The sequence below is a fragment of the Rana temporaria genome, chromosome 4 (assembly GCF_905171775.1).
Source record: "Rana temporaria chromosome 4, aRanTem1.1, whole genome shotgun sequence".
Lineage (NCBI taxonomy): Eukaryota > Metazoa > Chordata > Amphibia > Anura > Ranidae > Rana > Rana temporaria.
The window spans coordinates 201902950-201975038 of record NC_053492.1 but is presented as its reverse complement, the minus strand read 5'-3'; the positions used below and the strand labels follow the sequence as shown (position 1 = coordinate 201975038).

At 42.5% G+C, this 72089-nt stretch overlaps 1 protein-coding gene across 1 annotated transcript; it reads left to right on the top strand.

Annotated features, from left to right (window-relative positions):
- Positions 1-17273: 17273 nt before the first annotated feature.
- On the top strand, positions 17274-51140 carry COPS7B (COP9 signalosome subunit 7B). The gene is made up of 7 exons (XM_040349697.1): positions 17274-17401; positions 22913-23096; positions 30148-30223; positions 35570-35658; positions 38837-39039; positions 44176-44281; positions 50006-51140. The coding sequence occupies exons 2-7, from the start codon at positions 22935-22937 to the stop codon at positions 50162-50164; spliced, it is 795 nt and encodes a 264-aa protein (XP_040205631.1). The 5' UTR covers positions 17274-17401; positions 22913-22934; the 3' UTR covers positions 50165-51140.
- Positions 51141-72089: the final 20949 nt, after the last annotated feature.

The following is a 72089-nucleotide window of genomic DNA, read 5'->3' as shown; positions in this document are numbered from 1 at the left end:
CCGGTTAGGTCGGATGTATGCTGCTAAAGGCTCTAGGGCAGTGATGGCGAACCTTGGCACCCCAGATGTTTTGAAACTACATATCCCATGATGCTAAACTATACTGCAGAGTACATGAGCATTGTGGAAAATGTAGTTCCAAAACATCTGGGCTTCCAAGGTTCGCCATCACTGCTCTAAGGACAGAATGAACAGTAAAGCGGACAGCAGACATCCCTAACACGTGCCTCTAGAAATGGGAAGTAAGGAGGGTTTGTAGCCAAGATATCGCACTTTTGCAGACAGGGCTTCATACAAGAAATCAATCCATGCAGGAAAGGTGGACCCGAAGCCCCTATGTATCAGCAGATATGACCACAAAAGCATATCGAAAAGCCTCTTGGATCTCTGATGAGTGTAGAATCTGCTGCTTGTCTCAGGGGGACAAAGCCTTATGAAACAGATTATGGAGGATTTTATTCAACCAATTAGCCAGCAGTTTGGCCAGGACATTTACGTCCACATTAAGTAGAGGAAATTCGCCCATGACTGGGCATCCTTCTCTGGTTTGGGGAGCATGATAATGGAAGCCTTAAGCATATCAGGCAAGAAACACCCACCCATTTTCAAGTTGTAGAACAGAGTAACAAGGTGGGGAACAATAAGAACCCATCTGGGCCTGGGCATTTATGGGTCTTCAACTCCCGGATCACCTGACATACTTCTCCCTCCATAACATCTGATTACAGGGCCATGTGCTGCTCAGCCATCAGTGCCAAAAGAGAGGCTTCCTGGAGAAAGGTGTCAAGAGCTGAGGAAGATGGTTCTTATGACGAAGATTACAATTTAGTTAGATGAAAACAAAATTCTTCCAAAACTTTTACTGGATTGGAGGTATCTAACTGAAATCCAGTTTTTAAAAACATAGCGGGTTTCTTAGGGACTAAAGATTTTAGTTTATTCACAAAACTTCTACTTCTCAATGCGAAGGCCTCCAAGTTTGGCAAATACACCCAGGCTCTCTGGCCCCACATGCCTCTCTATTGGTTAGCCAGAACCAATAGCTCTGCCCTCTTAATCTTGCTGTGGGCTTAGTCACTACTCCCCACAATTAAACAATTGTAGCACCTTTAAGCCATGTGTACTTTCATAGTGCATAAGAAGTAATCAATGTCCACTAAACTATAGTTAATTTCTTGACTTGCTTTACTGGACATCATTCGGCTGGACATTAGTATTAGTATTATAACCATAATCAAAGTTTTCACAAGAGCACTTTCTTTTGTGCTGTATATTCCGGACCAGCTTTACAAAGCATGATCAACAAGCCCCAGGGATAGCAAAACTAACAGTGCCATATTCCTCTGGGTCGGGGAAAGTTGTAGCAACCTCTCAGTCACCTTCTCTCTAGAGAGAATAGAAATTACCTTACAGCCTGCAAGTCACCTGGCAACTGCAGCCCGCCACCCCACAAATTCTAATGTGCTCTTTCTTTAATAGGAAAACCCTCAAATTATGGAGAGGGAATGCCAAACGGGGAAGTCCCAAAAGGGAGAACAATGAAATTATTTTAAGAACCGTCTCACAGCTCCAGAAACTACTATATCTTTAGACAGAGCAGAGCTGATCCACAATTGCACAGCACAAATCACTGCAAAAGCAATCTGCTGCTTGCTTATAACTATTTAGACCTTATTCAGACACTTACATGAAGAAAAAAAAAAAACGCCAAATAAATAAATATATCACATTTGAAAAGATTTTTAAATTAAAAGTTAAATGTTTACTCTCATATTTTATCTCCAGGTCAATTAATACTCACAGTGCTCTGAATTTGTGTTTTACAGCATGATCATCAAGCACTCACATTAGCAAACACAATGTCATTCTAAATTTTAATGATTGCACAATTTAACAATCTCTAATGTTCCTGTTGTGCTCATTTTTGCCCACTCAAACACAACTTGATTTTATCTAAATAATATATTATTGCAAACAAATAATTGTTTCCCCATGATGGATTAATAAAAAAGGGTTAAAAAAATGTTGATAGGCATTTAGGGAAAGAACTTGTAGAAACAATTCTCCCAAAAACAGCATTCTAAAAGGGCATCAGTTTGTACAAAATAAAAGTAGAACATTTTAATGGCAATATCTTGTAACGCGGAAAAGCTTTTACAAAAAAAAAACCTATTATGCTGACATTCCCAGATGTCAAAGGCTGCTTCCTTACCCTCCCATTATTTACCATTTAATACATGTACATAATATTACTGGTAAAGCAAAGGCACATTCTCATTCAGCAGTCCAATGGCAGAATCTCAGCATCTAGAAAAGGTTGTGTTATTAAACAATTAAATGCCAGTGGGTGGGGCTTAATTTCAAGAAAAGCCCCAAGGTAAAAAAGGAGCACGAAAAATAGCAAAATCAAGATCAAGTCGCATAATTGATGCAAAGGCACAGACTTGGGGCCAGATTCACAAAGGAGATACGACGGAGTATCTCAGATACTCCGTCGTATCTCTCAGAGTATCTATGCGACTGATTCATAGAATCAGTTACGCATAGATAGCCCTAAGATCCGACAGGTGTAATTGTTTTACACTGTCGGATCTTAGGATGCAGTACCGCGGCCGCCGCTGGGGGGAGTTCGCGTCGTAAACCAGCGTCGGGTATGCAAATTAGGAGTTACGGCGATCCACGACGGTTTTTCGCGTTCGCTACGTCGCTGCTAGTCTAGTTTCCCGTTGCAAAGTTAGTCGTCGTTTTTGGTGCCCTAACTTTACACAGCACACGTATGTGCTGTATAAAGTATGGCCGTCGTTCCCGCGTCGAAATTTGAAAATGTTTCCTTATTGCGTAAGACGTCCGGGAATACGGAAGTACGCTACGCACGTCGCCGTTCGAAAAAAATGACGTCACTTCGCGCAAAGCACGGCGGGAATTTAGAAACGGAGCATGCGAGTAGGTCCGGCGCGGGAGCGCGCCTAATTTAAATGGCACACGTCCATTTGAATTACGCGGGCTTACGCCAGAGGCCGCCAGCGTAGGTTTTCATTGCAAGTGCTTTGTGAATCAGGCACTTGCGATGAAAACTTGCGGCGGTGTAACGTATCTACGATACATTACGCCGCCGCACTTCTACGTGAATCTGGCCCTTGGTGTTTGCTGAGGTTTAGTTTCTGTTCAACACACTTGAAAAATATCAGGAGTTATATTGTTTTTAAAAATAATAGAAAATGTATTGAATATTATTTACTGACAAAATGAGACATTCATTTCTACTGAAATTAGCCAACTTATCATTTAGTAAAATATGCGCATTAGGTTTTGTGTGTATTTGCAACATCTACACCTGCAATCCTGGGAAGCCAATAGACAGTTATGCAAATAAATGAAACGGATATATAGCTGCAATCTTGTTTTGCAAAGCATAGTCCAATGGCAAAATTGGTAAATCTGTCTAACTAAATTATTTGAGAAATGGTAACATACAGTATATTAACAATAAGCCAAGTGTATGTCCAGATTCTGCCATAAAAAACACAATACAGTATAACATGGGCCACGATTGTTTACTAAGATATGAAAGGTGCATTTGCCAAACAATAGAGCAACTAAAGTGGAACCCATAACAGTTTGATAACAATTAGTGTACTTAAAGCCATCCTAAAGTGGAACTTCCACTCATCTGATTCCTCCCCCCCTCCGTGCCACAATTGGCACCTTTCGGGGGGAAGGGGGGACAGGATCTTTGACAGGTATCCGTTCCCACTTCTGGGAGTCCAGGCCGTGGCTCATGACGTCACTACCGGGCTCCCTCCTCCTCCCCCAGCCGCCGGGCCAATAGGCGAGAGGAGCGGGGCCTTTCACATGCGCAGTAGGGTTCCCGGCGTGAAGCCGAAAGGCTACTCTGCCGTTTTCCCTTACCCGAAATGGTGGCGGTAGCACGCTGATGGAAACATCAGCTGCGGTGCCGACATCGAGGGACTCCAGGACAGGTAAGTGTCCATTTATTAAAAGCCAGTAGCTGCTGGATTTGAATTTTATTTTTTTTGGCCAGAACACCGCTTTAAGCAAAAGAACATACATTCCATTTTAATAATTATGCTTCCAGGATTAGTGCATGCTGTTAATGCCTGTCAGATTGTTGAAGCCCAGAGCAGTCCCTTCCTTATTAGAAACTCTCCCCCTCTCCTTGGTCTCAAAAACGATTTTTTAATTTTCTGTACTTAAAGGGGTTGTATGGGATCAGTTTTTTTGTTTTTTAAACAAACATGTTATACTTACCTCCACTGTGCAGTTCGTTTTGTACAGAGCGGCCCCGATTGTCCTCTTCTGGGGTTCCACAGTGACTCTCACGGCTCCTCCCTGCAAGAGCTAACCCCCCCTCTGGGAAGCCTTCTCCCGAGGGGGTTACCTTGTGAGCGCGCTCCCGTGTGATACACTCGGCGGCCATAGCCGGCAAGTGTATGACTCGTCCCGCCCCCTGGGGCATCGCGTCATTGATTTGATTGACAGCAGCGGGAGCCAATGGCTGCGCTTCTATCAATCTAACCAATGAACAGCCGAAAGAGCCATTTGGATAGCTACGCGGGAACAAGCCCACGGAAGTTCGGCTCAGGTAAGTAAAACAGGGGCACGGGGGGCCCGGAGAGTACAAGCTTTACAACCACTTTAAAGTGTTACTAAACCCAGGACCCTGCATTCACTATATTTGGTCTTCCACAGTACATATAACATGGAAATGCAATCCTTTTAGTAAATATAAACTGCTAAATACCCTTTCTCATTAGCATTATATAGCAGTCTTGTGACTTCTATCACTGCCTTGTAAAAGCTTATAGGAGGAGTTTTCATACTGCACTGGCTGTCCTATCAGGATGCAGGACCCCTGACACTCTGTCTGGACAGTGCTGATTGGCCCTGTGCTGATCACATGCACTCTCCCAAGAAAAAATAAATAAACTTTCTGGCAATACACACCAAACTGAGCATGTGCAGCCTGACTCCACTAACCCTGCCTTATCCGGATATGTTTTGGGGACAGTGGAAGAAGAGAAGGATCTGTGCATACAGGATCAAACAGCCTTTTTTTACACAATGCAGAAGATTAACCCCTTAGGTTCCCCAGTGAGTATAACAAGCATGATTTACTGCATATACAGACTGATTTTACTGTTGTGGGTTTAGTAAAAAATTTAAAAGTGTGCATTTTCAGCCTTGATTGTATGTCTTGACTTAGCTAGAGGGAAAGGCAAACAGACGTTTTACAATACTTGCTGACATTCACAGGCTGCTAATGAGGGAGAAAGGGGAGAGAATCAGGGAGATAAGACACTATCTTTGTAAGTTTATTTCTGTTGTGTCTCCCTTGCAGCAGAGTTTGTCCTGTCACATCTCCTGTTTTTATATTTTTACTCTCTATACTGTGTTCCCTCAGCATAGTCTGTGTCATTCCTATTGCTGTCTTTCCCCTTCAGCAACAGTAAATCTTAAAGCTGTCAGCTGACTGGCCTCTAGTGGTTCTGATTTTGGGCAAAATGTTGAGAATAGAGAGCAACCAAGCACGTGCAGAGCAGGGTGAGACATTTTTATTTTAAATAGTATAGGCACCCTTTTTTGATGTTTTACATAACTATACCAGCAAAAGGATCCAACCAGAAGTGATCTATCAGGACTTATTTTTTGGACTAAAGTTCCACCTTAAAGGATAAGTTCACCTTTGTAAAAAAATCTTTTGCAGGTAAAAACGTGCATTTATTTACTTTGAGCCTACACAGCATTGCACCCGCAATCAGCAGATTGCAGGTGAAATGCAGGGTTCTTGCAGACAGTCAATGTATGCTGTCTGCTCGTATCTCGTAGGGGGAAGCAGGAAGACTCAATGAACTACATGGAGTGCTCAACAGCGCCCTGGCAGTTCAAAGAAAAACTACAATCCAACAACCACAAAGGCTGTCGATACTTGTAGTTTTCACATTTACAGAACACTGTGAGTGAATGAATGACGTGGCAAACTCATTCACAACCATTATGTTATTATTTTTCTTTCATATCTTTGTCTTTGACTGTCCATATATGTAAAGAGTGTCACACACTGGCACATGCAGTGTTTAAAAAAAAAAAAAATTCTCCTACAGAGGAAGAAAGTGGGATTCTGTTTTCACACTGTGCATGTACTGTATCTTTTCTGTTATTTTTGTGGTTAATTTCTTATGAAACTAAGACTTGCCACTACTGTCTAGGTCTAATTGCGTGTTTTTATATGTAACATTACTGGCTACAAGAGTAGAATGGCTTGTGATACCTGATTACTGTACTATGCCAGAAACATTTTTAATTATCATGGGCCTATGCAACTCATGTAACAAAGAACACTGAACAAGAAATTAGAGGAACACTAAGACAGAAAGGGACTGTGTCCCCATGACGGAAAGGCACATAGCAATAAATACCTCACAAAAGGTTTGTCCCTTCTTCGCTGTATCAAAATGGTGGCTTTTTTGCAGTTCTTGTTCCCACCAGGGAAATATTCCTTCATTTCCAGTTCCTTTGTCCCTTGGACAGGAAGGAAAGACAAATCTCCCCAATGGGGGCACAGTGCACAATATACTTTAGAGTGAACTTATTAAAGGCATCTAAGCTAGTAATACTGCTGAAATTGAGGCACTTTGTGGTGTGGACAAGCACTTGCTTTATCTCTAAATCAGTTTTTGTGCCTTTTTGGGGTCCCAGAGTTCTAGGCCCAGGCTGTGCACAGGGCTTCAGCTCTGCCCCAAGATAGTAACACGTCCCTCCCAACATTAAGCCCCACTCTGCTGCATACAACATACTGATAACAAAATATAAATTACACATTTTCAGTGTGTGCTGTATGTACATATAGGGAAAAGGGCAAAGAGAAGCTACAGTAATCCTTCTAGTTGTTTTAAAGCGGAGTTCCGGCCACAATTTCACTTTTTAAATATAAATACCCCTGTAATACACAAGCTTAATGTATTCTAGTAAAGTTAGTCTGTAAACTAAGGTCCGTTTTGTTAGGTTGTTACAGCATTTAGACACTTTATAAAATAGAAATTGACTGGGGCCATCTTAAGTGTGGGCATCATGAAGCCAGACTGTATGACTTCCTGGATTTCAGCCTTGCAGATCTCGCACTTGCTGCACAAGCAGTGTCAGATCAGGTTTCAGCACCTGTGCTGTCCAAGTCACATGATTCTTTGAGACTGGGGAGTGCACAGACTCCTGGTAAGTTACACCCACTACATTCCCAGGAGTCTGTGTGGTGCATTAAGCACCTAGGTGCAGGAAGTTGGAAGATTAACTATTCTGCCTAGCAACAACACTTTGAAGGCATCTAAAAAATTTTTTTTCGTAAAGAACTAATGACATTTTTTTAAAACTACTGATGTAATGTTATATTTATGCGTGGAACTCCACTTTAATGTGCAGTGTTTACTGTAAGCAATGCATAAGTAATAGTTTAAAATGTTCATGACAATATTTTGATTTTCTAAAATGATTATATGAAATTTTTTATTAGATATCATAAAAAAAGCACTCTCTCGAATTATAATAATTAACATTTTCTAGTATTAGTGTTTAAATGAAAGTATACACAAATATGGTGTATGCTGCTCTTAAGACTACACAATTCCCCAAAAAAGAAATGACTGCACTCCAAAAAACATTAAAACACTGGTAACTTTCATCCAGACAAAATTAACAGAGTCCCGGCCTGGAACCTCTTTTGTTGACGCATTTCATCCACAAGGATGAGGTAGAATACTATAAAGCCCTGTGTTGTGGGTGAGACTCATTTGGGTGGAGGTCCCAAGCAAGGAATATCTTTTGTTATCCTGATGAATAGCTACCAGTGTTTGAATTTCTGTCTGAGTGCAGCCTTTTTTTCCTGGATATACTGTGCTGGGAAAAGTATTTCAACTTATATAATTTAGTCAAAAGAAATTTCTTTGGTGTAGTTTCTAGGTAAATTGGTTTTAAAGATCCTCCTTTAAAATAACTTTGGGCTACAATCAGAAGTACTCAGCTTGTGGAAAAGTCCCCTTAGAAAATGCCAGATACTAGCAAATAAAGTCTGGTGGATCTTCCATACGGAAAATCTTAGTTGTACCTCTATGGTCAAATTAAAAGTGAAGTGCTTTGGTTCCCAAGGATTATGAAAATGTCATCAAGTTCCTAGAGTATAAACGCCAAATATTGTGTGTCCTTTTCTTCCTTTTCAGCACAGAGATGTGAAAAAAAGGAATTTGTAACTGAACATATCATACTGAATTGATTTTGAAGCAAAAGTATTCTTAAAGGAAAATCGTGTTAACAGGAATATGAAGGCTGACCTTTTCTCCTCAAAATGCTAGTTGCTTGGCTGTTATACTAATCCAACAACTTCATTATATTCGGAGTCATTGACTGGAAAAAGATATAGAGATCAGTTCTAACTGCACCCTGACATCAATAGCTGCTCCCCTGTCCTGGGTAAGTTACTCAAAAGAGTGTATTTACATTGATTTGCTTGTAAAATTTTCACTTAGTCCCAATATGGGCAATAATGTAATGGGAATTCCCTGGACACTTAAAACCATGCAAGTGGTGGGAAATTCCTCAGTGCTCAGTGTTTGAGCAGGAAGGATGAGGGCACCTGTGCTCCCAATTCTTCTTATCCAACTAAAGTAGGAAGGACACCTTCAGCCATAGTAGTTAAAATAGTGTATCACCCTTGTTTTAAACAGGGCTATCAGTAAATTTAGCTGTACTAGGTGGTAACTAGCCTGGCGGATTTGTAGTCTTAGTGATCATTTGGGTTTTCTCCTAAGCCTGGTGTACCTCTGATTCCTCCCTTTTGTCAGTAGGTGGCACTGTAACCTTTGGCATTAGTATAATAAACTACAGTGAAGCTAGGTTAGGAATATGCATTCTTTTCTCAGCCAATCAGTAGGAGTTTCTCTGGTCGCTGAGCATGCTGGGAAGTAGTATAAATATTTTGGGAGGTCAAGTGATCAGGGTGCTCCCTCACAGATTTTGACCTGAGGTGGATGTGTGAGGAATAGCAGCTGCTCTGTGTCGGCCTGAAGCCCAAGGTCTAGCCATGTGCTCTAGACTCTGTCTGGAGGCATGAGGGAAAAGCTGGAGACCTGCGATGAAGTACCAGAAGTTACTCTGCCATGGACCAGGGAACCGTGGAGAGCCTGGGAAAGCCTCAAGATGGAATCATCTAGAGAAATCTTGCCCTCCCTTTTTGTGACTTCTTCTTTAGTTGCTATAGGTAACAGCTGTTGCTACAAAAGTACAGATTGCTGGTTATAGCTTAAAGGCTCTTTTTCTGTACCGCTGTCTACCTTTCTACTTTTTGTCTAAGCAGTCTGCTAGCATACCTCCCAACAGTCCCGGATTGGGTGGGACCGTCCCGCATTTTAACCCTTGTCCCGCAGTCCCGGAGTACAGGGACTTTGTCCCGCATTCCCACATTACTCCATTATATGGTAACACCATAACAGAAGAGCAGGACCTGCAGCAGCGTATAGTACATCTAGCACAGCCAAGGGATATGTGGGAAAGCCGGCTGGGGTTTGTGTTTGTGAGACTTTTGCTTGTGGCACAGTAATCAAAACAGGAAGCCTGGGTGTTGTTTAACCACGCCCCATAAGCCCCTCCCACTCTTAGTCATTTGGCCACACCCATTTGTGTTGTGGCGTGTGTAGTGACACTTCCTCTCTCAAGTGTCCCTCAATCTGAAGTTCAAAAGTTGGGAGGTATGTGGTAGCAATAAACTCACCTTTGTTCAGCATAAAAGTGACTGGCGCCCATATTTTCCACCTGGTACACCACCCACCATGCCTAGCAACCTACACCCTGAGGTAAAATGTCAGCCCTCCCTGTCTCTGGGGGTCGCCACCATGCTTCTGGGGGTCAGGAGGGCGCTGCGTTTTTGGCACCCAACGTGGGGCTCAATGTTATTTTTGCTGTGATTGCCCCTAACAACGGACTGCAACTAAATAGGAGTTTCGTTTGGCTCAATGGCAAAGTGATAAGTAACATCTGTGTGCCTCGGAGACTGCTTTTGTCCTCCTGAACCACGCAGGGAAGAACTAGATTGTATTTTTGTTCTTGGGAGAGTGTCAGCCTATTCTGAGCTAAAAGATCTGAGCGAAAATGAATGCCAGTTCTTTGGATGTAGGCAACTTCTTAAGTGGAGAACAAAGTGACATCTTCGAGAACAGGTCACCATCAGAATAACTGTGTTGTACTGGGAGTTGGGTAACTCCACAATAAAATCCATAGACAAGTGGGTCCAAGGCCTCTCTCCATTGGGTATGGGTTGTAGGAGGCCCACTGGAAGGTGTTGTGGTGTTTTACTTTGAGCACACATGGAACAAGCAGCTACAAAGGTGGTTACATCAGCACGGAGACTAGGCCACCAGAATTATTGAGAAAAGGACCAGATGAGTTGATTCTCCACTGTGTGACCAGCTGCCTTGAGAGAATAGTAAGTCTAGAGCAAAAGCAGTGCAGAGATTCTGAGGGACAAAGCAACGGTTACAAGGTTTCTCAGGAGGATAAAGAATCTGAGCAGGAAGAATTCTGTCACCCAAAGATAAAGTGAGACTAGTGCGCATAGTGGCTAGAATGCGATCGGGAGGTATCACAGGAATAGGAAATGACTCCATCTTGGAGGAGGAGGAAAACTGTTGTGACAATGCATGAGCCCTTACATTCTTAATACCATGTAAGAATGAGACTATGTAATTGAAGCTTCACAGAAAAAAGAGCCCATCTCGCCCTTTGGGAGATAAGTGTTTTGCCTCGGACAAGAATGTGCGATTCTTATGGTCAATCATAATGAGGACCAACACAGTGGTACCCTAAAGGAGATGCCTCCATTCCTTAATGGGCCGTACACACGACCGAACATGTCTGCTGACCAGTTTCAGCAGACATGTTCGGTCGTGTGTAGGCCCGAGCGGACAGGATTCCAGCATACATTTGCCCGCCGGGCCTTTTTCCAGCGGGCAAATATTTCTGGACTTGTTTTAAAACAGCCCGCTGGAATCCTGTCCGCTCGGACATGTTCGGTCGTCTGTACAGACCTACCGTACATGTCCGAGCGCCCGCCATCCCTCGCATGCGTCGAATGACTTTGACGCATGCGTGGAAGCATTGAACTGGCAGGGCCGCCCACGTCGCCGCGTCATCGTCGCGGCGACTGCGCGGCCACGCCCCGCGTATTGTTTACGCGCGGATTTCTGTATGATGGTGAGTACAGCCACCATACAGAAATCCCAGGGCAGACATGTACGGTGAAAACGGTCCGGCGGACCGGTTTCATCGTACATGTTTGGTCGTCTGTACACGGCCTAAGAGCTAAAATGATAGCTAACAATTCTCTGTCCCCAATCTTGTAATTGCATTCAGCAGGAGACAATTTCTTAGAAAAGTAGCCACAAGGATGCATATCGCTATTAAAGGTAGGAAGTTGAGGCAGAAGGGTGCCTACTCCAGTCTCAGATGCATCAACCTTAAGAATGAAGGGTAAAGTGGGATCAGGATGTGCCAACACAGGAGCTAAAAGCAAGGCAGCTTTGAGAGACTCAAAGGCTTTAAGGGAATGCAGAGACCAATTCTGTGGGTTGCTGTGCTTGCTGGTCATAACAGTCAGGGGTTTGACCAGAAAAGAGAAATTACGAATACATTTCCGATAATAATTGGCAATGCCACGAAAATGTTGTAGTGGACATAGAGCTACGGTTCAAGGCCACTGTGGAACTGCAGATAGTTTCTCTGGGTCAATCGAAAAACCAGCAGTAGAAATTACATAACCCAGAAATGTAACCTGTTCACGATGAAACTCGCACTTTTCCAACTTACAATACAGGTTATTGTCTCTCAATCTCTGTAGCACATGGGAGACATCTGTGTGGTGGCTCTCTAGGGATTTTAAATATATGAGAATATTGTCAAGATAAACCACCACACATTGCTGCAACATATCTTGGAGGACATTGTTGATGAATTCCCGAAAAACTACAGGAGCTTTGCAGAGACCAAATGGCATTATGAGGTATTCGTAATGTCCGGTCCTGGTATTAAATGCATTTTTTCATTTGTCGCCCTCTTTAATCCTCATAAGATTGTATGCCCCTCTCAAATCGAGCTTAGTGAAAACCTTTTCTAGTCTGAGGCGGTCAAATAATACAGTAATCAATGGAATTGGATAAGCGTTCCTAATCGTGAAGCGATTAAGACCCCTATAATCGATACAAGTTCTCCATTCACCACTCTTCTTTTTCACAAAGAAGAAGCTAGCACCGACAGGAGAAGAGGATTTGCAGATGAACCCTTGAGAAAGTGAAATCAGCAACATAGTTCTCCATAGCTTTATCCTCGGAGACAGACAAAGGGTAGACCCGGCTACGAGGTGGCATGGCACCAAGTTGAAGGTCGATTGTGCAATCATACACCCAATGTGGAGGCAAAATACCAGCTTGACCTTTGTCAAAGACATCACCAAATTTGTGGTACTCCTCTGGCAAAGAGGAGAGTGCAGATGTGCCCAGGACCTTAACCACTTTCTGAAAACATGTTTTGCTGCATTGTGGTAACCAGGAAGAACCTCAGCACAATGCCAATCAAAAGATGGATTGTGCCTCTGTAGCCAAGGATAACCAATGACCACTGGGTATTGAGGTGAGGAAATAACTTGAAATTAGATTATCTCATGGTGAAGAGCCCTACAGCCATGGTCAACGGAGCAGTCTCATGAGTCACAGGTCTCCCATCAGTAAAGGTCTCCCATCAGTAGCCTCAATGGCAAGTGGAGTGGCATGAAGCAGCAGAGGAATCGAGTGCTCAGACACAAAGGCACTATCTATGAACAGGCCTGCAGGTCTAGGGTCGATTAGAGCCTGTGTATCGATGGACGACTCAGACCAAGAAAGGGTAACCAAAACTAGAGGCTTATCCTTCAGGATAACTGGGATGGTAACAATGCCACCTAAGGTCTGTACCCTACAGGACCTCAAGCAACAGGCGTTTCCCAGACAGGTAGGACAAGACTTCAAAAAGTGACCTGTATGGCCACAATAAAGGCACAATCTCTCCCTCCTCCTAAAGGTCCTCTCCTCCATAGAGAGACGTGTGAAGCCCAACTGCATGGGTTCTACTTCACTGGAGGACACGGTACCAAGAGGCATGGGAGGTGAGGGAGGGGCAAGGTTAGGAATGCAAAGTTTAGAGCCAAGCGTACAGGAGGCTTCTGCAAGCGCTCCATAAAGACTCTCTCTCAGAGTCTGGAGTCAATGAGAATGGCAAATATGATTACCTTCTCCAGATCCGTAGGTATGTCTTTTGCTGCAATCTCATCTTTAATGCTATCCGAGAGACCATGAGACAAAGAAGCCACAAGGGCCTCATAGTTCCAAGCAACCTCTGCTGCCAGAGTACGGAATTCAATGGTATAACTGGCAACAGTTCTCGTACTCTGTGTGATGGACATGAGGCTCTTGGCAGCAGAAGTGGTGCGAGCGGGAATGTTCTGCTGGGGTAAGATAGGTTGAGAAAGGCTCCTATAAATTTTTTCCCAAACTGACATCTCTGACCCAGGAACCCCATTTCTTCTTCAGATTCCACAGGGATAAAAAATAAAAAAAACAGAGAAATGCATACCACAAACCTTCTGACATGGTAAAGAGGGATACCTTTTAGCAAAGAGTATTTCAGATATACCCCCCCCCCCCCCCCCCCGATCATGCAGACCATGACAAATTAAAGCACAGCTAAAAGCAAAACATTTTCCCCTGGGGAAATGTACCCTCTTTAATTGTCCTGATCATGTTACCTGGAAAATACGTAGGGGTAAATCCATTATCTGGAGTTGTAGTCGCCAGAGCAGGAATTGAGGGGAAATCTTCCAGTGGAGACAACTGTATTTCTAGAGAAGCTGCTGTAATTTAACTGGTTCTTTCCCAAAATTAACAAAAAGGCAGCCAGGCACACAGTAAAGGCCCTTTCACACAGGAGAACAAACGGTCCGTTTTTTACAAGTCCGTTAACAGACTTGTAATGCTTCCCTATGGGATTGCAGACGTTAGCGGATTGAGCATCCGCTAACTTCCGCAAACATCCGCCTCCGCAAAGATCCGCTTTTTCAGACGGAAGAAAACCCTATTTTTCTTCCGTCTGGCGGAACGGATTGGATGAATACGGACACACGGTCCGTATTCATCCGATTCCCCATAGGGGAGAGCGGAGGAAAGACAGGGCGGTCTCTGCACAGTGTGCAGGGACCGCCCTGTCCGCCGACAGCTCAGCGGGGATTTACGGATGATCCCCGCTGAGCAGACGAACACACATGGGGCGGATCAATACGGATCCGCTCCGCGTGAAAGAGCCCTAACAGTTTATTCACTCTGCTCATTAAAAAGTATAGGGCAGGAGTCTCCAAACTTTCTAAACAAAGGGCTGGTTTATTGTCCTTCAGACTTTAGGAGGGCCAGACTGTGGCCAGCGGGAGTGGGAATTTTCCTGGCATCAGTGGAAGTCCTTGTAAGCGCTCTCTACGTTTTAAGTTGTAACATGACAAAATTTGGAAAATTTCAAGGGGTATGAATAAATTTTCAAGGCACAGTATTTGAAATATTCTGACTCTACAGGGCAGGAAGTGAAGAAAAATCTTCCTAATGAGAAACAGATGAAAAAAAAGTTGACAGTGGTTTTAACCTTCACTAATGCTGGCCATACAAGGGTGGAATTTCAAAAGAACTTTCTTTCGAAAATCTTATCTAAGAATTTTCGTTCGTATTTCGCACCATTAGTGGGCTGCAGGAACAGCCGATTTTCGTGCGGCCATCGAATTTTAATAAACCAACATGTTGGATATTTTTTGAAAAAACGAACGATTTTCTAATCAATGATGAGAGAAACGTGCGAGAAATGTAATCAAAAAAAGAAATGCGCATGTGCATGCGCAGGCGCCGTATAGTGCCGACTCGCAGCTCGGCTATTTCCGGAAATCTGGTGACGCGCGTTGTGCGACAGGGGACCTGTTTCACAAGCCGTCAATCATCTAACCAAAGGATAGGAACGCCCAGTCCCGCAGTCATCGGAACCCTGAGGCAGGGATAGGAACGCCCAGTCCCGCAGTCATCAGAACGCGGAAGCCCTGGACAAAATCAAAATATAAAGGTATGTACGGAGAAAAAAAAAAAAATGACCTGCCGAAAGTAGATGTCCTTAGTATGCTGGCTCTAATGTTAGAAATTAGTTTTTAGGGTGAAACCCCGCTTTAAGGTTGCCGTCTAGGAATGACCTTTTAAAAACGAACACATTTAAATTACACATGTTCTGAAGCTAAGGCCCCTTTCACACGGGGACGGATCAGCTTTTAGTGGTCCGCCAGCTCAGCGGGAGATCTCTCCACTGAGACGGCGGATTACAAGTCCCTCTCTGCTCACTGAGCGGGGAGGGGCTTGTCCAGCGACGCTGTCTCCTATGGAAAGACTAGACGAAAACGGACAGCATGTCCGTTTTCATCAGATCTCACCCGATCCGATCCGCCATGGACGGATGGCGACGTATCACCATCCGTCTGATTTTAGCAGATTGGATCGGATGTCAGCGGACATGTCTACGGTGACATCCGACGCTCCATAGAGATGGAGAGGCCGTTCAGGTCCAGTGATAAAACTGACAGGCGGATCTGATTGGTCCGACCGTGAAAGGGGCCTAGGGCTCTGTTCACATCTCCACATTCTGAATCGTGGGCGGAATTGCAGCAATTCCACCCGTGATTCGAAATTGCAGCAAATCTCAATACAAAAGCTTTTTTGTGCTACAGGCATCCCACAATTCTTTTTGTGTGATTTTAATGCAATTTTTTCCCGACTAATCACAGCGAAATCACGCCATGATTGGGGTACCGTTGGAAGTGACAGAGAACGCATTGGCGTCCCGTGATTTGCTGCTATTTTGAATTGCAGGCGGAATCGCGGCAATCCCGCCCACCATTCACAACGCAGAGATGTGAATGGAGCCTTATTTAAAGTGATTGTAAAGCCTTTTTTTTTTTTTTTTATAAATAACAAACATGTCATAGGATGCATTAAGGTGAAAAAACATGAGAGCTTACAATCCCTTTAATGCAGATAATGAACCAAGTGAGTTTAATTGCCACCCTAATCCGCCACAGAATGTTATTATTATGTGCAGTGGTGGCCCGTCCATTAGGAGCACCGCCCCCTCTATCCACGGCCGCCACCCCCTATTCATGCTCCATCCATCGCTGCCACCACTCCCTATTTATGCTTCATCCATCGCTGCCACCACTCCCTATTCATGCTCTCTCCATCGCTGCCACCACCCCCTATTCATGCTCTATTAATCGCTGCCACCACTCCCTATTTATGCTTCATCCATCGCTGCCACCACTCCCTATTCATGCTCCATCCATCACTGCCACCACCCCTATTCATGTTCTCTCCATCGCTGCCACCACCCCCTATTCATGCTCCATCCATTGCTGCCACCACCCCCTATTCATGCTCTATCCATCGCTGCCGCCATCCCCCTATTCATGCTCCATCCATCGCTAACACAACCCCCTATTCATGCTTCATCCATCGCCGCTGCCAACCCCTATTCATGCTCCATCCATGGTCGACACCAAACCCCTATGCATGCGTCCGGGCCCTTTTCAGGACCCCAGGCGCCTGAATTACAGCGGACGGGGTGTTTTTTGAAGCATCTGATTAGAGTCAGAGGCTCTAATAGGCTTCAAAATACTGTGGGCTATGCGCTGTTTCAACACTGATCCTCCTCCTGGCCAATCGGGAAGCAGGTCTGATACCCGTCACGCGATTGGCTGAAAGGACAGACGATCCTATTGGGCACCTAGGAGAAGGGGAGGAGAGCAGTGAGGAGGCAAAGACACAGGATCCGCAACCCGATCCCCGCGGCCTAGATAGGGTAAGTGAACCGACTAGCAGACAGCGAGTGGAGAGGGGTGGTTGTTTGCTGCCAAACCAAACCAAACCAAACACCACAAGTCAACACTGATTATGTGTTTGGTTTTAAAGGCATGAGGTGCGTACTCCTGTGACCCACAAGAGAAGTATGACCAATAAAAATAAATAAAAATGTATTAAACTTTCGCTGGAGTTGAACTACAGATACATCCTTTTCTGTACAAGTCATCTATGAGTTTAGATATACCGCCCCCCATCACTCACTCCCTTCCCGTCTAAGATACACAGCGCAGCAGGATCGCTTTTCCTGCGGAACTCAGAGTGCACACTCATTGTTTCCGGGGGAAGGAGATCAGGACGGAGCCGGCGCTGTCATGGCTGCCTGACAACCGCACGGTGGAGCTGGATTGAGAGTGTCCTGAGCATTCTAGCGAAGCTGAAAGGTACAGAGGTGCTGTGGGCTCCGAGCTCTAGCCTTGGCTGTAAGGAGGAGTGAGTGCGGGCAGACATATAGGGGTGGCCGGGAAGAGGGGGATACCGAGGCCTGAGGAGCGGGCCCGGCCCTCAAGTGGTGAGTACATGAGAGGTTCGGGGCCTGTCCTCCTCACAGAGGCTGGAAGGGCCCGGGACACAACACAGTGTGATGGAGAGTGACAGCACTTGTCCTGGGAGCTTTCCTGTACAGGACAGGGGGAGCTCGGCTGTACTTCACACAACAGCCTTGTTCCTGCTTGTGTCAGCCCTTCTTCCCGGGTCATCTTATCACTGCACAGGGTTCTTCCTCCAATGTGTCCATTGTGTGTGCTTCTGTCATCTATGGAGCTTCTCCTCTATCCAGGGCACAGTATAGCTCGTAGCAATTCAGCTGTGACAATGAAGACATTTTACCAGCTCCATCAGGAACATAATGCAGGTAGCTGTGAATGCTTGTATATGTTCCAGACACTCCTTGTGACTAAAGAAGCTCAACGATTAACACTTCTGCTTTGCAGCACTGGGGGTCATTGGTTCCAATCCCAGCCAGGGGACCACCTACATGGAGTTTGCACGTCCTACCTGTGTTTGTGTGGGCTTCCCCAAGGTATTCAGGTTTTATCTCACACTAAAAAACGCATGCAGGTAGGTTAAAGTGTCGTCCCAGACGCAATTTTTATTTTTTTTTTTAAAGCGGGGGTTCCGCGGGATATCGTTTTTTTTTTTTTGCTCTAATCTGCGGCTCTTACCTGTACTCGCGCACTGACAGGGTGTCCCACACGTTCAGCCATCCGATGCGCTGTATTTCATTAAATTATATATTGGATTTTGCTCCGATGGATGTTTCCATCTTGGCTGTGGGCATATTGAAGCCGACAGGTCTTCTTCCGGGATCGGGCGAATGCTGGCCTCCCAGCATTCACCGCTCGATCCCGCGCATGTGCAGTGTTGACGGCGAGCGTCGCCGTCAACACTACATGGTTGCCATAACAACGGCCGGCGTAAGAAGTTCACGCCCCGTTGTGCAGACGAGATGTCGCGCGATTACAGCACAGCGCGTGGACGGAGGAGTTCCTGAATTCGATTGACAGGACGGGGGAGAATGGACGTACACGCCCATTCCCCGCGGGAGATATTGATTGACAGATGGAAACATCGACCTGCAAACGGGTAAGGAGCACGCAAAAAAAAAACAAAAAACGTATGGGCATTGTTTTTGCAGAGCAGTTGAATTGATAGTAAGTTGTAAAAGAGGGTGAACAACCGCTTTAAAGTCATCATCTACAAACACTGTAGCTGCTGACTTAATAAGGACACTTGCCTGTCCAGGGAGCCCACGACGTCCATCGGATCAGGTATCGGTGCCATTCCAACTAAGGGAAACCGACAGTGGAATCTTGCGGCTTCCCTGCTGGTTTCCTACTGCGCATTGATGCTTTGTGAATGGCCAGCTTGTCTTTTGGGTCCCAGAAGACAACGGGGCAGCTCGCCGCAGAAAAGGACGTGACGTTGTGGGCCGCGGCTCGGCTGGATCGGAAGTGTAATATCCAAAAATGAGGTGTTGAAAGGTGATCTTAAAGGGGTTGTAAAGGTAAAAAAAAAAAATTCCCCTAAATAGCTTCCTTTACCTTAGTGCAGTCCTCCTTCACTTACCTCATCCTTCAATTTTGCTTTTAAATGTCCTTATTTCTTCTGAGAAATCCTCACTTCCTGTTCTTGTGTCTGTAACTACACACCGTAATGCAAGGCTTTCTCCCTGGTGTGGAGAAAGCCTCTTGAGGGGGCGAGCAGGAGAGTCAGGACACTCTCTACTTTGCAGATAGAGAAAGGAGCTGTCTGTTAGTGAAGATTTCTCAGAAGAAATAAGGACATTTAAAAGCAAAATCGAAGGATGAGGTAAGTGAAGGAGGGCTGCGCTAAGGTAAAGAAAGCTATTAAGGGAATTTTTTTTTACCTTTACAACCCCTTTAAGTTAAAGACCACCTCTTAAAAAATGGGTGGAACTCCGCTTTAAGGTGGAATTCCTGCCTACTATAGCTATTCTTCTAAATGCCCTGCCACCTTCCTACTACCCTGTGTAAAAAAGATGTGTATACTTTTTTTCAGCTCATTTTGGGTGGGTCATGTGATCCTGGGCTCCCCTGTGTCCAAGAGGCTTCGACAATGGCTGGGAATGCCTGGAGCAGTGACATCACCCATAGCCTCCCATGTCCCAGCTGTTGTCAGCACTCTCTCATCTCACCTGTCGCCAGCTGCTCACTGACAGGGGAGCCAGAGCTGAAGGATCAAGCGACCAGAGCTGGCTGAAAAAAGGTAAATGTACACACATTTTGAAGAATAGTTAAGGTTAGGCAGGAATTCCTTTTTAATGTACCACTAAGCCCAGGTTCACACTGCTGTGGGTAAGAAATAGTGCAAGTTCAGCTGAACTCCCACAATTTCATACCGGCAATGCAGCCTGACAGGCATCTATGCAGGTTCATGCACAGATGTTTATTTAAATTGCAATCAAAGTCACCAAAAGTAGTACAGGATCTACTTTTGGGAATCTGTGCCATTGCCGGCAATAGCCACTGACATGTCAAATAGCATGTCAAATCAACCCAATGTGAATGTGGGCTAAATGATATCCTGATTCTTTAAAAAAAATATATCAATAGAGATTATCTGCCTAGTGGCCACGTAATCTGTATTTTTTTTTTCTGTTTCTTAAAGCGGTAGTAAACCACAAAAAAAGAAAACAAAAAAGTATTTTCCCTGCAAGTTAAGAGCGTAATGTGGTAGTATGCATCGCACTACCACATTATGAAAACCTTACCTGAAAACTATGCCTTCCAGCGCAGCGCTGTTATTGTTCTCCTGGGGCTTCCATCTTCACCTGGTTTTCCTTCCGGGTTTGCGGGCGGCCACCGTTCGGCTGGCTGAGTCTCTAAGACCTCACTCCTGTGAAAGCACGTGGGCATCACAGCCGCGGCACGGCTATCTCTATGAACGGCACGCCGTCCTTTGAGAGCGGAGTACACATGCGCCAATGACATCACTGGTGCTGCTAAAGTAAATATCTTTTAAATGGTGTATGTTTAGGAGATATTTACTGCACCTACAGGTAAACCTTATTATAGGCTTACCTATAGGTATAAATAATTAAAGCGTGAGTTCACCCATAAAAAATTTTTTTACCCGTAGATTGATGCTCATTTTGTCTAGGGGAATCGGGTAGTTGTTTTAAAATCCGAGCAGTACTTACCGTTGTAGAGATCGATCTTCTCCGCCACTTCCGGGTATGGGTCTTCGGGAGTGGGCGTTCCTTCTTGATTGACAGTCTTCCGACAGGCTTCCGACGGTCGCATACATCACGTCACGAGTAGCCTAAAGAAGCCGAACGTCGGTGCGGCTCTATACGGCGCCTGCGCACCAACGTTCGGCTACTTTCGGAAAATCGTGACGCAATGGATGCGACTGTCGGAAGACTGTCAATCAAAATAGAAACATCCAGTCCCGCAGCCCCTACCCGGAAGCGGCGGAGAAGATCAAAACAACTAGCCGATTCCCCTAGACAAAATGAGCATGAATCTAAGGGTAAAAAATGCTATTTCCGGGTGAACCTCCACTTTAAAAGGCCTTTACTACCACCTTTAAGCAGAAAGTTTTTCACCTTAATGCATTCTATGCATTAAAGTAAAAAAAATCATCTGCTTGTAGCTCAGCCCCCTTTATACTTGCCTGAGCCCCCCTCTCCTTACTGGCTCACACAGCAGCAGGAGCTATTTTCTCCTGCTGTCAATCACAGCCAGTGAGCCGATGAGGAGAGACAGGGCCTCTGGAGCGAGCCTAATTGAGTGCACCTATAGCAAAAGGCTTGCTTTTGGGGACACACAGCAGGGGGAGGAGCCAGGACCGCCGGTGGGGGACCCAAAAAGAAGAGGAAAATCAGAGTTGCTCTTTGCAAAACCATTGCACAATGCAGGTAAGTATAATACGTTTGTTATTTAAAAAAAGTTACAATCACTTTCACATGTTTTTTTTTTTTTTTTTTTTTTTAATATCCTTCATGAGCCCCCGAAGCTCTACTTTTCCACCCCCACATCCCTTTGCTTGGAACGTGTAGTGCACATTAGTTGTGTTCATGTGCACTACTCCCAAAGTCCAACTCAGGAGTGAGCAAGAGAGGGTGACTACATACATTGGCACCATGGAGAACCAATGTCGCCACCTTATAACTCGAAGTGAGGTCACAGTAGAAAAAAAAGGCATTGGAGGTGACAGAGAAATAAAAGGTACTGTTTTGAGTTAGTGGTTCTAAAGGCTGAAGATGTTTTACCTAAATGCATTCTCTGCATTGAGGTGAATAAATGTGCATGAGAGCAGCGGCTTTCTCCCTCATCAAAGGCTACTGCTACTGTCCATCACAGCCAGTGAAGGAGGAGTCGTGGGTGGTGTCGAGTCACGCTTTGTATGTCTATGGACACACAGAGGAGGATCAGGAGCGAGTCCACTCGAGTGCCCCCACGGCAAGTGACTTGCAAAGGGGGGGGTGCACTCAATGGAGGGGGGAGGAGCCAGGAGCACCAGCAGGGGACCCTAAAAAGAGGAGGATTGGGGTGCAAAACCATTGCACAGAGCAGGTAAGTATAACATGCTTGTTATTTAAAAAAATTAAAGTGATTATAATTTTTTTTTTTTTTTTTTATAACAAACATGCATACTTATCTGCTCTGTACCAGGGTTTTGCACAGTGTGGCCCTGATCCTCCTTTTCTGTGGTCCCTTGGTGGCGCTCTTGGCTCCTCCTCTTCGAGTGCTTCCACGGAGAGAGCCCGCTTTCTATGGGGGCATATGTGCCGGCGCACTACCGAGTCCTGCTGCTGCGTTCACTGACACAGACAGGAGGACTCGGCCCTGCCCCCGGCTCTCGTGTCACTGGATTTGGGAGTGGGAGCCAATGGCTGCTGCTGCTGCTATCAATATATCCAATGAGGACCCGAGACAGCGGCTGAAGCTGCTAGGCTCCTTCTCGTTGCTCAATTGATCGGGTTTAGGGAGGGAAAAGGGGGACAGCTGCAACACAGAAGGTTTTTCACCTTAATGCGTTCTATACATTAAGGTGAAAAACCTTTACAACTCCTTTAAAGGTTTTCTATCACTTTAAGAAAACTTACTTGAAGAATTTTCTTTTTTTAATCCTGAAATTAGTATCTCCTCAATTTTGGCTCTTGTCCAAATTGGCCCTTGTTTGTATGTGAGATGGGGACCGAAGATTGTAAGCTTCTTAAGAGCATGAATATAAGTATGTAATCACTGCTAGATTGTCTCTACTATATAGATTCCTGTAATAAATATTAAGAAGTTACTTGGATTAGTAATTGAACATCTTTAATATTACAGAACATATCCAATTAAATGTCTATTACTAGCTATAATCTTTTTACCTTTTGCTTCTATACTTTGTACTTAAAATGTCATTATTCTTCTTTTTCACAGATCTTAGATTTATAGCTGTAGCATGGCAGGAGAACAGAAACCATCCAGTAGCCACCTGGAACAATTTATTTTACTAGCCAAAGGCACTAAAGGTTCTGCACTTCCAGCTCTAATTAACCAAGTATTAGAAGCCCCCGGAGTTTATGTGTTTGGGGACCTTTTAGATTTACCGACCGTGCAAGAGGTAAGACACAGACGTTGTGAAGTTGTTTGCGTTTTTTTTTTTTTTCTAGTAGAAACGTCATTGCTTATTCTAGATATTGGTAGACTGAGCATCAGTGTCAATTGGTAATGTTACAGCTGAATTCTAGGTAACAAAAATGTCTCTGTTAGTGATAAGTGGGGAAAAATGTCTAGCAACATTGGTCCATGGGAAGAAAAATACCTGGCGTCATTGGTTAACAGGATAGGGGGAAAAAAAATGTCGTTGAAGGTTAGTTGGGGAAAAAAAATGCCTGCCATTATATAAATGCCTGGTGCCAATGGTCAGTGGTTTTGGAAAAATGTCCCAGCATTAGTGGGAAAAACGTCATCGGTAGTTGGCAAAATGGTGTAGTATCAGTGGTTATAAAAAATACTTTGGAGTCCGTTGCTGAAAAAATGTCCTGATGTAAGTGTGAAAAAGAAATGGTCTGGCATCAGTGGGAGAAAAGAATGCCCCTACATCTGTGTCTGTGGAAGGAAAAATGTGTCCCATTGGCTGTGTCCACAGATCTTAGATTGGCTCCCTTCTTTCCCTCTTAACCCCCTTAGATCGCCCCCCCATAACAGAAGTTTTGACCAGGGCTGCCCACACCCTGCCCCCCCCCTTCTATGTATTTGTATCCTATTCTATGAAGCAGCGCATTGTGGGCGGTAAAGCCATGCTCCTTCACCGCTCCAAAGACTTTTTTTTTACCGTCCTGCTAGCGCAACGCTCCAGTGTGAAAGCCCTCGGGCTTTCACACTGGAGACAATGGAGCAGCTGTTTGAGGGCGGATTGCAGGCGCTATTTTTAACGCTATAGCGCCTGCAATACGCCCTCAGTGTGAAAGGGGCCTTATAAGGGGGCCTTTAAAGCATTGCTTATTAAAAATATAGGGTACTGACATGTTGGGTAGCTATTTACTTGATGCAACCTCAGCTTTTATAATTTACTAAAAAAATTGGGTAATATATAGTTTATTTTTAAAAAAAAAATTTGTGCTCCCTATAATCTACTTTTAACCACTTCCTTACTGGGCACATATACCCCCTTCCTGACCAGGTGAAATTTCAGCTTCCGGCACTGCGTCGCTTTAACTGACAATTGCACGGTCGTGCGACTTGGCTCCCAAACAAAATTGGCGTCCTTTTTTAGCCCATTTTTTAAAAAAGATAATTTTTTTTTTTTCAGTTTAGGCTGATATGTATTCTTCTACATATTTTTGGTAAATAAAAGTCGCAATAGGCGACTGGTTTGCGCAAAAGTTATAGTGCTTACAGAATAGGGGACAGAATTATTATTAATTTTTATTATTACATTTTTTTACTAGTAATGGCGGCGATCTGCGATTTTTCGTGGGGACTGCGACGTTATGGCAGACACATCGGACACTTTTGACACATTTTTGGCGCCATTCACATTTATACAGCGATCGGTGCTATAAATATGCACTAATTACTGTATAAATGTGACTGGCATTGAAGGGGTTAACGCTAGGGGGTGAGGAAGGGGTTAAATGTGTACCCTGAATTGTGTTCTAACTGTGGGGGGAGGGGGGTGACTGGTGGAGGTGACCGATTGTGTCCCTATGTACAAGGGACACAGATCGGTCTCCTCTCTCCCCTGACAGGACATGGATCTCTGTGTTTACACACAGAGATCCATGTCCTTGTCCCTTGTCAGCTATGAAGAAGCACTAAGGCATAGTGCGAAACGTCAGCTTTTCTTTTGTTGTGCTGTTTTTTGCTGTGGCATGTATTTTGTGATTTTTAATTAAAGGAGGAGTTTTTTTGGAGTGCGGCTGTCCCAGCTTTTTTCCTTCATCCTAACCTGCATTTTGATTGCACTGCCTGCACCCTTGGCTCGGACCACAGGAATCAGATTACCTGGTTCTCTTTGAGCGGTTACCCACTCTCTCATTTCATTTCGGACTTTCCTACTTCACGGAGGATTTACCATCTTGGGTGGAAGGCCTACATCTGTGTGAGGAGATGAGATGGCACCCCCCATATGTGGTGTCCCGGATTCTGCTGTTTTTACAATGGGGAGTGGCTCAGGCTCTCGCCTTGAGTACGGTTAAGAGTCAGATTTCGGCTCTAGCTGTTTACTTTCAGCGACCCTTGGCAGCGCACTTCTTGGTGCGTACGTTTGTGCAGGGGGTCCGGCATGTGGCCCCTCCTGTGCGCCCTCCACTGCCCCCATGGGACTTGAATTTGGTCCTTTCAGTGCTTCAAGACACTCCCTTTTGAGGACATTCGGAAGATCCCTTTGTTGACTCTGTCACAAAAGGTGTTTTTTCTAGTAGCAATTACATCGATCAGACGGGTGTCTGAACTGGCGGCCTTGTCCTGCAAAGCTCCCTATTTAGTCATCCATAAGGATAAGGTGGTGCTCCGGCTGCAGTTGTCTTTTCTCCCAAAAGTCGTTTCGGCTTTTCACATTAATGAGGACATTGTGTTACCATCCTTATGTCCTCAGCCGAAAAACCCGAAGGAGGCCACTTTACATTCCCTGGATGTGGTTCGGGCCCTATGAGTGTACTTATCTGCTACGGCTCCGTTCCGGAAGTCAGACTCACTGTTCGTGTCGGTGACTGGTCCTAAAAAAGGTCTGGCGGTCTCGTCGGCCGCCATTTCTAGGTGGATCCGACAGGTTGTGCTTCAGGCCTATGCCTTGAAGGGGCGGGCGCCTCTCTTTCAGGTTACGGCGCATTCGACCAGGGCGATCGGTGCCTCTTGGGCTTTCCGGCATCAAGCCTCTGTGTTACAGGTGTGTAAGGCAGCGACGTGGATGTGAGTGCATCTTCGGATGCCTCTTTCGGCCGCAAGGTGTTACAGGCGGCAGTTTAAGGTTGGAGTTCCTCCGTTGAGTAACTCCGGTTTTGTTTGGGGTGTAGCTTGGTTTGCCGTTTTCCCACCCCTCAAATTTTTTGACACTGCTTGGGGACGTCCCTAAGGTCAAAGGCTGCTGTGTCTGTCCATGAATGGAAGAGAAAATAGGATTTTTGTACTCACCGTAAAATCCATTTCTCTGAGTTCATGGACAGACACAGCACCCACCCTCCTTTGTTTGTACTGCTTGTTACGAACTGGAGCTGCTGAGGCAGAGTGTGGGTTATACCCGGGGGACCGCGCCCTCTGGGAGGAGCTGTAATGAGGAAAGTGCTGTTAACACTTAAAGTGCTCTTTTTCTGCCTAACTCTCCTGGAAGGAAGTGGATATAACCCTAAGGTCAAAGGCTGCTGTGTCCGTCCATGAACTCAGAGAAATGGATTTTACGGTGAGTACAAAAATCCTATTTTTTCCCCAAAATAAGTGTGCTTGTAAGACCACTGCGCAAATACGGCGTGACAAAGTATTGCAACGATCGCCATTTTATTCTCTAGGGTGTTAGAATAAAAAATATATACCGTATAATGTTTGGGGGTTCTAATTAGAGGGCAGGAGATGGCAGTGAAAACGGTGAAAAGTTACACATTAGAACTGGTTTTACTTGTAATGCCAACGGCCACCACCAGATGGCGCCAGGTCACAGAAGGAAGCTTGGGACTTCACAAGACCGCAAAGCTGCGGCCTCCGTACGCCCCCGCCGCGAGCCTGTGACGGACGGTAATTGAGGCTGAGACTTTGCGGCCTTGTAGGCCGCGGGCGCCAGGTCACAATTTCTTGTCGCAATTGCGACCTGGCGCCTGGATTTTGTCGAGCCCTGGCCCAGACCATCTTGATGTAGAGCAACAATTTTTTTTTTTTTTTTTTAGATCTTCAGAGAGTTCTTTGCCATGATGTGCCATGTTAAACTTCCAGTGACCAGTATGAGAGAATGAGAGCGATAACATCAAATTTAACACACCTGTTCCCTATTCACACCTGAGACCTTGTAACACTGAGTCACATGACATTGGGGAGGGGAAATGGCTAATTGGACATTACTTTAAGTTACAGAAGTACAGTAAGGCAAAACCAGTTGATCAGGCTTGTGTTTTCTGGAGCCTCTTGTGCATGCAGGATATTCCTGGTGTCTCTTGTGAGTACTGCACCTGATTAGAATGCATACTGTCTCAAAATGGCAGCTGGAACCTGCCCTGATTTAATTTTAACCACTTAAGCCCCCGGAAGAATTTTACTCCCTTCCTGACCAGAGCACTTTTTGCGATACAGCACTGCGTAGCTTTAACTGACAATTGCGCCTGCCGTGACTTAAAGGGGACGTGCCTGTTTGCGCAGCTGTGCCTTTTTTTTCGACGTACATCGGCATGCGCTGGTCAGAAAAACGTTGAATGAAAAGTATAGGGTTTATAAAAAAAAGTAGTGTGTGTGGAGAGAGAGAGAGAATATAAAAATTAGTTGGGCCCATATATATTTGGGCACCGACTTTGAGCTTTAATTCAAGGGGTTGAATATAAATATCAAGTACAAATTTTAGGAACTTCAACCATTTGTACACACAGTCCCCCCATTTTCAGGGGCTCAAATGTAATTCAACAAATGAGTATAATCATAAATTTTAATTTTTAATATTTTGTTGAGAATCATTTACTGGCAATGACTGCCTGAGGTCTGGAGCCCATGAACATTACCAAAGACTGGGTTTCCATCTTTCTGATGCTTTGCCAGCTGCAGCTGTCTTCAGTTCTTTGTGGGTTTTTCTGCCTTTAGTTTTGCCTTCAGCAAGTGAAATGCATGCTTAATTGGGTTGAGATCAGGTGATTGACTCGGCCATTGCAGAATATTCCACTTCTTTTCCTTTAAAAGCTCCTGGGTTGCTTTTGCAGTGTGTTTTGGATCATTGTCCATCTGTACGGTGAAGTGCCATCCAATCAACTTTGCTGCCTTGGGCTGACCATTTTTCTCTAAACAATGCAGAATTCATCTGGCTGCTTCTGTCACATCCTCAATAAACACCAGTGACGCAGTGCCACTGGAAGCCATGCATGCCTATGCCATCACACTGCAAACTCCACCATGTTTTACAGATGAATTTGTGAGTTTTGAATCATGAGCTGTTCCAAGCCTTAACACTTTTTTTTTTTCTTCCCATCGTTCTGGTACAGATTAATCTTGGTTTCATCCATCTATAAGGCTGGATTCACACCTGTTTAGTTTTAATGCAGTTTTAGTGCTTTCTGCATTTTGCAGATTTGCACTACACTCCATTTTACAGGGTTTCCTATGGAACACGTTCTGTAGTGCAAATCTGCAAAAAGCACTAAAAATGCATAGATGTGAATGCAGCCTAAAATGCTTTTGCAGAACTGGTCTGACCTTTTTAGATGTTTTTTTGCCAAAATCTAATCTGTTTTTTTTATTCATGCTTATGAATGGTTTGCACCTTGTGATGAACCCTCTTTATTTGCTCTCGTAAAGTCTTCTTTTGATTGTAGACTTTGATAATGATACGCCCACCACCTGGAGATTGTCCTTCACTTGTCTGGATGTTGTGAAGGGGTTTTTCTTTACCATAGAGAAGATCCCCTCCACCATTGCTGTCTTCTGTGGCTGTCGAGGCCTATTTATGTTGCTGATCTCACCAGTGCGTTCTTCTTTCCTTAGAATGTACCAAACTGTTGGCCACTCCTAATGTTACTACTATCTCTAATGGATTTGTTACGTTTTTGAAGCCTTACAATGGCCTGTTTCACTTGCATAGACAGTCCCTTTGAAACCATGATGTAGGTTCACAGCAATAGATTCCAAATGCAAATACCACACTTAAAATCAATTCCAGACCTTTAACCTGATTGATGAAAAAATAACGGAGTAGCCCACACCTGGCCATGAAATTACATTTGGTCCCTTGAAAAAAGAGGGGTTGGCTATTAAGGGCTATAATTCCTAAACCCTTCCTCTGTTTTGGATGTATATACCTTCAAACTAAACCTGAGAGTGTGTACTTTCAGCCCATATCCATTATATAACTATAGCTTAAATATGTTTTGGTAAATGCCTTAAAAGAAAAAGGAAAATTGTGTCTGTGTTCAAATATATATTGACCGAACTGTGTGTATGTATGCATATATTTGTGTGTGTGTATGTATGTATGTATGTATGTATGTGTGTGTGTGTGTGTGTGTGTGTGTGTGTGTGTGTGTGTGTGTCACCAGCTCTCTGCTCTCCCCTCCAGCGATGGGCTGTGGAGGAGGTGGGAGCTGCTGGCAAAGTCTTCCAGCGGCATGCTGAGCCAGCTGCCTGTCCATGATTCTTGAAGGATCCTGGCTGTAAAATTGGGATCTTTCCAGAGCCTGGACCAGCTGAGTGATGACAGTTGACGGGGGGGCTTTGGCCGATGTTGCCTGAAAATGGGTCACAGGAGTGCAGAACGAAGTGCACTCGTGTGATCCATAGGATTAGGGGCAAAATAGCTCTGGCCATACTTTTTAACTACTCAAGTGTACAAAAAATGGCCAATTGTGGACACTAATGGCTGCTTTCTAATTGGATGCAGTAGCAAGTGGCAACAGGCATCACATCTCCTTTGCTCTTGCAGACCTGGGATTTTTCTATTTTTCAGATAGCATCTTATTGATGGTATGTCTAACATCTTTTTATCTCGCACTGGGAAATCTCCATCTCATGTATTTATTTTTAATTCTAGGATTTTCTTTTTGCTCCGATAAACTAGCAACTACTGAAAGCAAAACCTTGCTTTGCCATCTAGATCCTTCTTGGAAGGATTTTAGTGAAAACCATAGTTATTTTGTTGGAAGGCTGCCAGCCCAAACCTTGGATGGCGGAAGCTGGTGATGGAAAGTCAATTGCAGGCTGGACATTTGGCTTGCTCAGAGTGTGTGCTGGAGATCATGAGCTCAGTATTCATTAGGATCGTTCGCTGCCAGTCATGAAATAAAATAGCAAGTACTATACCTTGTTTGTATAATAATGTTTTGAAAACCGTAAAGTGATTAGAATGCTACCTGCCAGAGGAGCTGATCAACTTTACACGTTTACATGGATTAGCAATTTATGTAATTTTGTGAAGGTTTACATTGATTAGAAATGTATGTATTTTGTACTTGAATTCATTTATTTACACTGGCTTTTTTTTTTTTTTTAAGTTGGCTGATGGTCCGCATTCTGGATACCTGCAGCTCCTCAACTTGTTTGCATATGGAACGTATCCAGATTATGTTGGTAAGAACTACTTAATTTACATTCTATTGATCAGACAGCATCCATTCCATCGTGTGTGTTTTTTTTTTTTTTTTACCTTATTATGGCACCTGAGGTTATAACTTTCTCAGTGCAATACAGCAGGAACCCCCCCAAATATTATTTTGGCCATGAATGTGCATACAACTGCAGCAATATAAATATTTATACACACACACACACCTTATGTACAGTTCTGTTAACCTAACTCCAAAACCCCCTTCAATGCATTTAAACATGTCCATATAAACCATGGAATCTTGGCAATGTCTACATTTTTATACAGCAATTATTCATACATTTATGACCACCTACCTAATATTGAGTAGGTCCCCCATTTCGCCCTGAAATAGCCCTGACCTATTGAGGCATGTGTGCCACTAGATCTCTGATGGTATGCTGTGTTACCAAGCTGTCAGTTAGAAATCCTTACAGTCCTATAAGTTGCGTGGCGGGTCTGCCATGGACGGCCATCCCACAGATGCTCAATTGGATTGAAATCTGGATAATTTAGAGGTCTCGTCAATACCTTGAACTCCTCAAACCATTCTAGAGACATTTTTGAAGTGTGACAGGGCACATTATCCTGCTGAAATTGGCCACTGCCTTCAGGGAATACTGTTTCCATGAAGAGATGTTCTTGGTTAGCAACAATGTTTAGGTGGTACATGTCAAGTAACATCTACATGAATGGCAGGACCCAAGGTTTCCAAGCATAACATGGCCCAAAACCTCACACTGTCTGCCCATAAACTTTTTTGGTAGGGTAATCTGAACACATACAAACCAATAATTATCAAGGAAAATATACATTTTAAACAAATCTTTGCATTTAAAGTATAACTAAAATAAAAAGTATTTTGATTTGGAGAGCGGTGATTTTTCAGGGATACACCCACTTTTAGGTTTTAGATTCTGTCTTTTTCACTGTTGGGGAGATTTACTCTTCCTTATTGCCTTATCCCTAATGTCACCAGGAATAGAAGTGAGGATATTAACATAATTTTGAGTTTCCAACAGCACAGCAATAGGAGGGAAATCCTTTAATGGGGACACTTGTTATAAAGACAACTGTTTAATAGAGGATTTCTCTCACTTTGGAAAGAGAACTTCTTACTTCTGGTTATTCGAGACAGAAGGCGGGGGGGGGTTTTGGATATACTTTATGCTTTGTCCACAAATAGGCGATTCTGCCCGCAATCCCAAAACACTCTGCTAAACTGGCAAATTGCACCACGCTTGTCCAGGTGCCATTCATTTTTAATGGCACCTACACATGGGTGGAATTCTTCAGCGGTTGCCATGCGATAAATTGAAGTAAACTGCATTGCGCAAAGTATGTTTTAAAAAAAGCAGGAGCTTCTTTTGGGCGACGAGCTTCGTGCATTACGGTTTGTCTTGATTGCAGCGCAATTTTTCACATTTGCGTTCAGGTGCCAGTGAAAATGAATGGCACTTTAACAAGCGTGGTGTGAATTGGCAATTTTGTAGAGCATTTTGGAATTGTTTTGATTCTGCCTGCGATCACAAATGTCTAGGTGTGAACAGAGCCTTATTGATAGGAATGACTGTATAGTTCTTCAACCACTTGGGAGTATGCATGTATAAATAATGTCTAATGATACAAAAGCAATAACGATATTGAGATTGCTATAAATCATATTCTGCTCACAATACAATGCTAAACCAAGTAATATAGGGGATAATCAACTTTATAAGAAGTACTTTATAAAATTTAAGGGGTGGGAAACTACATGGGAAATGAGATCCAATATTTAAAAATGTAAAGTAATGCACTTGGGGGCTTAAAATATGAATGCAAGGGTAGAACCTCTGGGGAAATTGAGGATGGAAAGGGATCTGGAGGTCCTAGTAGATCAGTCTCGGTAAAAACATGCAATGCCAAGCTGTAGCAAACACGGCTAGCAGACTATTTTCTTACATTAAAAAGAGTACTTGCTCATAAGATAAGGCCACATCTGGAGTATGCCGCGCAGTTCTGGGCTCCAGTCCTCAGGAAGGATGTGCTGGAACTGAAGAAACTCCACAGAAGGGTAACAAACTTAAGTCTGGAGGGCCTTTGTTATGAGGAACGATTACAAACATTAAAGCGGAGGTTCACCCTAAAAAAATGATCTACCATCCCATCCAGCATACGTGCGTCAGCTACAGTATGCTTTTTTTTTTTTTTGCTGTACCGTATTTATAGGCGTATAACGCGCACCCTAATTTTAAGAGGGAAGTTTCAGGAAAAAAACTTTAAACAGCCCATTTTATATTCCAAAGCCCCCCTGCACATTACACAGACCAAAGCCCCCCTGCACATTACACAGACCAAATACGGTACCTACCGTTTAATCGTTGATTTTCTTTTCTTCTTCCCGTGGGGAATAGGCGTTCCTATGAAGGGGCGTAGATGATTGACGTGCGGCTACAGCGCGTCGCGCTTTCCGAAAATAGCCGACCTAGGACTCGGCTATATACGGCGCCTGCGCAGTCAGCTCCTAGTCTGTGCGCAGGCGCTGTATAGCGCCGTGAAGAGCCGAGTCCTAGTCCGGCTATTTTCGGAAAGCGTGACGCGCTGTAGCCGCACATCAATCATCTACTCCCCTTCATAGGAATGCCTATTCACCCGCGGGAAGAAGAAAAGAAAATCAATGATTAAACGGTAAGTACAGCGGAAAAAAAAAAGCATACTGTAGCTGACGCAAGTATGCTGGATGGGATGGTAGATCATTTTTGTAGGGTGAACCTCCGCTTTAAACTTTTACTCCTTGGAGAAGACACTTAAAGTGATACTAAAGTTTAATTATTTTTATTTTATAAATATGTTCCTTTAAGGCAGTGTACTGTTATTTAAACTTACCTTTTCCTTCGTTTTCCTTTTGTTAATGCTTATTTTCTGTGTGTGAAATTGGAACTTCCTGTTCCTCTAGAACGTTGCCCCCCTCATCCCAGCTGTTATGGCGGGGATACTAGGCGTGCTCGCCCCTTCCTTGGGACTAAATCCCTGCAGGGAGACTCACTGTGCCTTCACAGGCACAGAAATTGTTTAGTTAGACTATGGACGTGCTGGCAAGGCAGGAGTAGGTGTGTTAACTGGGAGGCGTCTGTGCACCGAAGGCAGAAACAGAAATGAGAACTAGGCTCGTTCTCGTTAGTTCACAGAGCAAACAAAAAAGCGTCACTACGCATGTGGAATGCCTCTTAAGCATCAAGGTAACTGTAGTTCCATTGAAGCTGTGACGTTGCTGCAGGGAGGGTGCTCGAAAACCAGCAAGTTGAAGAGATCAGACTAACCGTAAACGAGAAAGTGCTGAAAAAGTCTATTTCTCAGCTCAAATAAACAATTTCGGCTCTATATAGCATATAGATCAGATATTGTTAAAACCATTTTTTTTAGCTTTACAACCCCTTTAAATTGGAACCCATAACAACTTGATAAAAAAGAATGTTATGTTCTTTAGCGAGGAGCATAATAATTATACTTCCAAAATTAGTGTGTACTGTAACTTGACTCCAGCTTTGCTCCTGTTCTTGCTGGAGGCCATGAGCAGCTGTAAATCTTTAGGCTGTCAGCAGATCGGTCTCTACATTTTTGGCACTGTGCTGAAAAAAAAGAGAGCAACTGAGAAGGTGCAGTCTAGTAGGACTGATTTTCTGAATAAAGTTCCACTTTTTTAGAGAAGATATGATTACAATATACAAATATCTAATTGCTGATTCTAGCATAGGATGAAAAATATTTTTAGGTTTAAGAAGGCATGCGACCACTCAATGAAATTGGACAAGAAGTAGTTTAACCCTCAACTGTGTAAGAGGGTTGCACCGATACCACTTTTTTTTTAAGACAGAGTAAAAGCACTGATAGGTGGCACTGAAGCGTTGCCTGTCAGTATTAAATTATTTTTTCTTTTTTTCCACTGCTAATTTTTCTTGGGTGAGGGATGAGTGGACGGTGTCGGTGTAATATGTATACTGACTCCTTCCTCCACTCTTCTTCCTGACAGATCTGGGACAGGGGAGGGAGGAGGACAGGGGGGGTGGGACCCGAAGGATCATAGGGAGGAGCGCATGGGGGGAACCAGGGGAGCGCACAGAGGAGGGCACCAAGGGGGATAGGACTGGAGGACATGGAGGGGGACCGGAGGAGTATACAGGGGACAGTCAGGGACGTTCAGTGCGGTGGTGGGAGGAGTTGCAAGCACCAATCTCCGTGTGTGGCTTTCAATAAAGCACCTGAAAGCCGGGGAGAAAGGAGAAGCGTTTGTCGGAGACTTTTTTGAAAGCCACACAGGGAGACAGATCAGTGATTGTAACTCCCGCACCGATCATCCCTGACTGTCCAGGTATCGGGTCAAGCATCGGAGCATTTGCATGAGTAAAATTTCTCGTGCAAATGATCTGTATTGGCACCAATAATAGTATCTGTGCAACCCTAGTGTAAGGGATTCTTTATTGCTATAGTGGTATGAATGTGTGGAACTCCCTTCCACAGTTTTTTGGCATCAGTATGGAGTGTCGATAAGTTCAAAAAAAAATTAAAAGTGTTTCTTGGCTTGTGCAATATATAGGATATGGGAAAGTGACAAACACACACATTGAACTGGATAGATTGGTCTCTTTTTTTTTTTTTTTTTTTTTACTTTACCAACTATGTTACTATAAAACGCTATTGCAACTTTTATTTTTGTAGGTACCTTCTTTTTGCTAACACAGGAACACTTGCAGGTGCAGAAATTACCTCCTAAATGTTTTTTCCTTGCCTTTCCGCAGGGTGTCATTGATTAGTGACTAGCAGAGCAACAGTGTTGCTTGGATGCTTGTTTACTTGGTACACAAAGTGTCACAGTACCTATCTAAGAAGCTGGGTGAAAGAAGAATGGGGCAAGAGTAAGGTTGCATCATAGGGGGTCCTCTGGGTACACCTGGTCCTCAAAATTAGTCCTATTGCCTCTAGAAGCACCCTGACAGTGCACACTACAGGGTATTTTGTTTGTTTTGACAAGTGAGTTGGGGAGTATGGTGAGGACATCCAAGTCACTAGAAGATATTTTCCTGTAAACATAGTGGCCTTGCAATTGGTATATGGCCGTCATTGCTGTAAATGCCTAAAATATGTCTTTTTATATTTGCTTTCCATGTTCCTCTACAGACCAGGACATAAACTGTAAGGAAAGGCAATCGGTGTGTGAGCCAATCGGGCTACATTGCACCCTCGTTTCACCCTTCAGTGACTGAAGAGAGTTATTAAAGTTTTGGCAATTCACATACAGTGTATATGCATTTCTCTTGTACATTTAGCTGTTTCTTTTCTTTTCATTTTAGCAATGAAAGATAGCTTGCCAGAGCTCTCGGCTGCACAGAAAAACAAGCTGAAGCACCTGACAATCGTGAGCCTTGCATCCAGGATGAAGGTACATTGTAATTCTTGGTTAACGTATATGGTCAATTTTAAACCTAAATGACTTTGCCAGGTGCCCCCAAAGGGTGTAAAATCTTAATATATTCTGCCATCGCTTACAAGTATGTATATACTAACACAAACATTGACTGTATACAGCAGTACCTGTGTTTTAAAACTAACAGCTTAAACTGTTCCTGACAGTCGGCCTGGGAACAGGAATTGGACTGTGGTTGACTCCTTGGCCATTCTTTTTGTTGGCTGGGGGGCAGGTAATCTTCAGGGGAAAAATATATCTGGAATTATCTTTAAAGAAACAATCTGTGAAAAAAAGTTTGTAAACTCATAAAATGTTATTGGATGTGTTTTAGTAAGGCCTGTAAATGCACTGCATCTGTTTTTCTCGGCTGTTCTGCTAGATGAATCTCTGCATATGGCATCACTCACTTTTTCCATCTTTTCTATTCACAAAATTCTTTTCCATCTTTTTTGTTTCTCACCATTCTAGAAAATTAGCTTGTATAAATGAGCTAAGGAAATACAGGAGACATCTTGAGGACATGCATAGAAAAAAACATTAACTCCTTAAGCACCATTGTGTTAAATATTTTTTGATCGTCCAAACCATTTTCATGGTTGGCACAGTGTCTGTTTACATTATATGGAAAAGAAGAGACCCGGTGCAGCAGACTAATGTGCATAATGTTGCACCTGGTCTCTTCTTTTTCAAATTGACCATATATTGATGGAAATATCCCAGTCTAATTACTGTACCCCTAATACCACTTTCTCTTGATAGCGCCAGTACAGATTTTGCCTTTTTGGTATCCGTTTACTATATTGAGTGGGTATCTGGCAAGCAGGGAAAACTGACCACTATACCGTGTCAGAATTATTATTACAAGATACCACTTTTAGTATCCTTTCTTTGAAAAGATGTGAAAATATATATTTTACATGTTAAAGTGGAAGAAGCAACATCACACTAACTCACAAGTTGTTGCCCAATCCTTCCTGTACACATTTTGGGGGGCACTCTTTACATCTGGAGGAAAATTGATTTAACCTCTACATACCAAAAGTCTTCTTGACAGTGAAAATGTGGAATAGACACCTCAAGGAACTAGTTCTGGCAAGAAAAGTTCATTTATTAAAAATATAAAAATAAATGAGAGCTGGATACATTGCTTGAATACATATGTTTTGTTTAACTTGACAATTTTTTTTAAATTATCTTGTCAAATGGCAAACATCTCATTTTATATCCTTTTTCAGCCAGGGTTACAATACATAAATTTGGAAATGTCTTAGGGGGATAAATAATTATCAATATTACTGTAGGTTCCTCTAATATTTTTATTTAAATGTAGTGACTAAAAGAAGTGTTCATTTTCAGTCTGAGTTGCCAAACTTTCACAGTGTTAATTTCATCATTGAAAATATTTTCGTAGACTAAATTAACACTGGTACTGGGGATTTTAGTCGACTAAAACTAGAACGATTCAGATGACTAAAATGCAACTTATATGGCATTTGAGTCAAGACTGAATTCAACTTAATAGAAATGCATGTCAAAGTTTAACACTACCACATACGAATAAGTAGGGGGCATCTACTAAGCTTCTGGATTTTTTTTTAAAGAAAAGGGCTTTTCTTATTTTCTTAATATATTTAATGTTTGGTATTATATTCAAGTAATATGTGCAATGGAATTACAGCCAATAGTTTACAATTTTTTATTTTCTTCTGTTTGTCAAAAACAACAAAACAATGATTTCATAAACAAAGACGATAACCCTGCCAATCCAGTGCGGGTTCCCACATCGCACCCAAATCAAACAGTGGTTCAAACTGAGATCTGCTTACCGCTGAGGGTGTCAATGTAAAGTTATCGACATCCCCAGATTGATCAGCAGATCGCAGTGCGAACAATAAAATGGTGCAGGAATCAGATCGCATAAGTGTGAACACCCATGTGATCCGAATCCAGTGCGGACCAAAAAAAGGGTCCTGCACCATTTTGGTGCGAATGTAATGCGATTTCAGCCATACAGTTTGTATGGCTGAAATCGCATCGCACAGACATCGTATGTGATCTGAACAGCAATGCGGTGCAAATCGCATGCAATGTTTGGCATTGCACTAGTGTGAACCGGGCCTTGTTCCATAAATATGTTTATTACTCCAGTGCAGCACGGAGTTGTTAATCTAATGGTCAAACGGCGATGCCAAACACATACTTATGACACACACTTCTGAAATTGCCTTTTTGGGGTCCTTGTGTGTGCAGCTCTGCCTCCATTCGGTACCCCTGTCGGTCTTCTCAGTAGGGGGCTCATAACCGCATTGCTCCATCCAGCAGAGACCATTATATCTCACCCAGCGACTATGTGCAATATGTTCATTTGAATCTTAATAAAATATTACTCACAAAACCTCTGATTACGGACTTGCAATAATCCGAAACATGTCAGGTACCCACGCAAGATGCACGGCAGCTAGCCTGACATCTCTCTATGGCCCCATTCACACCTCAGCGTTTTGTAGCTTGAAGCCTAAAGCTCCAAAACGCTGGAGGAGAAAAAGTCAGGAGATGGTTCACATCTCTATTCCAAATCGTCTGAAGCCAAACGCCTAAAACGCAAAAAAAATTCTTGACCTTTTTTTTTTTGTAGCTTATTTCGGGCAGATTTGAGCGTTTTTCAGGTTTTCACATTGGTGACCTTTTGACCTGTACAAAATCGCGAGACTTTCTGCCTGAAACCGGGTAGCTATGTTATGAATTTTGAGTTTTTGTATACCTTTTTTAATATTGCTTAGACTTTTAAAATGTCATGTATAATAAAAAATATGTTTTTACCATATATACTAGTCTGTCTGTAAAGTCCATGAGGGGTATACCGTGCATCTATGCCCCAAGGTTTTTCTCAATTTTTTGCCACACACACACGACAGAACAATTCCTCAACGCATGCCACTTTTCCTCAAATAATTTAGTTCACAGCCTTGGGTAAAGATGTTCTCAGAGCTTGTAAAAAGAGATATCAAGTGCGCATTACCTTATTATAAAATCATTTGGCATCTTTTTTTTTTATTTAAGATCTGTGTTTCTTGTTTGCATTAGTTCCATGAACCTAGTTTGATACATACACGTTATTGTATTAATCAAGTCATATGTTTCTCCCTCTTAGTGCATTCCATATTCTGTATTGCTGAAAGATTTGGATATGAGGAACCTCAGAGAGCTGGAGGATCTAATAATAGAAGCAGTTTATACGGATATCATTCAGGGCAAACTGGATCAGCGCAACCATGTGCTGGAAGTGGATTTCTGCATTGGACGGGACATTCCCAAGAAGGATATAAGTAGCATTGTTAAAACTCTTCAGGAGTGGTGAGAATAATTTTATTTACATACTTTGTTTTTCTATATTTAAAGTGGAGGTTCACCCTAAAAACAAGTATATACCATTCAATCCAGCATACTGCCGACATGTACAGTATGCTGTTTTTTTTTTTTCCGGTTTACATACCGTAGTATAGGTATTTTCCCCCCGGCTTCCGGGTAGTGAATCCCGTGGGAGTGGGCGTTCCTATTCAGAGACTAAGTGATTGACGTATGACAAAAGCTTCACCCCCAGGCGCAAAAGGCGCGTCACCAGTTTCCGAAAAAAGCCGAACGTTGGTGCACAGGTGCCGTATAAAGCCGACTCGACGTTCGCTTCTTTCGGAACCTGGTGATGCGCATTATGCGCTGGGGGTGAAGCTTTTGTCATACGTCAATCACTTAGTCTCTGAATAGGAACGCCCACTCCCGCGGGATTCACTACCCGGAAGCCGGGGGGAAAATACCTATACTACGGTATGTAAACCAAAAAAAAAGACTGCATACTGTACATGTCGGCAGTATGCTGGATTGAATGGTATATACTTGTTTTTAGGGTGAACCTCCACTTTAACCGCTTGCCGTCTGCCGTATAGTAAAATGACGGCGGCGGAGTGGCACTCTCGTTCTGGGACGATGTCATATGACGGCTCCCCAGAACCGCCGCTCTCTTGTGCCATGTTCCTAGGACACGTCCGACCTCGATCTCTGTAAAGAGCCGATGATGAGGCTTTTTACCCATGTGAATGGCTGTGTCCAATCACAGCCGGTCACATGTAAACAAGGAAGTGCCGTTTATCGACTCTCTCCTCACTTCACACTGACCGAGGGTGTGGCCAGGAGAGCCCATCAGCGGCATTTCCTCGTAGGGGAGACCTGTATAGGCAATCTGTGCCTTGGTCATCGGTGCCCTAATTGCAGTACTGCCCCAGCAATGCCCATCAGTGACACCAATCGGTGCCCATTAGTGATGCCAGTTAGTGCTGTCTTTCAGTGCGGCATATTGGTGCCTTTTCAACAGTGCCACCTAATCAGTACCCATAAGTTCTGCCTCATCAGTTCAGCCTATCCGTGAAGGAGAAAAATTACTCATTTACAAAATTTACTGACAAACTAAAACTTACCCAGCAGTGATTAAATACCACCAAAATAAAGCTCTATTTCTGTGGAAATGTTTTAAAAAAAAAAAAATTATTTGGGTACAGTGTTGCGTGACCACGCAATTGTCATTCAAAGTGTGATGGTGCTGAAAATTGGCCTGGGCAGGAAGGGGGTGAAAGTGCCCAGTAGGCAAGTGGTCAATACGCACAACATTCTCTACACTATTTTATTTGCTTATTTATATAGCAGTAATGCTTTCTACAGCTCTTTTGCTCTGACTCTTCCAGCAGTTATCGCAGCCTTTCCCAAAATTTCCTTACCACAGTAATGGTGATTTGAATAAAACTACACACAAAGTTGTTTTATTTTTGGTGGAGTGTCTGGGTCTTTTGGTGACACAAAAAGACAAAATGTAGGTGTTGCTCAGGTAGAGAGGGAAAGTTCAACCGCTGTGAGTACAGGAAAGGACAGAGAGCTCGTCCTACCTCCAAGCTGCAGCCATGTCAAAGGAAAAGGTTCATAAGCCACACATCATGAAGTGAGCTTAATGCCAGCCTCAGCCCAGACTCCAGCCAGGCCACACCCCCAACATGCTTTGCCCCACCCCTTGGAGCTTAATCATGGCAATGTTTTACCTTTCACAAATATCCTGGCTCTCCCCATGATTAAGCTCCAAGGGGTGGAGTGAACCATGTTGGGGGGGTGTGGCCTGGCTGGATTCCAGGCTGATGCTGCCATTCATCCTACTTTATGCACATGGGTCTGCTTCATGATGTGTGGATTAAAAGATCGTGTCATGGGAAAAGGGGTCATCTTTCTAATGATAATCTCTAGAATACATTTCTTACAGCAAACGTTTAGTGAAGAAAATATGGAGGTTTCCATTGCTGGCCACCTGAAATTGCAGGTTTTTCTGGCTGGCTATGTATATGAAAATTAGCCCAGAACATGCATACAGATGTGCGTACTTGTTAATGAGGTCAGTGATTCAGAAAGCACTGAATCACTTGGACTAGAATTACAGCCAGGGAACAAATATTTACACAATGAGACTTGCAGTGGTTCCTTTCAAATAGAATCTGTTTTAAGAGATATACAGAGGCTGCTATTGCTAAGCTTTTTCTGAAAATGCTAAACACTTGGCTGTCTCTGGGTTAAAGTCTTAAACCTAATCACGATCTTCATACTAGTTCATAAGTAAGAGAACCAGAACATATAGAAGAAGCCACTTGATTAGTGTGACAATCCAGAAAAGGAAATTTTTCAAAAAGATAAGTCTGTGTTGATTTCTTTACATAAATCTGTTACTTGTGCTCTATAGGGGCTCTATAATGGTCCACAGAATTGTGTCCTTTGTTTTAACCGTCTTTATTCTTACATATAATATGTAATATATTTTGACGGGTATTGTATTTGTAAATAACCATTTGTTTGATGTCATGTTTTTGTAGAACAAATTTAAAGCGGAACTTTACCCATAACAACTTGATTAAAAAAATGTTCTTCGTCAAGGAACATACATTCCACATTAAGGCCCCTTTCACACTGGGGCATTTTTACAGCGTTTTAGCGTTAAAAATAGCACTCTTAAAACGCTCATAAAACGCACCCCGAGGCTCTGCAAAAATACCCTAAAACGTTAGGGTCTTAGAGGTGCTTTACCAGCACATTGTGATTGCAGATGAGGCTTTGCTCGAATAACGCTGTAATAACGCTCGAAAAACGCTTGAATAACGCTTGAATAACGCTCGAAGTATGAAAAGGGCCTAAGAGTTATGCTACCAAAATATGTGTGCTGTAAATTGCCTCCAGCATTGCTCCTGTTTCTTCTTGCTGGAGGCTGACATTTTGCCCCTGAACAGAAATAATGCTACTTTCACACTGGAGGCGTTTTTCAGGCGCTAAAGGGCTAAAAATAGAGACTGTAAAGCGCCTGCAAAAAGGCTTCCACTGCAGCCCCAGTTTGAGAGCCTGAGTGCTTTCACACGGGGTCGGTGCGTTTGCAGGACATTAGAAAAAGTCCAGCAAGCAGCATTTTAAGGGCGTGCGGGAGCAGTGTATACACCACTCCTAAAGCGCCCCTGCCATTGAAATCAATGGGCACCGCTGCCGAAGACCCTGCAGAGAGCTTTGTAAACGCTTTTAACACTTCAGCCGCTAGTGGGGGTTAAAAGAGCCCCGCTAGCGGCTGAAAAGCGACCTTTAAAATTAGCAGCGCTTTACCGCCAACACCCCCTGCCCCAGTGTGAAAGTAGCCTTAATCATAAAGCAAATCCTTCGATTTACCAGTTTAAAAAAAAGTTACATTCTTGGATTGATTGGATTGTGAACTGTCAAATTGGCTTTTGTCTTAAACCAAACTGTCAAACGGCTGTCTGGTGTCATAACTGATCACATGTGCAGCACCATGACAGTTGTAGATCAGACAGAAACGGCTTCCTTGGCTGTAAATGTTAGGAGGATTTAATTTTGGCTTTGAGGCTGTCAGCAGATCGGCCTTTACAAACTCGGCAGTGCCTAAAAATGGAGAGCAACTGAGCATGTGCAGCGCAGGATGAGACAGTGTGTGTATTACTGAATTTTAACCACTTCAATACCAGGCCTATTCTGGCACTTCTCTCCTACATTTAAAAATCTTATTTTTTTTTTGCTAGAAAATTACTCGGAATCCCCAAACATCATATATGTTTTTTTAGCAGACACTCTGTGAATAAAATGGTGGTCATTGCATTTGCATTGCATTTTATCTTGCACGGTATTTGCGCAATCATTTTTCAAACACCTTTTTTTGGGCGGAAAAATTTGTTTCATAAATGAAATGACAAAAAAGTAAAGTTGGCACAATTTTTTTTATATAATGTGAAAGATGATGTTACGCCGAGTAAATAGATACCCAACATGTCACGCTTTAAAATTGCGCACACTCAGGGAATGGCGCTAAACTTCGGTACTTAAAAATATCCATAGGCGACGCTTTAAAATGTTTTACAGGTTACCAGTTTAGAGTTAGAAGCGGTCTAGTGCTAGAATTGTTGCCTGCGCTCTAACGCACGTGGCGATACCTCATGTGTGGTGTGAACGGCGTTTACGTATGTGTGTTCGCTTCTGAGCGCGAGCTACCGGGGACAGGGGCATTTTACTTTTTTTTTTTTTTTTTTTTATTTATTTTTATATATATATATATTTTTATATATATATATATATTTATATATTTTACTTTATTTTTACACAAAAGTGATCAAAAAAAATTTGATCACTTTTATTCCCACTACAAGTAATGTAAACATTTTTGGTAATGGGAATCTATCGTGACAGGTCCTCCTTATGGAGAGATGCGGGGTCAATAGAAAAAACAATTCACTGATCTAATGCTGTCAGAGACGCGATTGAGGCTTTGTTTACATTCGGGGCCCGGGTGATGTCATAACGTCGCACCCGGGCCTCCGACGGTCATAGAGACGACTGGTGACCATCTGGTCACCCGAAATCTCTATGGCCATCATCCGGCGGCGACCGATTCTTTCTCCGGGTCCCCGATGGCACGGGAGAGCCCGGAGAAGGGGGCGTCCCCTCCCGTCGCCTGTAAGAACAATCAAGCGCCGGAACTTTCGTTCTTATTGTGCACAGAATTGCCACCTGAAAATGATATCTGAATGATGCCTGCAGCTACATGCATCATTCAGATATCCCTGCACAAAGTCAAGGACGTCATATGATGGCGTGCGGTACAGTATAGGCACTTATTTTTAATGTTTTACATGGCTTTACCTACAAAAGGCACCAGCCTGAAGTGATCTAGCAGGACTTCATTTTCTGACTAAAGTTCTCTTTCACGATGGCACGTATATAAAATGTATCAGTAGACCAGAGAATAAATACCTCTAATGGCAGAGGATGAAAACATTTATCATAGACTTGTCTCATAGTTTGCTTCCTATTCATGTATAGCTGGTTATTATTTTACCTTTTTGTTTTGGGTTGAGGAATTGAAACTTTTTATAATACTAAGCATGCTTCTGATTTCCAAATAATTTTATATCTCAGGTGTGATGGCTGTGAGGCAGTGTTAATGGGGATTGAACAGCAAGTGCTACGGGCTAACCAGTACAAGGAGAACCACATCCGCACACAGCAGCAAATAGAGACAGAAGTGAGTATAAGCACACTGTTTGAACCAAAAGCAAGCCACTCATCATTACAGGCTAAATATATATGCTCCACAGTTTATCGGTATTGTTTGTTGCCATCATGTTTCCAAAAAACTTGCACAGGGCTCAAAAGACAAAGAAACAACCATTAAAAGCAAAGAAACCAGCAGTAGTACATATAACACACACACACACTTGAAATTTGCAGTTTGAAGACCTAAGACAGTGGTTTAATGAAATAATCAACCTGGTCTTTCAGTAGAATGATTGGGGCATGAATCTGTATGATCATACTGGCCAACCAAGCACACGTATGCCTTGTGTAAACACTCTGTTTGGCCCCATCTCTTATAAAGACCATATAGAAGTATATACACACATTCCAATACATTGGCTTGTGGACGAGGTACATCACATACAAATCACTATATACTGTAATTGATACATGCGATTGCAAATTTATTTTTCCGTGAATACAAGTCTCATCACAATAAAATACAATTAAAAATATGGAGCTGATTTGCAATATGTAGAATATAGCAACATAATATTTCAAAATAAATTCATCCATAGTCATAACATTTTACATATGCAGTCCAACTATTGGTCCCTGATAGTATTGCACACATTGCATCCAAAAACATAACCTGTTTCGTGGATCTCTATCCGCTTCCTCAGGAGTAGATGCAATCTGCATATTAATCAGCTCCAAGTTAGACATGGCAACACTAGGGATTAAAAATCCTCGGGATGTCTGCCCCAGGAGCTGTGGCAGTATGACCCACAAAGACAATAGGGGCAGATGGATGAAGTGCTGGTAAAATGCAGATCCATATAGTACTCCATGGTAACTCCCACAGCTAATCCTGACAATTTTTTATATGAAATCTGTAATTCGGAGGCTACTGGGATTACACTCTGGGCTACTGTGGATTACAGCGGTAATATAAATTGACGGTATTTGGTGTATATATGATTCAGGGATGGGTGGCACATTACAATAAACAGTGCTTCAGATTACAATTTTAATGTTATTGTCCAGTGATGCCCGCATATGGTTGATACCTGCAAATGTTTGCTGTCCCATATTACTACTCCGCTTCTGAATAGTGAGGATTTTTCTTCCAACTAAAGGGATTGCCAGTGTTAAAAGGATTACCAGAATATGTTAATAATGTGACAGATCTTTGGCACCTCCAAACACCTTTCAACATCGTCAACTTTCAGGGAGCTTTGACATACATTTCCAGCATCTTCCCTATATATTCGTGGTCCTCTATTGCAAAATGGGATGTTAAGTGGTGTGCCAAGATCCCAGAGGTTAAAGGAAAACATTTTTGTGCAACTGTCATGAAACCGGTCAATTCCGTAGAATGTGGTAACCTGGAGGCATTTTGAAAACCATTAGCATACAGGCTGCTCACAGAAATGTAATTTCCTGCTTTTTATAGTTGAATATATTGTATTTAGGTTTTAGTGTATCAAAACGGTACAACAAAGGGCCAGTAGGTTTTACAATTCTAAAAGAGTAATAACGGGATCCAACAAGAATAGGGTACATGTCCACATATAAGAAACAGAAAATTGGTATTAGATCAGGTTTACTGTATGTGACCATCAAAAAAGAAGGCATACAATAGGAGTCTGTCCACCACTGTCCATAAAGGAGCAAAGAGGTGGTCTAAAGTCCATGGGCCTGAGCCCCATATCAATCAAAATAACTGCGGACTAGGTGTATTCTGTGAAAAATACGACAGTGAAATTAATAGTAGGTATAGTAAGAGAAGCAAATTGAGCAAAATAGAAGGCGTGGATCCCGAGGCCAGGAATGTGGAGGGAGTAATAGGAAGAGGATCCCGTCTGATAAGGGGAATATTGCCTGTTTTTTATGAGTGGAGCAAAGAATAAGCTGAAGGCAAAATTTGAATCCTCAGCCCCATGGTTTGTTCTGCAGTTAACAAGCTGATCCGATTGTACAATATATGCCTAACATACATATCCCTTGTTCAATGGCATAATTTGGGGAATACAAAGAATTGATACATCTCATTTGTGGTTGTCTGATGATATTTGCATTCTGAAAGTAGTCATCATGCTAACTAATTTACTACTTTTTGTTTGCAATACTTTTTTATTGTTTTTGCAAACAGTCATACAAAATACAAAGCCTGTCATATATGTGACAAATGGTTTCCAACATGTTTGCGTAACACATGAACGTTACTGCTTTTTTTTTTTTTTTTTTTTTTTTTCTGTCCCGTCCCCTGTACCCTTTGACAACTGCCTGTTCGGCATACTAGGTGAAGAGTTCTGGCCATTATATAACAAAAAAAATTATTCGAGAAATACCGTTCTTTGTCCTGTAAAGCCATAGCCTTTAAATGGTGAACCTATCCTCTCCAGCAACAGCTCAGTGGAAATCATTTTAATTAGTCAGATTTTCTTTTTTTAAAGTTGTGTTTTAGGAAAATTATCCTCTCTCAAAATTTGTGGTTAATGGTGCAAATCTACTTTTACTCTGAACTCGGAATGACCAGCCCTGTCACATAATGGCAATCTATAGTAATGACACTGATTTTCTTGTACATTTTTATTTTATGTTCAATATCTGTATCCAGATAACTCCACGTCCTCCTTTTAATAATGTAATGTTACACTTTTGTACAGCTATTGGAGTTTAATTAACAGTTAAATTATTATTATTTTTTTTGGCAATATACATAGATCCACCCAGAGAGGGTTGTATTTTTTTTTCCCCTCAATAACAATGTAGTTACACTTTAATCAATTCATAGGAAGTCAAGGGCTCTTGCATGATGGGTGCACGCAGAGTTAGTGTGACAAAACTAAAGGTAAAATGTAAGTCCCTTCTGGCACATTGCCTAACCATATTGGCAAACCCCACTTATTTCTCTGAAGTACCTAAAGAGTGATCAGAGGACCATTGACCTTTATTCTCTGCGTGTTATTGACAGATACAGTTTATGTAAAGCTGTATGTAACCTTGAATCTTAAAATACAGTTTGAAAAGTCATTTGGAACCCCATCCATAGGTGTCTAAAGGAGGAACAGTTGTTATCCCGAATCGAACCAAAATGTGCATAGAAAATATACAGAGCTCAAAAATGCAAGTTCAGTATAGAAGAATGAAAAGGATGTTCTGTTTGCTGTAGACAGCTAGAATGTTTATCCTTTCAGAGATTTGTATATCTGTTTGCCAGGTATTGTTACAAAATGCTTATATCACACTACTGTTTCATTTACAAAAGGAAAAGCAAGTAGCAAGTGACACACTGCAATAGATACTCAGCAATCGCAGACATTTGTGCTCTATTCTACTTTCTTCAAAGTAAAAAAAAAAACGAAAACATACCTTGGATACCAAAACACAAACATTTTAAAAGTTTAACACATAAATTAGTTCTGTGACTGCACCCCAATTTGACAAGTGTATTCTAATGTCAATGGTGGGCAGTGGTTGTTCCTTTTTAAAACCAGCAGAGGGCAGTACTTTCCTTTACTATAATTTCTCATTGAATAAGAACATGACATACTAAGGTGTCCGTTTAATAAACTGTGAAGTTTTTTCTCCGTTCAGTTCACAGCAGTTCACGGCAGTTCTCATGAGGAGAATTATCTCCTCTGCAGCCGGTTTAATAAACTGAGAACTTCAGTTCTCAGATGGTGAACAGAGGTGAAGTTTTTTCTCTGAAAACAGCCGAGATCTGTGTAAAAGTGGGTGGACTGCCTGTAATCTCGTGAGATATTGTGAGATTATGGTGCAGCCGAATTCAAACAGTGAAACTAAAGTTTAAAAGAACATGTAATTAATGTTTTCAGACATGTGATAACATATATATATATATATATATATATATATATATATATATATATATATATATATATATATATATATACACATATACACATACATATATACCGTATTTATCAGCCTATTGTGCGCACCCGCGTATAGCGCGCACCCCTACTCTGGACGTGAAATTCCTGAATTTTATTTATTTTTTATTACTTACAGTTTTGGTGTCTTGCCTGGCGTCCATCGGCGGCCTTGTCCGGTCCGGCGTCCGTCTGCGGCCTTCGTGGTGTCCTCCCCGCTGCTCCTGCGCTGTCTCTGAGCCGATCCCTGCTTCCCGCGCTGTGTTTGAACGCCGCCGCCACCGACATATACCGAGCGCAGTACACTCGAGCACGCTCGGCTCCTCTCGCATAACCTAGAAGGGAGCCGAGCCTGGCCGACTGTACCCGAGTGTACTGCGCTCGGTATATGTCCGCGGCGGCGTTCAAACACAGCGCGGGAAGCAGGGATCAGCGGCAAAGTTCAAACACAGTGCGGGAAGTATCGGCGTATATCGCGCACCCACAATTTTGCCCTGATTTTAAGGGCAAAAAAGTGCGCGGTATACGCCGATAAATACGGTATATATGTGTGTGTGTGTGTGTGTGTGTGTGTGTGTATATATATATATATATATATATATATATATATATATATATATATATATATATATATATATATATATATATATATATATATATATATATATATATATATATATATATATATATATATACACACACACACACGTGTTATATAGATACTGTATGTGTATATATATATATATATACATATATATACACACACATGTTATATACACACACACACGTGTTATATAGATACTGTATGTGTATATATATATATATATACACACACATGTTATATACACACACACACGTGTTATATAGATACTGTATGTGTATATATATATACACACACACACGTGTATATTGTTGTTAATATTCATTTTTAACCCACTGGTGTTGAAATTAGAAAGAAATAAGCCTTCTTTCTCTTATCACAACAGCTTCTCTCCCAGATTCTCCACCTCTGAGCTGGTGAATCTGGAAGGGAGATATTTCAGTGGAAGAGCTGTGAAATCTTCATATCACGGTGTGTGTGTTTTATATATATATATATACATTGCTTTGAGTTTCAATTTGCCCATGGAGTTTTACCCATTTTTAAGTATAACCTAGAAATTAAATGGATTTAATGAGGATTTTGCGTCTCTGATCTAAGTAAGTGGTGAAAAAAAAAATCGTGCCAATCTTGATTGCATAAGTTTTCACTCCCTTAGCTGTGAAGCCACTAAAAAAACTGGTGCAGCTAATTGCATCCAGATGTCCTATAATTATTTGGAGAGAGTCCATCTGCGTCCAGTGACAGTGACACCTGATCTCAAAATAAATACAGCTGTTTTGGAAAAGCTACATAGATTGCTAGAAAACATATCTAAGCAGTATCAGTAAGACCTAAGGGCTATCAAAACAAACTTGTAATAGAGTTCTGGGGAAGCACCATTCAGTGTTTGTTGGTTAAAACAAAACAAAAAAATGAGGAAAACCCCATATAATCCATTATTAAAAAATATATCCAAGCGTGACTCTACGGCTGACTACCAAAGCTTTGTTACTGGATAGCAAGTAAGTGACCAGTGGTTAATCTGAAGTAGCTGCACAGATCCACAGCTGGGGAGTGGGAACTATGTGACACATACTGGCAGCTTTGTTAGTTTGCCTACCTCTGTATGGTATGTACACTGTTGTGTTTTTTAATGTGTGTGTAATATAATAAATAAATATATATATATATATAATTTCTTTTTTTGCGTTCTTGTTAGTTTGTAATAATTAATTTTGTCCATTAGGTGACAAATATAAAGAAGACTTTGAAAGCCACAGCTTCCTCAACTGCTCAGGACACTGACCAGCACCTTGCAGAACGGGAAGGCCCCCCCCTTGCTGAACAACGGCAGCCCACCAAAAAGATGTCGAAGGTTAAAGGTCTAGTCTCCAGTCGCCACTAGTGAACCTAAGAACAGGGAGGAGGCTCCAGGGGTTCACACTTGCTCCTGGATTGTTTACAGACTTAACCACACACCACCATTGTGTCAGCCTCTTTCTACCCAAAAACCCTTGGAGACCCTGCCTGCTAGGAGGGACAATAAACCCATTAGCGCTAACAATGCTGTGACCCAGCTCAGTTTGCGAATAGTCCTGGCAGATCAGGACATGTTGCCTAAATCTTTGTGGATCCTTCTCGCTGCTGGAGAGGTTTGTTGTGTCACTGCAAGGCACAGCAGGCTTCTCTGTCAGAGAGAGGATTACAGAAATGGCTGCTTATTGCTGCGTGGTTCTAAAATCCCAGGTGACGTTGGTCCTGTCATCTCTCTGGAGATTTAACATGTGCAGTAGGGACAAGTCTGTATAGTAGGTTTTACTATTTTCTTAAATGTACCCTCTTGAAACATTATTTTTTTTCAGGAAATTGTATTTTCTTTCCTCCTATGTCAGGCAACCAACCTTTGACTTCTACAAGAGATATTCTAATCATTTAGAGTCTCTGGGTAAGGGGAAATAGAAACTCCAGCTTTAAAGCACTTTTTTTCCTTGTATACCTAAACAATCTAAGAGGTTTAAATCAATATTGGACTTCCTGCTTTGTCTCTAAAGTGAGCAGAAGGGAATAACCTGTAAATACATATAACATATATGTATGTGCTGCTTCCATCAGCAAAGCCTTAGAATCATCCAGAGGAGGCATGCATTGACGCTAAAATATAGGAACAAACTCTCTGGCCTCTTTCCCAGCTAATCCATTTTTTGGACCTTAAATGTTCTTTGGGGATTTCACAGACAAGGTTCGCCTTTGAGAAGACACCTCTCTGCAGTGTCATACATCTTTCTGATTCGGGCAGCGTGGTTCCATTATCTTAATATACACTGTTTCCCTCTCTGTGCATCTAAATCTCCAAATAATTATTAAAAAAAATACAAATCCGACTATCGTTTTTATTTATTTCTGTGTAAATGGTGAACAGCCGTTTATATCCTTTTGGAATGCAATGGAAATGATGTGACATTTTGTCACCAACCATTGTAGCCGAATCAACAACATATAGATGTAGTACATATTGCTTTTCCTTATTGATATTTTTATATAATTTAAAAGGCATTGGTGAACTGTGGTTTTAATTATGAAGTGTGAACAAACCTTACAATTGGAGCAGAATACACGGGGGAAATCGGTAGGTACAAGAACCTAAAATTGTTTTATTCAACTTCACCTAGTTTGTAAACCTAAAAGCTAGAAATGTACCAGTGGAGCGAGGCAGACATTTGATGACGGTTTTAATGTTAATATTTTATGACGACTGATTCAGAAGAAAAACAGGCAGGAGACCAGATAGCCATATTTGTTCAAAATGTACTAATGACAAAAGGGTTGATTTTATTAAAGGCAAATCGGCTGCTCCCAAGGGAATCTTCCCCAGAACTTTGTGAACGTGGTAAAGTTTCACTTTGCAAAGAATACCTAATCATTTGCAGGGAAAAAAAAGAAAAACTTTTTTTGCTTTCACGATTTAGATGTCAACACCTCACCTCATTCACTAAGCCCTGGGCCAACATCCCTTGCAAAGTGAACAGCCTATCTGCCTTTAGTAACTCAACTCCAAAGAGTACACGTAAGTGTTTCTACCACAAGAATTAAGCAGCTAAAAATGCCACAGCCGTGAAAAACTGTCCAGCAGCAGGATCATTTTAGAAAGGCTAAGCCCAATTTACTGGCCAGTATATGCAAAATATTTACACATTTTATCTACATATAAGGGCAGGCAGGCAGCAGCAATTATTTTTTTTTTTTTGTAAAATGCAGAAAAAGGAAAATGGGTTCCTCCACAGGATAATTACGACAGCGCAGACACTGCTCTACAGAGGTGATGGCTACAAGAAATCCCATCTTTTACACAAGTAGAGAGAGGAATGTCTTGAATGTTAATGTCAAGAGAAGTATGGCCATAATTCTCCCCTTGGTCACTGGAATGCACTTAATTCTGGACGCCTGTGAACTAGGTTGAGCCGACAAAGGGCTAAATCCTGCCGTTGGCTGATATCACAGAAAAACAATTCAGGCTCTTCAGGGATCCCGACAGTATAGTCGGGATCCACCCAGATGCCTGACTGACAAGCTAACTCAGCCTCCGTGTACTGCTGAAGCCCTGAGCCAGTCTGTCCAGCCCCCTTCACAGCCTGCGACTCCAGTGAGTGCTGGAGGGGCAGAGCAGAGAGCCGTGACTGACAGCTAGCCAGCAGGGAATGTGTGTACATGCATACATACTAGATATAAAAAGTCAAGTTTCTGTGATGTAAAATAATGAGACACAGATAAATTATTTCAGAACTTTTTCCACCTTTTTAATGTGACCTATATACCGTGCAACTCCAGTTGAACAACAAACTGAAATCTTTTTAGAGTTGAAAATATGTTTATTGGAAATTTTCGACATATCAAACAGATAAAAGGCAATAAACATTAGAAGGCACAGTCCGCATACAGTCACAATAATGATTGGAGGGAAGAATCAGCCAAGTGGCTATCGCCTACAGCTAGACTCTCACCAATAAGCATAACAATAGACATGGCAACAACTTTATATAAAATGAACCAATAATAAAGGAAATTATGCGTGACCACTAAGGTCTCTGCTTTTTAGCGGGGCTGCGACTGTAAACTACTGTATTGATACAACAAGAGAAAAATAAAAAATAAAGGGGGGGAGGGGAAGAAAAAAAAAAAAAAAAAAAAAAGGAAACAAGGAGGAAAAGAGGAACAGGAGTGTAGAGAAAGTTGAAATGAGAAAGGAGAAGGAGAGAGAAGGAGGAGAGAGGGAGGAGGTGAATGAGACACAGGTGAGAGGGGATTTGAAGGGGGGAATGCGTGGGCTGCCGACAGGACAATCTAGAGGGAGGGTGAGGGAAGGTGTATCTATGGCGGAAGGTCCCGCATCGGGGCCCCAACCTGAAATCTTTTTAGACCCTTTTCACACTGGGGCGCTTTGCAGGCGCTTTAACGCTAAAAAAAGTGCCTGCAAACCGACCTGAAACGGCCTCTGCTGTCTCCAGTGTAAAAGCCCTGAGGGCTTTCACACCGGAGTGGTGCGCTAGCAGGACGAAAAAAAAAGTCCTGCTAGCAGCATCTTTGGAGAGAAGGAGCAGTGTGTATACTGCTCCTCCCCATTGAAATCAATGGGGCACTGTGGCTATACAGAGGTGCTTTGCGGTGGTATTTAACCCTTCCTCGGCCGCTAGCAGGGGGTAAAACTGCCACGCTAGTGGCCGAATAGTGCCGCAAAATTGATGATAAAGCGCTGCTAAAAATAACAGCGCTTTACCGCCGACCCCGCCCCATTGTGAAAGGGGCCCTTGGGTATAGAGAAGTAAAAATGAAAAAAAAAAATAAGTGTGCACACCCTTAAACTAATACTTTTGTTGAAGCACCTTTTGATTTTATTACAGCACTCAGTCTTTTTGGATATGAATCTATTCGCATGGCACATCTTGACTTGGCAATATTTGCCCACTCTTCTTTGCAAAAACATTCCAAATCTGTCAGATTGCGAGGACATCCGTGCACAGCCCTTTTCAGATCACCCCACAGATTTTCAATCTAATTTAGGTCTGGTCTCTGGCTGGGCCATTCCAAAACGTTATTCTCCTTCTGGTGAAGCCATTCCTTTGTTAATTTGGATGTATGCTTTGGGTCGTTTTCATGCTGAAAGATGAAGTTCCTTTTCATGTTCAGCTTTCTAGCAGAAGCCTGAAGATTTTGTGGCAATATTGACTGGCATTTGGAACTATTCATAATTCCCTCTACCTTGACTAAGCTCCCTGTTCCAGCTGAAGAAAAACGTCTCCAAAGCATGATGCTGCCACCACCATGCCTCACTGTGGGTATGGTGTTTTTGGTGATGTGCAATGAAGTTTTTTGTGCCAAACATATATCTTTTGGAATCATGGGCAAAAAGTTCAACCTTGGTTTCATCACAACATAACACATTTTCCCATGTGCTTTTGGATGACTTCAGATGTCTTTTTGCAAAATTTAGCCGGGCTTGGATGTTTTTCTTTTGTAGGAAAAGGCTTATTTATGTCTTGCCACTCTACCCCATAGCCCTGACATATGAAGAATATAGGAGATTGTTGTTGCATGTACCACACAGCCGGAACTTTCCAGATATTCCTGCAGCTCCTTTAATATTGTTGGGCCTCTTGGCAGCCTCTGACCAGTTTTCTTCTCATCTTTTCATCAATTTTGGAGGGATGTTTAGTTCTTGTGTCTAATGTCACTAGTGCCATATTTCCGCCACTTAATTATTGTCTTCACTGTGTTCCATGGTATATCTAGTGCCTTGGAAATTATTTTGCACCCTTCTGACTGATACCTTTTAACAATGAGATGTCCTAAAGAATGATTTTAGGGAGCTAAATTGAGGAAAGGGACCTCTAAGGTAGTATTCTTAGGGATACTACCAGTACATTGAGTCACACCATAAAGGCAGAGGGAGATTAGGGAATTAAACAAGTGGCTGAGGAGCTGGTGAAGTAAGGGGTGAGGGGTTTGGGTTCCTGGAGGACTGGGCCGAATTCTCAGTCAGGCACCAGTACTATAGAATGAACGGACTGCACCTAAAAAGGTTGCCGATGTTCCAGGGAGTAAAGGTCGCCAAAACATTTGTTTTTTTTTAAACTAGGCGACGGGAGGAGGGTCCAGAGGTAGAGATAGTCAGAGTGGTAGGTTGACTAAAGCACATAAACCCAAGGTAAGTATAGTAACAAGTCCTAGTTGCAATCTCGGAAAAACACCCAATAAGAGGATAGTATGGAACTGGTCTAAACTACGTGGCATGTTCACCAATGCCAGGAGCCTGGCAGACAAGATGGGTGAACTAGAGATACTGTTGTACGAGGAGTATTTGGAATTTGTGGGAATTTTGGAGAGTTCGTTCAACAACTCTCAAGATTGGTTTGCAACCATTCAAGGGTATACCTTTTATTGGGATAGAGAGGGTTAAAAAGGGGGGAGGGGTATGCCTGTATATCAAGAATAATGTGAATGTGGGAGATGACATCACCAAGAGAGCTAGGGAGGAGATGGAATCCTTGTGGGTAGAGCTCCAAAGGGATGAAGCGAAGGGAAAAATAATACTAGGAGTATGTTATAGGCCCCCCCTAACCTGAGGGAGGAGGGGGAGGCAGACCACCTATCACAATTTGGATTAGCAGCAAGGATGGGAACTGTTATCATAGCGGGGGATTTTAATTATCCAGACATAGACTGGGCGAAGGGAACCACGCATTCGTCTAAGGCTTGCCAGTTCCTAAATGTCTTGCAGGACAATTTTATGGGTCAGATGGTAGACGTGCCAACTAGAAATAAAACGTTATTAGATCTACTGATTACCAACAATACAGACCTGATCTCGGATGTGGAAATACGGGGAAATTTAGAAAACGGCGATCACAGGTCAAATGCCTTCAGTATAAATCACACAAATATGAAATATAAGGGTAATACAAAGACACTGAATTTCAAAAGAGTCAACTTCCCTAAACTATAAGCATTGCTAGAAGATTGGAATAACATTTTAGGAGGAGAGATGGGTTTGCTTTAAGAGCATATTAAATAAGGGCATTAGCCAGTGCATCCCATTAGGTATTACATTTAAAAGAGTGAACAAAAAGCCCTAACGCCAATGTAAAAATGCATATAAAAGCAAAAGAGAAGGCCTTCAAAAAATACAAGGATGAGGGATCATCATCGGCATTAAAACTTTATAAAGAATGCAACAAGAAATGTAAGGGTGCAATTAGGGCATCTAAGATAGAACATGAAAGACACTTAGGGCCAGATTCACAGAGCGAGTACGCCGGTGTATCTACTCATACGCCGGCGTACTTTCAAATTTGCCGCGTCGTATCTAGTTTGAATCCTCAAACCAAGATACGACAGTTTCTGGCTTCGATCCGACAGGCATACGGCTTTGTACGCCTTCGGATCGTAGGTGCAATACTTCGGCGCCCGCTGGGTGGAGTTCGCGTAGTTTTCCGCGTCGGGTATGCTAATTAGCTTTTTCCGTCGATTCACGAAGGTACGCGCGGCCGTCGCATTCGCTTACGTCATCGCTAGTCGGCTTTTCTCGGCGTATAGTTAAAGCTGCTATTTTGCGGTGTATAGATAGACTTGCCATGTTAAGTATGGCCGTCGTTCTGCGTCGAAATTTAATTTTTTTTTTTTTTGTGCAAGTCATCCGTGAATAGGAAAGGACGTAACTCACGTCTAAGTTCAAAAAATGACGTCGGTGCGACGTCATTTTGCACAAAGCACGGCGGGAAATTTAGAAGCGGAGCATGCGCAGTTCATTCGGCGCGGGGACGCACTTCATTTAAATGAATCACGCCCCCTACACGCCGATTTGAATTCCCGCCCCCAGAAATACACTACGCGGCCGTAACTTACGGCGCAAAATTGCTGAGGATTCGAAATTCCGCCAGGTAAGATACGGCGGCGTAGCGTATCACTGATATGCGGCGCAAGTGCAAATGTCTGTGAATCCGGCCCATAGTAGAGGAGAGAAAAAGAATCCCAAGAAATTCTTTACGTATGTAAACCAGTAAAAAAGGGAAGATAGACCATATTGGCCCCATAAAGAATGATGAAGGACATCTGGTTACAAAGGATTGGCAGATGGCGAAGGTATTGAATTTATTCTTCTTAGTCTTCATGAGGGAATCAAGGGGGGCATCAGTAACAAAAACTGCAGTATCTAACAGAATTAGAATTAGAAAACTTAACATTAATAAATTGCTGGGACCGGATGGCTTGCACCCGAGGGTACTTGGGAAAACTCAGTCAAGTAATTGCCAGACCATTGTTCCTAATTTTTACTGACTGGAGTGGTACCAGCGGATTGGAAAAAAGCCAATGTAGCACCAATATTTTAAAAAGGCACGAATTACAGACCAGTTAGCCTAACATAAATAGTATGCAAGCTCTTGATGATAAGGGACTTTATACAAGATTTTTGTAATGAAAACGTTATTAGCAGTAATCGGCATAAATTCATGAAGAATGGTCTTGCCAAACCAATCTATTAACCTTCTATGAGGAGTTGAGTTGCCTTCTAGATAATGGAAGGCCCGTAGTCGTGTATCTGGATTTTGCAAAAGCATTTCACACAGTTCCCCATAAATGTTTACTGTACAAAGTAAGGTCCGTTGGCATGGACCATAAGGTGAGTACATGGATTGAAAACTGGCTACAAGTTTAGGACGAGTTTAGAGGGTGGTGATAAATGGGGAATGGTCAGGGGTGGGTTCTGTGCTGGGACCAATCCTATTTAATTTGTTCATAAACGACCTGGAGTATGGGGTAAACAGTTCAATCTCTGTATTTGCGGACGATACTAAGCTAAGCAGGGCAATAACTTCTCTGCAGGATGTGGAAAACTTAAAAGAATATCTAAACAAACTACCGTATTTTCCGGCGTATAAGACGAGCCCCTATTTTCCCAGGAAAAATTTGGGTTTTGGGATATACTCGCCGTATAAGACTACCCCCTTTCTACTAGTCTTTCTGGAAGCTGAGGGTTAGCCAGAACAACCGCTGACAGAAACAGGCTTTTTTCAAGCCTCACTGTGCCATCACATGCCCCCACTGTGCCATTACATGCCCCCACTGTGCCATTACTTTCCCCCACAATGCCATCACATTACATGCCCCCACAGTGCCATCACATTACATGCCCCCACAGTGCCATCACATTACTTGCCCCCACTGTGCCATCACATTACTTGCCCCCCACAGTGCCATCACATTACTTGCCCCCACAGTGCCATCACTTGCCCACACAGTGCCATCACTTGCCCACACAGTGCCATCACTTGCCCCCACTCCCCCCCCCCCCCCCACTGTGCCATCACTCACGTTTTGCAGGCCGGGTACGGTCTCCGTGCAGCTGCGATCGTTCATGATTTCAAAGCCACGCCGTCTTCTCAGCGTGTTCCCAGTAGCGCCTCTGTTCTGTGTTCCGCCAATCACGGATGCCTTCTCATCTCGTCCGAGGATGAGAAGGCATCCGTGATAGGCGGAACACAGAACAGAGGCGCTGCTGGGAAGATTTGTGTTCCGCCTATCACAGGACACGCTGAGAAGACGGCGCGGCTTTGAAATCATGAACGATCGCAGCTGCACAGAGACCGTACCCGGCGTATAAGACGACCCCCGACTTTGGATGCATTTTTTTGCATCCAAAAAGTCGTCTTATACGCCGGAAAATACGGTAATGGTGTTTGCAACTACATGGTAAATGAGGTTTAATGTATAAAAAATTTAAATAATGCATTTGGGTGGCAAAAATATGAATGCAATCTATACACTGGCGGGAGAAACTTTGGGGGAGTCTAGGATGGAAAAGGATCTGGGGGTCATAAGTAGATGATAGACTCAGCAATGGCATGCAATGCTAAGCTGCTGCTAACAAATCAAACAGAATATTGGCATGCATTAAAAAAAAGGGATTAACTCCAGGGATAAAGCGATTATTCTCCCACTCTACAACACTCTGGTTCGGCTGCAACTGGAGTATGCTGTCCAGTTCTGGGCACCAGTCCTCAGGAAGGATGTACTGGAAATGGAGCACGTTAAAAGAAGGGCAACAAAGCTAATAAAGGGTCTGGAAGACATTAGTTATGAAGAAAGGTTGTGAGCACTGTGAGATGCTTGAGAGGGGATATGATATCAACTTACAAATACCATACTGGTGACCCCACAATAGGGATAAAACTTTTTTGTGAAAGGTAGATTATCAAGACATGTGACCATTTATTAAAATTAGAAGAAAAGAGGTTTAACCACTTAAGGACCGCCTCCTGCACATATACGTTGGCAGAATGGCACGGCTGGGCATATGCACGTACAGGTACGTCCTGTGCTAGTACTCAGTCGTGGGCGCGCGTCCGCGACCCGGTCCGAAACTCCGGGACCGCGGGACTTGCGGACCCGATCACCGCTGGAGTCCCGCGATCGGTCCCCGGAGCTGAAGAAAGGGAAGAGCTGTGTGTAAACACAGCTTCCCCGTTCTTCACTGTGGCGGCGTCATCGATCGTGTCATCCCTTTTATAGGGGGACACAATCGATGATGTCACACCTACAGCCACACCCCCCTACAGTTGTAAACACACTTCAGGTCACACACAACCCCATCAGCGCCCCCTGTGGTTAACTCCCAAACTGCAATTGTAATTTTCACAGAAAACAATACATTTTTTGCTGTGAAAATGACAATGGTCCCAAAAATGTGTCAAAATTGTCCGATGTGTCCGCCATAATGTCGCAGTCACAAAAACAATCACTGATCGCCGCTATTAGTAGTAAAAAAAAAAAAAAATTATAAGAATGCAATAAAACTATCCCCTATTTTGTAAACGCTATAAATTTTGCGCAAACCAACCGATAAACGCTTCTTGCGATTTTTTTTTTTTACCAAAAATAGGTAGAGGAATACGTATTGGCCTAAACTGAGGACATTTTTTTTTTATATATATATTTTTGGGGGATATTTATTATAGCAAAAAGTAGAAAATATTGCATTTTTTTCAAAATTGTCGCTCTATTTTTGTTTATAGCGCAAAAAATAAAAACCGCAGGGGTGATCTAATACCACCAAAAGAAAGCTTTATTTGTGGAAAAAAAAGGACGCCAATTTTGTTTGGGAGCCACGTCGCACGACCGCGCAATTGTCTGTTAAAGCGACGCAGTGCCGAATCGCAAAACCTGGCCGGGTCCTTTTAGCTGCATTTTGGTCCAGGTCTTAAGTGGTTAACCTGTAGGCTGCCACCAAGAAAATGTCAGGAAAGACCTACTCAAACAGCTGAACTTTCTTTGGGGTTAATCAAAGGCACTTTAAATTATGGTAGGTGTGCTATTTACCATTCTTAACAGTTTGAATGCAACACTTATGTAACCACATTATTTTCGTTTTTTAATGTTGCTCCCCTCCCCCAAAAAAGATTTCAGTTTATTTTTCAATCGAGTCGTAGTATCATTATTAATCTGTGTCTCATTTTTTAACATCACATAAACCTGATATTTTAACAGGGGTGTGTAGACTTTTTATATCTTGTGTGTGTGTGTGAGATATATATATAATATGTGTGTGTGTGTGTGTGTATATATAGATATATATATATATATATATATATATATATAGATATATATATATATATATATATATATATATATATATATATATATATATATATATATATATACAGTATCTCACAAAAGTGAGTACACCCCTCACATTTTTGTAAACATTTTATTATACCTTTTCATGTGACAACACTGAAGAAACGACACTTTGCTACAATGTAAAGTAGTGAGTGTACAGCTTGTATAACAGTGTAAATTTGCTGTCCCCTCAAAATAACTCAACACACAACCATTAATGTCTGAACCGCTAGCAACAAAAGTGTGTACAACCCCTAACTGACAATGTCCAAATTGGGTCCAATTAGCCATTTTCCCTCCCCAGTGTCATGTGACTCGTTAGTGTTACAAGGTCTCAGGTGTGAATGGGGATCAGGTGTGTTAAATTTTATGTTATCGCTCACACTCTCTGAGGCTGGGTTCACACTACTACACTACTTTCATCCTACTTTGCTCTGTGTTCAATGTTTCCCTATGAGAGCGTCTTGTAGCGTCCTACACAAGTCGGTCCGACTTTGAAAATGCTCACTGTACTACTTTTGGTCCTACATTGAACCTACTTCAGGCCCATTGAATATCATTGAAGTCGGACCAAAGTAGTATCCTGTTCATGAAAGTAGGATGGATGTAGGACCAATGTAGGATAAATGTAGGACCAATGTAGCAGAGCAAAGTAGGATGAAAGTAGTGTAGTAGTGTGAACCCAGCCTCATACTAGTCACTGGAAGTTCAACATGGCACCTCATGGCAAAGAACTCTCTGAGGATCTGAAAAAAAGAATTGTTGCTCTACATAAAGATGGCCTAGGCTATAAGAAGATTGCCACGACCCTGAAACTGAGCTGCAGCATGGTGGCCAAGACCATACAGCAGTTTAACAGGACAGGTTCCATTCAGAACAGGCCTTGCCATGGTTGACTAAAGAGGGAAGCCTCTTCTAAAGATGATGCACAAGAAATGTGAGGGGTGTAATCACGTTTGCGAGATACTGTATGTGTGTATGTATATATATATATATACACGCACACACACACTGCCTAAAAGGAACACTTTGAAAATCCCAATGAGGAAAAATATCACTATACTAATATGGACATGTGCTATGATCGAAAAGGATGCCACATAGTTTTGATGGAAATTAAAATTATCAACCTACAGAGGGCTGAATTCAAAGACACCCCGACAATACTCATCTATTCATACTGTTTTTCACTAGTTTTACATTTGGCTATGGTCAGTGTCACTACTGGTAGCATGAGGTGATACCTGGACCCTAGAGGTTGCACAGGCAGTCCAACTCCTCCACGATGGCACATCAATACATGCCACTGCCAGAAGGTTTACTATGTCTCCCAGGACAGTCTCAAGAGCATTGAGGAGATTCCAGGAGACAGGCAGTTACTCTAGGAGAGCTGGACAGTAGGTCAGGTATCTGCTCCTTTGTGCAAGGAGAAACACAATGAGCACTGCCAGAGCCCTACAAAATGACCTCCAACAGGCCACTGGTGTGAATGTCTCTGACCAATCAGAAACAGACTACATGAAGGTGGCCCAAGGTCCTCTAGTGGGCCCTGTGCTCATTGCCCGGCACTGTGGACCTCGATTGGCATGTGCCATTGACCACCAGAATTGGCAGGTCTGGCACTGGTGCCCTGTGCTTTTCACAGATGAGAGTCGGTTCCCTCTGAGCACATGTGACAGATGTGAAAGGGTCTGGAGAAGCCATGGAGAACGTTATGCTGCCTGTAACAACGTTTACTGTGACCAGTTTGGTGGTGGGTCAGTGATGGTCTGGGGAGGCATATTCATTGAGGGAGGCACAGACCTCTACAGGCTACACAATGGCACCCTGACTGCCATTAGGTATCAGGATTAAATCCTTGGACCCATTGTCAGACGCTACGCTGGTGCAGTGGGTCCTGGGTTTCTCCTGGTGCACGACAATGGCTGGCCTCATGTGGTGAGAGTATGCAGCCAGTTCCTGGAGGACGAAGGAATTGATACAATTGAATGCCCCCCACGCTTGCTGACCTAAATCCAATAGAACACCTCTCGGACATTATATTTCGGTCCATTGGATGTTGCAGGAGCTCAGTGATGCCTTGGTTGAGATCTGGGAGGAAATACCCAAGGACACTATCCGTTGTCCCATTAGGAGCATGCCCCAACATCGTCAGGCATGAATACAGGCATGTGGGGGCCATACAAAGTACTGTGTACCATTTTGAGATTTCCATCAAACAATGTGCCATTCTTTCATTCCTATCACATTACTCAGTCGATATCAATATAGATATCCAGCATGATATTTTTCCCCATTGAGATATTATGTGTTTTCAAAATGTTCCTTTTTTGAGCAGTTTGTGTGTTATTTTACAAAATAAATAATTTTATTATTGCGATTATACATATTTAAAAACCTTTTTAACGGGGGATAATGGAGCTAACATGCCATTTACAATTAATGCTAAGGGTTCAACATTAAAGTGGATTTTCATTTTTGCAGCCAAATTAGGAAAGCACCTACTTTATATTTGTTAGATCTCCCCGTTCACATGGTATAACTTAAAGGAGAAGTATGACCAAAGCTCCTTTGGCCTTAGTTCTCTTGTGACCCAAATTCTGCTGTCAGTTGATGTCACAGAGCCGGTCCACATTCTGCAGGGATCCTGATAATGTTAGGATTCGCTCAGATGCCTGGCCTCTGTGTCGCTAAGAGGCTGAGCCAGCCGCTCTCGCCCCTCCACAGCCCGGCGCTCCAGTGAGCACTGTAGGGGCAGAGCACAGAGCTGACCAACCAACCAGTTCTTAGTGTAGAGGGGGCAGGGGACAGCTGTAGCTCGGATCAATGCTGCAGCCATCTGGTGAGTTTGATTGTTTATTGATTTAGATTCCTGACCTTCTCTTTTTTTTTTTTATTGTAGCTTACCTTTTTTTAGATGTTCTACTCTGGGCCCTCCAGCAAGAAAAAAATCATGAGTAGTTCTCTTTTTTTTATGAGGGAACTGGACATCTGTGTTTGTCATTAATCCTTTGTGTACTGTGTAGGCAGGCCTTCATTATAAATAATACCTGAATCTGAATGTTGTCCTTATAAAGCAGGGATCCTCAAACTACGGCCCTCCAGCTGTTGTGGAACTACACATCCAATGAGGCATTGTAAACCTCAGACATTCACAGACATGACTAGGCATGATGGGAATTGTAGTTCCTGAACAACTGGAGGGCCGTAGTTTGAAGACCCCTGTTATAAAGGATTAAAGGAGTAGAGGCTGGGCTTCTGGCATTGTATGTTAATATGGACAGGCTTACTCTAACATTGTTCAAAAACCTTGCAGTCAGCCATGACCCCTTCTTTCTGAGAAACATCTAAAATGTAAGAATTATGTGTCTATATTTTATTTTAGGCATGCTGTGTAAATGAAAAGACATAACCGACGTATAGGGTTGTTTTTCAAATTTGACTGCAAATGTGGAAATGCGTTGCCAGGGATTACCTGGAGGGATTGATTACAGAGAAAGCTCATCTAAACTGTTGGTGTCTATGTGCCTAGAGCTCCGCTGTATCTTTGCAATCAAATCTCTGACATAACGGTCACAGCCCACACGGAGCCAGGTTGAAAACTTTCAGTTGCAACCACTTGTTTGTAAAGTGGAACAAATCATACATATGGAAACTTGCAGGCTTTTTCATGGCACATATTCTTATAAGAACACACGCTGCGTTTGGAGGGCCATGATAACCTTGTGCCTGGCTAGAATTTCTCATCCTGAGGTTGTCAGAGTAGGTCTTTTTGGGTTCCCCCATTAAACAGTGCTAGCACATCTGCCCTATGATCCTTAGACAGCTTCTCCTGTTTAGCTACTCTCTCAGAGATGCCAAGGTAGGCTTTAACATTATCTTCCAGAGACTATATTCATAATGCGCCTTGCATCAGCCATTGAGGCCCCTGTGCCATCATTTGAGACAGATTTACTTGTTGTTGTCCCTTAAGGCGGGCCTGTTGGGCTTCAGTCAGCTGTTGTGTAAATAAAGTGGTTGAAAACGCTCACATACCCATTGAAGTACTGTATTTATTGGCGTATAACACGCACAGGCGTATAACACGCACCCTAACTTTAAGAGGGAAGTTTCGGGAAAAAAAACTTTCCACAGCCCCCTGCATATAACACGCTGGCACAGTTTACCCTCTATTTTCAGGGTAAAAAAGTGAGTGTTATGCGCCAATAAATACAGTAACTGGCTTTAGGTGATACACAGAGAATAAACAAATCCTCCTACATGTTGTGCCTGTTTGCCTGCAGCAATTTCTTCTGTAGTTTGCTCTAAAAAACACACACAGATCAAAGGATTTTTTTAGCAGCAGGGGGCTGGGATATTCCGTGTCTCTGTGCAGATCTTAGTGAGGGGAGCTCTGAGCCATGATTGGAGGGAAGGGACCCAACCCCCCACAATACACAAGAACAATGCAGAGCTGTGGCTGTGACTCACAGACTGTGTGCTGGAGCTCTCCTCTTCTTCACCTTTTTTATTGCTTGGTGTTGGGAATACCTGTCAAAAGTGACTCCTGCTGATAGCAGAAGCAGGAGGCAGGACTTGCGCATCAGAACCCCTCCTACACATCATTGCCGCCCTTTTACTTCAGAGCCCCTCCTTATACATCAGAGTACTCCTTTACATCAGGAGTGCTCCCTTGCACCTTTAGAATCCCCTCTTTGATTAAGAATGCCCCCTTACACATCAGAGTCCCACTTTACATATCATAGCCCCTCCCCTTAATAGCAGAGCCCCCACTCCCTTTATATCAAGAGTGCCCCCCCATCCACATCCGAGTCCTCCCCTTATGAATCAGTGCCCTCAGGGAGGGCTGTATTCATGCTAGGGTGCTTTCTTACATATCGGAGTAAGGGTTGCCACCTGTCCAGGATTCACCCGGACAGTTTGGGTTTGGAATCGTGCGTCTGGGTTTCAGACGGCATGAAACCCGGACACATTATTTAAACCGGTCTATGGCCTCCCAGCAGGGTTGCTGGCTGAATTTGTCTAAGCTGAGAGTGTCTATTACACTCTTTCCCACTGCCCAAAGCCAGGTTGAACAGTTCTCTGTGAGATGTTCAAAGTTTGGGATATTTTTTTATAACCTAACCCTGCTTTGCCACAACTTTATTCCAGACTTGTCTGGTGTGTTTCTTGGCCTTTATGATGCTGTTGTGTTCACTATGGTTCTCTAACAAACCTCTGAGGGCTTTACAGGACAGCTGTATTTATATTGAGATTAAATTACACACAGGTGGACTCTATTTACAAATTAAGCGATTTCTGAAGGCAATTCGTTCCACTAGATTTGGGTTAGGGATATCAGAGCAAAGGGGCCTGAATACAAATACACGCCGCACTTTTTGTTGTAAAAAAAAAATTGAAAACCATTTATCATTTTCCTTCCACTTCACAAGTATGTGCCACTTTGTGTTGGTCTATCACATAAAATCCCAATAAAATACATTTATGTTTTTGGTTGTAACATGACAAAATGTGGAAAATTTCAAGGGGTAGCAATACCTTTTCAAGGCACTGTGTGTGTGTGTGTGTATATATATATATATCTACATAGATATTTATGTTTATACACACATATGCACACATTCTTTTTTGTTATTGCAAAAAATGCTTATGCTTAAAAGCAATTATTTGACAAAGTCGAGAGAAGATCGATCTGGTCACATTCAAATGTTTTTTTGCCATGACATATTGTTGAATTTAGAGTAATTGATTTTTAAATGATATAATTTTTTAATCAATGTGCTCATAACATCTCACAACCAAATACAGTGTGTGGCTAGCATAAGGCAGCAACCAGAAACCACTTTTACTAGTTACTGCTAGTGATTGGTTGCAATGTGGCATAAACCAAACTGACCTGCAGGAGGCGCTAGGGCGCTTGCTGACTGATCTGTTAGTTGCTATGTTGATGTTACTTTAGCAAAAAGGAAGGCCACAGAACTGTGCCAAATCCAACATGAAGTAGAAAAAAAAAAGTTAAATTTTTTGTTGTTACAGGCGCCTAATGCTTACTAGATCTAGATAACAGTTACAACTGAATTGAACAATCTCTAAGACAGAATTGTACAAGAAACTGTGTGTGGGCTCACATAGGGATCGATTTATAAACAAGCAGAACGGTTTTACAGTGGCCATACTGCTACTTAAATAAAAAAATGCATTTACAAATCGCAGTGATGTGCTTTAGACGTGTTCCCTTCACTTTGCTTGCTTTGGGACTGTAAAACAAACAAAGCCCAATTTAAATGAACACATTTAGAAAAATAAAAGTCAGAGGAGAAAAGCCTAGTCACATTATGGTGATTTCTACTATTCTTTTTATTCTGCCACATAATATTAAATGTTTTTTTTTTTTTTAATTGTATTGTATAAAACATTAATGTGCTAGCCATATATGTAATACTTTTCTGGCCTTGTTCACTAGTTTCAAACAAACTTAGATCACGCAAAAAAAATAAAAAAACGTCCTAGTGCCACAAATGTAAAAAACACAGTTTCAGCACTATGGAATGCCCTGGCCAGGGCAGTTGGCTGAGGTAAAAGCTGAGTGGAAAAACCAGATGACCGCACACCAGTATCACGTAAAACCATCTTCTCTGTTCGAACACTTAGAATCATCATGTTATTAGGTGGACAATATCACAGTAGTGGTTAGCACTTTCACCTAGCAGAAAGGGGTCGTTGGTTCGGGTCCCGACCACAACACCATCTGCCTGGAGTTTGCATGTTCTCCCTGTGTCTGCGTGGGTTTCCTCCGAGTACTCCGGTTTCCTCCCACACTCCAAAGACATGCTGGTAGGTTAATTGGATCCTGTCCAAATTGGCCCAGTATATATGTGTGTACGACTGTGTGTCCCAAGCGCGTTGAGATCCTACGGGGTAAATGACCGCACCAGCCAGGAAGACACTGGCTGCAAAAAGCGCCTAGAGACGATTCATTTCGCCTGTGTAGCACTATATAAATCATGCATTCATTCAGGAAAGCGCCAAGGAAGCCTATTGACGCGTTTCACGGCATCAGGCGATATCAGGTGCTTATTTACAATAATAACATAATGAATAAACTCGCATTGGTGTGAAACGCATGAATACGTTTCCCTGGGGTGCTTTTCATGCCATCAGGCACTTATTATAATATTTATTAGAATGAATAAGCTCCGATGGGGTGAAATGCGTCAATAGGCCTCCTGGGGGCTTCTGTGTTGTCTGTTTAATACCATGATTTTAAATGTTTGAATAAAGAAGACAAATTTTAATGTGATGCTGGTTTGTGGTCTTTTCCACTCTACTTGTGTAGTGTCGTGAACTGGATTGCACCCATTGTGGATTTGGGCTGTGAAAGGTGAACTGACCTGAAGCAGTGCTTCTTCATTTTACTTTTCACAGGTTACAGTAAATGTAATATTCATCACCTGTTACCTTCTCCAAGGGTGTGTTTCTCCTATTATCAATTGGACATATATGCATGTACTGTACATGTGCCAGTGAATATAAATGTCTTTAGTAATGTTTCTTTAGTGAATGGTAACAATTATACACTTTTCTAAGTAATAAAATCATTATGAATCTTGATAATTTTACATTGCAAAATGTTTTGAATAGGAGGTTCTGTAGGTGTAAACTCTTTTACCACAAATTCACCATTTATTAAAAAATAACAAAAAGGGTGTACATTTGACAGAAAAACTTTTCGTAATTGGCACAACTGGTTTGTGTAAGAGTATCCTAAAACTCTGTCTGAATATCCAGCCAAGGACTACACCTTAAGGCTTTCACTACTGGGATAAAGTATATCTCACAGTCATGCCAACTACTTTAATCCCATGACAGCAGGCAAGCATTACGTAATCCAACTGTCTGACTGCCCTCCAACACCTGGAATCTCCATCCAATTTCAGCCATTCAAGTCAGTTCTGTGCAGAACATTAGCAGAGGCTGAAAAGGCTTTCTGCAGGTCATGTGATTCATACAGAAAATCCTGGAAAGAAATCTTTTCATTGCTTATAAGGTGGCATTAAAAATGCACTGCACAATTAATAAATGTGTGTGTGTGTGTGTGTATATATATATTAATATATATATATATATATATATATATATATATATATATATATATATATATGAAATATGAGGGGGGTACGCACTATGAGAAAATCATACAAGGTACGATCGTTCGATTTTCGTATTGTGTGTACACAACTTTCAACATCTGATTCTGTCTTTATAAACAAAAATTTCCGAAGGGACAAACTCCAAAAAAAATTCTCGTATGTGACCAGAGCAAATGGTATTCATTTAATGTGTACCGTTTTCGTAAGATTGTACGAGAAATATCAGATATGAAAAAATGCACATTATCAAAAACAATAAATTAAAAAAAAAAAGCCTTTGTCGCACGAGAATTTTAGGACATTTTCATATTTATATCCTCGGTTCCAACTTTTGAATCAACGAGGCAAACCAGCCGATCATACACCCTATTTTCTTATAGTGTGTACTGACCTTAAAATTCCACTGAATTACTAAATTGTAAGCAAACTCTAAAAATGTTGTAAGGCCCCATGCACACGAGAAGCAAATGCAAACACATGTAAACTCAAGTTTTCAAAGGCAAAAACCGGCGTTTAAAACACCAGTTTTTGCCGCGAATTTTGCGGCATTTTGCCACGTTTAGCGGCGTTTTACCGCGTTTGCGGCTATCAGCGTTCATAACAAAGACATTGTAGACCCTCCCAAAGCTTTGAAACGCAAAAACGTTTGCGTCTGAACCCAAAATTTTGCATCTGAAAAAACGAGCCTAAACCCAACTGCTTTAAAACGCAAAAAAAACGTGAATGTGTGCATGGACACATAGGATAACATTAAATGTGTTCAGGGGCAGTTGAAAAAAATGCCCAAATGCCTCTGAACTCGAGTTTACCAGCGTCTCATGTGCATGGGGCCTTATGGTTATATGATTGCTTAGATATATTTAGAACCAGTTTTAACATATTAAAACACATACATAAAATACAACTTGCATAACACTGATCTGTTGAGCTAATCTACAGTACCCTTATCTACTGAGCTAATTTTACATGTATATCCAAAAACAATAAAAAGTGAAAAAACAAATGAAAGCAATCAGTGAGTGAGCAGAAATGCATTCCAGAAAGCACTACAGATGTACTAACAATAAAAAGTGCACTCATTTGACCTTAAAGTGTTACTAAACCCACAACAGTAAAATCAGTCTGTATATGCAGTAAAGTATACTTGTTATACTCACGTGGAACTTAAGGGGTTAATCCTTTGCATTGTGTATAAGGCTGTTTGATCCTGTCTCCCTGATCCTCCCCTTCTTCCACTGTCTGAAAAAAAAACTGATATTTACAGAGCCAGTGGACAGGCTGCACATGCTCAGTTTGGTGTGTATTGCTAGAGAGTTTTTTTTATTCTTGGGAGGGTGCATGTGTCCAGACAGAGGATCAGGGGAGAATGAAAACTCCTCCTACAAGGTTTACTAGGAACTGATAGAAGTCACAAGACTGCTATATACTGCTGATGAGAAAGGGTATTTATCAGTTTAGGATAGAAAGAACATGCAGCACGTGCAATAGAGGGGCCGCCCCCTTGGACTTTTAAGACAGAAATTCTGAGAAATTACTTTGATGTCCTGCCTTAAAAGTCCATGGGGGCGGCCCCTCTATTGCACGTGTTGTATGTTCTTTCTATCCATGTTCTTAGGATGTTGGCAGTCTCATACACCCAATTCCCATAAAAATCTTTTTTTGCTACAGTCTATTTATAAGTTTATATTTACGAAAATAATATTCTGTGTACTGTGGGGGACCAGATATAGTGAATGCAGGTTGTAAATCCTCAACGTTTTTCACCTAATGCATTTCACCATTGGCTCCCACTGCTGTCAATCAAATCCAGTGACATTTTTCTACATACCTTCACACTCAAACATTGGGTGTTTCATAGTTAACACAGTTTAGAAAGCAGTATGCCAAGTCACATTTAACAGTAAATAGATATGTCTCAAAGCTCACCTTACAAATCATTGTTTCTAAATGAAAAAAATGTACCCGAAACGATGACTCTTGATATAGAAGGTATGAATCTGGTTAGTAAATGATCCTTAGACTTTTTTTCCACTTTGATAAGAGTGTGATCTTTGGTTTTAGTATAGTAAAGATAAGGTGCACTGGGCACCACTTTTTTCTGTTCAGATTTTAAAGTGTCTCTCCACCCACATCTCTCTTACCTTTAAATTATTGTTGGTAGAAACACATACCAACAATTTGCAGAGGAATCATTTGTGTAGTTTAGAACATACTTTTACCTTCAAGATTTGCTAACGCTTTCGAACCTGCCGGAGACATGAACTCACATTATTGCCTTCCTTACAAAATGTTTTTTTTTTTGTGTGTGACAGTTACTGTATTCACAGAGTAGCAGGGGCAGACTAACCATTCGGCCCGAGGGCCCCATCAGGGTTGTCAGCCTCAGTAAAGCCAGGGACAGTATGTAAAAATCTGTTTTTTTTTTTAAATACCAAGATTATAGCTGCCCCGCCTCTCCAATACCTTTTCAGTGTGTGTAGACTGTGTGTCTGTGTGTGTATACTGTGTATGTATACTGTATGTGTGTCTGCCGGGGGCCCCATAATCTCCTATTGCCCATGAGTTGTCAGTCCGCCCCTGCAGAGCAGCCAATTGCTGGGGAGATATGCCCATTAGCAATCCACACTGTAAAATACTGTAGGCAAAGCCAAAGATTACCAGTAGAGGCCTAGACTGTTCTTAAAGCAGAGTTCAACCCAAAAGTGGAACTTCTGCTTATATGCTTCCTCCTCCCCTTGGTGCCACATTTGGCACCTTTCAGGGGTAGGTGGGAATGGGTACCTGTTTTTGACAGGTACCCTTCCCCACTTCTGGGAAAGAGTGCCACGGCGCTGTCCCTCTAAAGTTTGGCACCCCTCCTCCTTCCTTCACGGCCGGTGTTCTATCAGATCACCGCTACCCATCAGATGGTACGACGGAAGTGACGTTCCGATCAAAAAATACTTACTGCGCATGCACGATGCGTTCCACCTTGCATTCCACACACTTTATGATCTGACGGGTAGCCGTATTCTGATAGAACACTACCCCTCTTGCATTGAAGACACATTCTCCTTCTCACATGGGACACTCTTGCCCCCTAGTGGTGGTTCTAGCTCTGCAGTGGAATAGAACCCCTGCAGACATTTTACTACACCCAGCTACATCTTGAAATACAGTATATTGACATCTGTGATATTGATTTATATACGCTCACTTTATTGCTAACATTACTCTGCAATTCAAGACACAGCTAGGTGTACTAAGATGTCCGCATTGCTGTTCTATCAGAATACCACTAATCGTCAGATCAAAAAGTGTGTGGAATGCATAGTGATTCCCAAAAGTAGATTCTTTACTACTTTCGGCGATTTCAAGGGTGCCATTTCCATTGACATCTGTGCAGAAACCCGCACAGATATCTCTGAAATCGCCCCGGAAGTCAAGACTGACATACGGGAATGAAATTGTGCGAGTTCAGATGAAAGCGCACAATTTCATTCCCGCAGTTAGTGTAAACCTTGACTAATAGAC

Coding starts and splice junctions, on each gene's coding strand:
- COPS7B (XM_040349697.1), top strand. CDS start 22,935: ATGGCAGGAGAACAGAAACCATCCAGTAGCCACCTGGAACAATTTATT. Junction 35,659..38,836: donor GCCTTGCATCCAGGATGAAG/GTACATTGTAAT, acceptor TCTCCCTCTTAG/TGCATTCCATATTCTGTATT. Junction 39,040..44,175: donor GTTAAAACTCTTCAGGAGTG/GTGAGAATAATT, acceptor TTTATATCTCAG/GTGTGATGGCTGTGAGGCAG.